Source organism: Netta rufina, assembly GCF_964035555.1.
Source record: "Netta rufina genome assembly, chromosome: 2".
Lineage (NCBI taxonomy): Eukaryota > Metazoa > Chordata > Aves > Anseriformes > Anatidae > Netta > Netta rufina.
Genome location: NC_140124.1, coordinates 138,080,529 through 138,140,567, shown reverse-complemented (window position 1 = coordinate 138,140,567; position 60,039 = coordinate 138,080,529). Strand labels below are relative to the sequence as shown.

At 40.8% G+C, this 60,039-nt stretch overlaps 3 protein-coding genes across 3 annotated transcripts; 1 reads left to right on the top strand and 2 right to left on the bottom strand.

Moving 5' to 3' along the window:
• Positions 1–11,195: 11,195 nt before the first annotated feature.
• DCAF13 (DDB1 and CUL4 associated factor 13) lies at positions 11,196–36,925 on the bottom strand. The gene is made up of 11 exons (XM_084306648.1): positions 36,765–36,925; positions 35,132–35,331; positions 33,754–33,861; positions 31,596–31,685; positions 29,480–29,635; positions 28,679–28,756; positions 24,854–24,936; positions 22,673–22,837; positions 19,737–19,872; positions 12,306–12,469; positions 11,196–11,490 (listed from the first exon to the last, which is right to left on the bottom strand). Exons 1-11 carry the CDS (start codon positions 36,832–36,834, stop codon positions 11,403–11,405), a joined length of 1,338 nt encoding a protein of 445 aa, XP_084162774.1. The 5' UTR covers positions 36,835–36,925; the 3' UTR covers positions 11,196–11,402.
• Positions 36,926–36,999: 74 nt separating this feature from the next.
• On the top strand, positions 37,000–53,360 carry SLC25A32 (solute carrier family 25 member 32; the record flags this gene model as incomplete). Its single annotated transcript, XM_084306649.1, has 7 exons — positions 37,000–37,174; positions 39,764–39,914; positions 41,006–41,091; positions 42,196–42,356; positions 48,389–48,502; positions 49,077–49,222; positions 50,085–53,360. 7 exons carry the CDS (start codon positions 37,000–37,002, stop codon positions 50,218–50,220), a joined length of 969 nt encoding a protein of 322 aa, XP_084162775.1. The 3' UTR covers positions 50,221–53,360.
• Positions 53,361–53,697: 337 nt separating this feature from the next.
• On the bottom strand, positions 53,698–58,207 carry CTHRC1 (collagen triple helix repeat containing 1; the record flags this gene model as incomplete). The annotated part of the gene is made up of 4 exons (XM_084306808.1): positions 53,698–53,840; positions 54,723–54,939; positions 55,533–55,754; positions 58,082–58,207. The coding sequence occupies 4 exons, from the start codon at positions 58,205–58,207 to the stop codon at positions 53,698–53,700; spliced, it is 708 nt and encodes a 235-aa protein (XP_084162934.1).
• Between the last annotated feature and the right edge of the window lie 1,832 nt (positions 58,208–60,039).

Below are 60,039 nucleotides of genomic sequence, written 5' to 3'. Positions count from 1 at the left end.
ATGGGCTGCCAGATTTTGCCAATCTGGCTGTTACTCAAAGTACTTCCCTTGGCCAACACCTCAACATTTCTCGTAGAGAAGAAAATGTTAATTTCTTTATCTCCGTCAGCAGATGCAGCATAAGATATAAAAACTGAAGTGCTGCATCTGACCGGTAGCAGCAGCTAACTGCAGGACAGCTGAGGGTGACGCTGATGACTTGCCCTCAGAGCAAGGAGGACACGTTGGCCACGTGGCTTCTTGCTTCTCTCAGGAGGAACTATTTCTCATTTCTGGTGAGGAAGTTGCCTCCTGTGACTTTGTCCACCCCGTGTTGCTTCTTAGACTTTCATATATTCATCTGCTGTGTCCCTGAAGACTATACTGCCACAATTCAGCATCTAGCAACTATTTAACTCCATTGGTTTATGGTAGTTTTTTTCCTTTATTCCTGCACACAATGAGAAGTATACACAAAGATTCACTTAACATTCTCATAAAGTAGCTTAAAGAAGAAAGGGTTAACCTGTTTGCTACTTGACTAAACCATTTCATGTGGAGAAATGTATTGCCCCTTTATATGATGACGCCTACATGCGTTTATCAATGATTTGCTGCATTTAGAACTTCATCCTCAAAGTAGCATAAAATATTCTGGTTTTATGTACATCAACTTTTCTTCCTATTTTGTCCATTTAATTTGTGCTGACTGCCTCTTTTACTTCTCCAGTTTGGGCACAATTAATTCCACATTATTTTTGAAATATAAAAAAATAAATAAATCAACATTTTATATATATATATATTTCCCAAATGGTGACGTTACATGAAGTAAAAACTACATGACAACAGAGTAGGGTGCAACAGGGCTAATCACTGGAGGAAGCAAGATCTGGGGTGATAGGAAGCTACATTTGCATGACTCAAGAAGGAATAGAAATTTCTACAGGGCATAGATTCATGAGTCAGAACCACATATAGAAAATATGCAACAGACAAATTTTGATTTATAAAGATATAATTCTATTGAGAGTTTCTGTTAACTGGACCATAAACTATCTGAACATCAGTCCTGTGGTTTATAACATCACTGAAACCTCTTGTTGTAGTCCATTATGCATCTTTATACTCCCCCATATTCTCTCGTTCTCTCTCTTTCTCTCACACGCACACAAATGTAGGAATCTGCAGGACCTGAAGGATTGACTAAATACTGAAAGGAATGAATTTATCAGATTTCTATTCACATAGCATTTAGAAGCATTTTACTTCAAAATGTTACATGCAGAAAGAAAGCATTTAGAAAAATGTTGAAAAAACAGGTCACCAGACAACACATAACAGTTGTGATATTTTTGATGTAAATGAAATTAGCTGATGGCTGAGAATAGGATTTTCAAAATCCCCTAAGCACCAGCTACAAACAAATAGAGGAAAAGCTAATTTAACCTGCTTAATTCTGAGTATACTAAAATATAAATTGCCAGCATTATGCTGAATATACACACACCCCCCACACTCCCAGAGTCAAAAACATATTTTTCCCCATTTCTGGGGCTAGTACCTTGCTGTGTTAGGGTTGCTTAGGAGACTCTGATCCAGAGTTATGCCAGCAGGATTATGTAAGCTCCCGACAGGTCTACCACGGCCGGGTACATCCACCTTAGAGGCCAGACAGAAATTCCTCTCCCAGTTCTTGACGCGTGGGAGCTGGAGGCAAGGCTGACCACCTCCCTCTTCAAGAATATTACTGGCTAAGTCTTCACTTTGTCTCCATGACAATTTCCATCTCAATTCCTTGGATGAGTGGATAGTCCCAAATGAACCTGTGCAACAAGCGCCAGCCCAACCCTCCAAGGAGCCGGACCCGTGAAGTAGCTGCTGCTCCAGAGTCACTCCACATTATGTACAAGCTCCTGGCATGTACACACGATGCTGCAAGCTGGAAAAATCAGCTCAAGTTACGAGGGAGATGGAAAATTACAGTATTGATATTCTCAGCGTGAGTGGGTACAGATGGTCAGGAACAGATTGTATCAAATTGAAGAACAATAATAAAATCATGAACTACTCAGGTTCCCCAGCTGGAGGGAAAGAGAGAGCTGCCCCAACTGTGAGTGACACCACGCAAAGAGCCCAAAGAGATGGGATAAGAGACGATCAACAGTGACAGCACAGGTACACAGGTCAAGGCAAGGACGAAAACCCTCCCAGCATTGCCACGTTAGAAAACCATCTTTAAAACCTCATATAGATCCCCATTAACAGCAGCACACCCCCACTGCCATGAGTAGGTGAGGGTGGGAGAGCAGGAACAGCAGAATACAGGCTAAACCCAGAATTTGCTCACACAGCAGCACCGATGAAGAGCTCATCCAACTTCAATCCAACGTAATCATCTGTTGATGGCAAGAACAGGCTCTCATGCCCACAAAAGCTTGGTGGTAAGGAAAAACACAGGCACACCAGTTTTTAATCTGCAGAAAGTTTTCTTCATTCCTCTGAACTTTGGGCATGTAAGTTGCAGGTGACAACAGTGAATATGGCATATGTGTTGCCATCAGGAAAACAAATTTAAAGCAAATACTTGAAGAAGAAGCAAATTAGAAAATCATCACTGAAATTCTTGGAATTTAAATGTCAGTTCTTAAAAGAACAAGTTTTCCACATTGACAGGCATAATTTTCAGCTTTGGCATAAACTAATTTTGAGTATCTTAAGTAAAATATCCTTTAATACTAAGAATTTTCTAGTATTTTTCAGCAGCTGGAAGGAGAGGTGGGTCCCTGCAATGGGACTGTACGTCTTCGTAAGAGAGGGCCAGGCATGCAGAACCTCCCAAATGCTCACGGCAAAATGGCATTAGAAGTGGCAAAAGGGAATATGCATGGCTGTGAAGAAAAGACAATTGCATTGGAAGGCAGCAAAAAAAAGTGGCTTCTGAGGTTTGTCTTCCAACCACAAAAAGCTTGCAGGTGATTTTAACCATAGCTAGAATGAGCTAATAAAAACAAATGATGAATTGTTAATACCATCCAAAAAATGAAAATTAAAGAGAAGACACTTCCATTGCATACTGAAACTGCCTTGTCATCTGGAAAAAAAAAAAAAATCAATTTGGGTAATTCAAATAAGACAGCAACTGTGTGAAAATCATCTTGCATTAAGCTGAAAGTAGCTTACAAAACTGAAGCACTGTAAGGCATGGTGTTGGATAAAAACAGATCAGATCTGCTCAAAGAAGGCAGGAAAAAGGAACAGAAAATGATGCTCTAAATCTTGAACTGAGCACAAGAGAATGACTCTACTGTAGAAGAACATGGAAGAAAAACCTCCAAAAACTTACCCAAAAGATAATTTTAGTGACTGTAAAACTGACATATTATCACAGTCTCCTCAAGAAAATTCTTCTACCGACTACACTGAATTGGATTTGCAACAACACTGCATCTTCAGGCTACTTTTGTCTGCCTGATGGTACGCTGGCCTTATTTTCATGCTGTGCACCATCACTGAACTAAAAAGGCACAACAGCAAAAAATGCCACACACCTAACACCCTAGATTCTGTTGACTTTAAAATCTTTCAAAAGAATCTCCAATTTTTTTCAATTTCCCTAATATTCAGGAAAAAAAAAAAAAAAGTGTTTTTTCATTAAGACAAGCCAACATGTCTAACCACGTGGTCTAGAGCTAACAGTGAATTTATTGTATTGATTTTCATATCCTTTAGCTTTCAGAAGCACGAGATATTCAGGACAGTGAAATTCTGTGGTCAAGTCACACACATGTCAATCTAGACATTGCTGATGACACCTACCTCCTGGACACATCAATAAAAACCTCGTGCCTAAAGAGCTGTCAGAATGGACGAAGATCTCCTGAGGGCAGAAAGTCAAAAAACAAAGGTGGTGGGAATCAGCACGGCCTCGGATGGCCGTGTTGCTCTGTGAGAGGGAAGTCCTGTTGTTTATTAGCTCCCTTAATAAAACAGGCACTTGTGCATGAGTGCGTCTGTGAGAAATGACTCAAGTGGAAAGCCTTGCTTTTCCATGGCGAGCCTCCAGCGGGGAAATCTAACGCCCGCCGCAAGCGAGGAGTCTTTTGTAGCTATGCATTAAACATACACCTGTGGGCAGGAGGATGGAAAGCTGCTTTCGGTGTGGGTATTTCCCTTGCTTGCTCACAGATAAGCGGTTGCATTGGATAAGGCACGCCGTGTTGTTGGACTGGGCACGCCTTCACCTCAAGGCCCAAGGCAGGAGTTTCGCCATCCGCGAAGCTGGGTGAACCCAAGTGTTAACTGAAGCAGCAGTTTTGTAGCAAAACTTGGAAAAACACGAAGGCAGTGGCTTGTGATAGCACAGCTTAAAGAGAGCTGAACTCTTACATTTCTGATAATATGAAAAGTGGGCTGAATTAAGAACACACAATAAAACGAGAACCTGACTGATCTGCAGCTTCTTCCTTCAGCTCTCTTGGTGAAAGATTCACCTATTCACTACTCCGTCAGCTCTTTCTGTCACGTGAGTGAAGGGTTGGTTACTAAACATTTTAACAAAACTTTTAAAAATATTTCTTTTTCAGCATTTAGTTCTAATATTTCTGCCTCATTCTTTTCCCCATGTCTGCCATCCAGAAGGGATTTCTGACCACCCGAGTTCTGACTCAGCCCAAAATTCATGATGATGTTTCTTCCATGTATAGGGTTCAGTGAAAATCTACATCTAGGGCAGTTTATGTAAATACTCCCCACAGAATAAAACACAAAAGCCATAAAGGTATTTGTCTTCTAAAGCAAATTACTACGCATTGTCCACAATTTAAAGAACTGTCACTGAGCCAGATTCCTGTTTTTATTCTTTTTATTCCTGGGGCAGGAAAAAACCCTTCTGATGAAACCTCAATTTCAAATCACATTTAGACACCCAATTACTGCATTAAGTTTATTCCACAGTTTGACATCAATATCATAATCCAGTTACCTACTGCATGGTGCTTTAACTTCTGATAGTGAACATTTTCTGTTCAAGATATTGTACCGAAGCCACCAGACAGCTGTAACTGACAGGATTATGTAAAAACAGTGGCTTATCATGGATGTCCTAACATTTTCTGATTTTAAGTACTCACTCGAGAATGACGCCACTGCAAATATTGCCAGTGGTTTTGTTTGCCAAGGTTAAATTTTGCCTTAAGTGATGCAAAAGAACACAGGCTCCAATCCTGAAATAGCCGGTCTATAAATATGATACCTTTAGATATCCAGCTGAGCCAATGAATCTTTTGCCTTCAGACCTAAATGCTGGATTATCCCATTTGTGGGGAAAAAAAAAAAAAAAAGTATTTTAGATATTTTGCCTTACATACTGTACGTCATGAGAGCGATTTCTTCCTATCGCCTTTACTCAAACTGAGTGAGAAAACTGCTGACATGCTCCTTCCTTTTCCGTCTGTGACTTAAAGCTCGCTCGGCTCCTGCTGTGCCAAACCCCAGCGCTTCGGGCAGCTTGTAAAACCTGCTGGTATGCTGGTAATAATCCTTCCCCTCGGCTCTCCTTTCTGCTGATCCTCAGGCGTCTTTGATACCGGGTTGCCTTTCCGCTAATACGTCCCAAACTCCACGCACACCAGAAGCCCCATGGTGCAGGTTTGGAGGCATCTGAAAATGATTAAAGCAACCACGGGCCTTCTAGAGCTTAATGATCGGCGTTCTAAAGGGATTCAGGGTAATGTTCCACCAGGTCATATTAAATGGTAGAAATAACCTCATGAAAGAGGTACGTGTGTGTTCTGGTTCGCAAGAGCTAAATGGTAGATCAAAGCCAATGGGAACCACAGAGAAAGAAAGAATTTCTGAGGTGCTCTTTAGGGAAGCAGGGATGTGACGAGAACAAAAAGAGAGGAGAAAGACAACCGTACTGGTGGAAAAATCTGTAATTCTCTGATAAAGCCAATTTTACAAATACAAAGATGTGATTTCATCCTCAAATCCTATTCAATCTCTGCCTTAGATCCCAAAGTGCAGAAAAACAGCAAACATCTGCTCTCGCAGGATGAAGTGAAAGGAAAGGGAAATGAACAACGACAGAGCTGCTGCTGCCTGCCTACCTGGGAATATTTGCTCCAGAGTCAAGCAGGAGCGCTCAGACCAAGTCTGAGCAGCTGCTGGAAGGGTTTTTCTCCATCAACACACAAACTGGGGGACTTGTCTCACACACAAGTCCAATGTAGCAGCCCCTGGTAGCAGAACTAACAGATCCCCTGTCCCTTGCCACCTCCCACCAGTTGCTTGCTCCTTGTGCCATCACACTAATGAGCTTCTGCGTGCTCTTGTGTAAATTCATGGCATTTTCAGGCCACCAAACAAAAACTTTTCTACAATAGGGCTCTCAGAAAAAAAATGGCATACCTTCAAATAACTCCTTTCTGCTCGAACACACGTTAGAAGCTTTTAATAAATACGTGAGTGCAGCACATCCAGTAAATCTATATTAAATCTGTGGTTTTCTATCATACTGTGCTTTTTTAATCACATTTTTACAATGATGGTCAAAACACTGCCTCCATCCATTTATCTTCTTAATAATCAGCAGTGCTTTTTTGTCTGCTGGAAGATCTTTGTTCTTGCCCACCCTAGCCCTCGGAGTGGGAAACACGATGCAACATGCTATGAACCGCTGATCACATCCATCTGCCCTCTGAGGATGCAAACATTTGCATCTGCTGAAAGTGCTCCAGACTTGGACAGAATAAAACCCACTAAGAATGCCAACATTTATCCATATAGCAAAAACTTGAAAATCAAGGCCTTCCACTTGATAGCCCCAAATCCACAGAGATCCCAGATCAAATTTTCCAGATGGTGAAAACCAGCAGCTCTGCTTACAGGCAGTATTACAGCAACCGCTCATCACCTTTGAAAATAAGTCCTTAAACTTCAGACTTTGTCTAAATAACATGATCTTCAACTCAGAAGAAGTGTGTATCTTTTCAATATAATAAGCAATGCCAGTTTCAACAGGTTTTAGTTGCTAGCATTGAACTATGATCTTTGATTTTGTCCTATTTTTCTTCACAGACCTTCTTATGTCCAAGAAGCCCTGGGCGAACACAAAAGTCTTTTATTCCTAATTAAAGCCCACCTTCTTCAAATACTTTTCAATCTTTCCCTGGTACAACAGTAAGCTCTTCTTCAAGTTTCCCGCAAACTATTATCCACAGAAATTTCTTTGTCCTCAGCTTCAGAACCTCATTCATCTCCCTTCAAAGGTTTTAGACTTTTGTGATGCCGCATAGCAGACAAGAACTTCCAGAAATTGTCATCTAACACTTTTCATTGCTTTTGTTCCTCTTAAGCTGAATCACCTCAGTGCGTGATTCTGACCAAATCGAGATATTCACAGGTTAACCAGCTGTCTGTGGTGTCCTGATGTTACTGATAAAATACAATAAAGTTTTAAATCTTAACACAAATGTTTAAAATATGGAGAAACATTCCCTGAAATACCTATCTATTTATCTCTACCAAGTATAAAAAGGGCTCAGGAACACAAAGCTCTTTACCATGCCTGTATTGCAGACATCTAAGGTTAAACAAGATGAATTCTACTCCAACAGCCCTGTTATTAGTTCAATGCATAGGATTAGAAAGCACCACAAAGATACTTGGATATAGCAAAGCATGTTAAGTTACCTGGTTAAAGGTAAGCAAAGTAAACACAAAGATGTGGCAAGGATCAGAAGAACAATTAATGAATTACTGAAAAACAACACACTTGCCCTAAAACCAAAGGAGAATGGTTAAGATGATTCAAATGGTGTAAAACCACTGAGAGAAACACAGGAACCCTCCTGGAAAGCTGTGCAAACAGAGGGGGTTATTGCCTAAAGGATTCTTGCAGGATACATGGGGAAGAGAATTTAGGAACAAAACAGAGAATTTGGGGACCATGTAAAATTTATGATGGGATTTAAGGGGATTACAGTAATGTGCAACACCAAACATGAGTAAAAGGAGGGAAACAACGTAGACTGAGGAGAAACAAGCATGGGAAAAACAGAAGATGAGGAGGATGAAGGGGAACAGTCACTCACAGGCCAACGCATTACTGATTCCACTTCTAAGCATGAGCCATGCACTTGAACACCACAGTCATAAAATCACAGAACAGTTTGGGTTGGAAAGGACCTTAAAGGTCATCTAATTCCACCCCCCTGCCATGGGCAGGGACACCTCCCACCAGCCCAGGTTGCCCAAAGCCCCATCCAGCCTGGCCTTGAGCACCTCCAGGGATGGGGCATCCACAGCTTTTCTGGGCAACTTGTTCTAGTTAGACCCTATTTGGGACTGGTCTTGTGTGTATGTGAGCATCAGTGCCAGCAGCTTCGCATCAGACCTGCCAGGGAGCAAGCCAACAGGACTGATCACAAGCTGCAGGAGCAGGACCATGCATCTGAGGGACCTGAGGGCCTGAGGTGTGCACAGGGATATCGTATGGTAATGGTTACTGTTACATGGGCTTGGGGACACAGAATCACAGTGAGGTGGCAGGGGAAAAGCCACCCAGGCCCCAAAGGCTGTAGGATTCACCCACTGTAGAGAAAGTGAAGAATGCCCACGCAGACACTGGGGGAACTGTTCTGTGGAATCATTTCAGTTGCTCTAAAATTTCTACCTATTTCCACCCTGAGTGGCAGTTTAGTTTGTACCAGGTATCCAGAACACAGACAGTAGAATGAATTATTTTATTCAAAAACCTCTATCGCGGTGTAGCCTGGCTGTGGTAACACACCTGAAGTGTCAGTGATGGGTTGTGGCTTCACCCCGCCGGGCAGCAAAGCCCCACGCAGCCGCCCACCCACCTCCCCTCCAGCTCCTGGGGCACCCCCAGTCCATCGCTGGTCGGGCAGCACAAGGAACTGGAAAGTCCTTGGCTCTGTGCAGGGTAAGCGCTGCTCTGCAACCACTAAAACACTGGCATGTTATCAGCACTACTTTAATTACAAGTGCAAAAATATAGCACCATACCAGCTACTATGAAGAGAATTAATCTATCTCAACCAAACCAGCACATGGCTTCATAGGTGCTTTATCATCAAACAGCTCAAATGCACCAAGGGTGTAAACACTGATTTAAATATTTCTGTATCAAAAGCTATTTCTCTTCTGAAACAATTTTTAAATATCTTCTGGAAGTAATCGTACATACAGATGTTATCTTTTTTAATCAGCAACAGGCATGCGGGCACTCTATTTTGCTTAACAAATAGTCCATCACCTCCCCCCATTTTTATTTATTTATTTTTTTTTACATAAATCAAAATCTCAAAAGCACTCAACAGTTTCTTTATATTTTCTGTACCTTATGTGATGCTAACAATTTCATTCCACATAGTCTCAAGTATACACATGTCCATCTGCGTGTATCCATGCCCTTTTCATACACAATGGTTTGGATAAAGCTAGGCAATGTCTTTAAGGTGATTAAGATGAGGCCTGATTACATCTCTCAAACCATCAAGGGGAAAAAACAAGCAGAAAAATTAAGCACTCCAGCTCCTTTAACACAACCTCGAAACCATTTCAGTGATGGCCCATGACAGACTTGTGTGAGCACTCATTGCAAGCACAGAGCTAACACTTGACTACTGTAATAAAAAAAAAAAAAAAAATCAGAATACTCTGAATGCTGTGGTATTACCTACTTTTGGCATTGGAGACTAACTGTAAGGGTTTTTAAGAGGCACAAATCAACATCAGCGAGCACTACAGGCATACAAGCCCATGGCCAGGGATCCTCTGAGCATACAGACAGCAAACCCACAGAATTCCAAATGACTTCCAACCAGAAAGCCCCAGCCTGCACCTACACTGTTTTTACAAATAACTTGTTTCTGGAAGTCATAAGACTCAATTTTTGCGAACAGACTTCTTGGAATGCTACAAGAGGGTGTGCCACTTGAGTATACTCAATGTCAAGGCTACTATCTCTGTACAAGACAACATCCATTGAATTTGGAAACAGAAAAGGAATTCATATCAAAATACACTGGCATGTGAGGCCTCCGAGTACTCTGCTACCTTTAAAATTTCTTTTTTTTCTGTACGATGTGGTTGCAGTCTCTCTAGCAACAGTTTAACCAACCTTGATCCTTCGAGTTGCTCTGCTTGGGGTCTGTTTGAAACCATCAGTGCAGAAAGGTCTTTGAACACAAAGAGATGCTTTGGTCATGCCTCTACCATGCAGTGGAGCTCCACATTGGTACCACCACATCTTGTGACCAACCTCACTTCAGGACTGAGAACTCTTGAGCTGCATTCAGAGTTTTGCACCAAGGCCAGGTGGCAGGGCTCGTTCACACCAAAGGATAACACGACTCGGTAAATCAACAACAAACTACACCAACTCAACAGAAACAGCCAAGGCTAGAAAATTTTAATCAAATTCCAGAAAATTAGTCTGGTTTTGCAAATCGCTCAGGACTTGACTACAGCTGTTTCACAAGCCATACTTTGGACCGCACATTCTCTGTCAATTTTCTCAATATTTCAGGAAGGAAATGAAGTGTATTTGGCACAGAGAGCACTGTGTTAGTACAAGAGGCATACAGCCAGCATTAGGCTATTCCCTGAGCTGTTCCACTGCTTCTCATCATCCTACTTATTTATGCTCTTCAGATCTGCTTCTCTTCCTACATTGCCCCATAAGGTAAGCGATCCAGAGAGTGAAAGATACATTATGGCCTCTTATCACCAAAAAGCCATAATTTTGCCACAATGATCCAGGAATCTTACCTACACGTTGCTAGAAGCACTCAAAATGGTATTTCCAGAGTTTAAAGCAAATAAAAAAAGTTAAAATATGGAGTTTATTCTAATTGGGTTCATAAGTTATTTTTTGTGCATAAACTCGAGGGACAGAAGGAAGGGCAGTTACCGACTGCACAGTAGTACAAAGGCTGGGAAAAAAAAAAAAAACACACACTTTTTTTTTTTACGGAAAATACTAAGCAATATTTATGGTCATTTAGTATCTCTCATTTCTGCAGGAGAAGGCTTCCGCCTAAAAAGCCCAGCTGAATTCCAGCACTGTTGTCTGAGCACCTCGCCAGTACTGCCAGTAAAAAGCTGAGTTCATCCCACTGGAGGAGAAGCAAAGCATTTCCCAGACAACAACAGCAACAAAGAACTTTGGGCTACAAGTACCTTGAGAATTGCAAAACTTTTATTTTTGTAATACAAACTTCAAATATGAGGCTTATAATAAGTCTCACATAAAGAAGTTTTTGGGTTTTATGTAACTTGTATAATCTGGATGAAAGGTGGCACAAGCTTTAAATAAGCTCAAAAAGATATTTATTCAACTGTCATTATTAATATTAGCAACTTTAACAGTCTTGATTTTGTACATGCGAAAACAGTTATTGCACTACTGCTACAATATGTTTCTTCTTCTCTGGCACCACTGGCACTGATCCTGGTTTGCTGTGCTTGCGACGATTCAGTTCCCTAGGAACAGAAAGCATAAAAACACAGTTCAGTAATCATCACAAAGAGTTAACCAATACCAGCTTCCTCCTTAAGAAATTACTTAAAATAAAAAAGTAATAATAATTTAAGAATTGTTTAGCTTTTATTAGCCAAAAACAACACATTTCCTCTTTTGAGAAGGAGGATTGTCCCTTCAAAAAGTATCTTTAACATTGGCTAACTTAGAATAGCTTCAAACTGACTTTTTTTCTTGGGAGCACAGCTTACCAGCTTACTTCATTTTCATGTTAGCTGAATTTGCTGCTTAAATTCACAGGTAGCTGAGAAAGTTGACTAAAACCCATCACTTTTTGTTTTTATTGTTAATTTCATGACGACAGCAAAGTATGCCACCTTCTGCTCCAATATTCCAATACGACAGCGATCCAGGTGACTGAAAACGCTCGTCCTGGAGTTTTCGTTTTTAATGCCAAACCCCAATAACCCACACCTCATTCTGTTTCCATTGCAGTGTTGCATCACGTCACACCTATCAGAGCACTGTGGCTCTTTCCAACATGATACTCAATCCTGTTTCTTCAGCCCTTTTTTGGGAAGCAGCCAGTCCTTGTTGATACTGGCACCTGCCTCCCTTTTTTTTTTTTTTTTTTTTTTTAAAAATAACCAAAGGTTAATCAATCCAGAGCTCGTGATCACTTTTCAGATGTTAGAAGTAGCTCATACTCGTTCCTCCCACACCCTGTAGCTCTAACATTCCCATGCATTGCTACCACAGCACCACAGTGATGCATTTTATTAATACAAAGACAAGAAGATGGAAGAGGAAGACATACTTTCGCCGACGAGCTTCTCTCATGATACGTTGTTCCTTGATTTGGCAGAATATGCTTTTAGGCAAGTGACGGTGCCGAGCTATGCGTTTGATCTGCGGGTGATGCTGGAACTTCTCCTTCAGCTTCTGATTGTAGTTCATAGCTGCCTTCTCTCGTGGTGCCAGCTACAAGGAAAATAACAGAGACAAGCATGTCACAGAAGAACAGGGACTTAACTGTCAGGATTTTCTCTACAGTTTCTCTACAAACACTGAACTTTGGCAGACAGTAAAACCTCTTTGATCAGGCCGCTTGCTCTCCTAACCAATGCTGATGATCAACTTCCACTGTGAAACAAAGATTTGCAGGCATTTCAACCACTAGTCAGTATAAGTACAAATGCTAAAAACGAATTGTCTTCATGAACTGCTTTACAGACAGCTCTTCATGTGGCCTAAATCTTATCCGGCACCTGGATCCATTAGGAAGCACACTGTACATATGAGATTTCAAGTATTAGCTTGCCTACGTGGCACACGGGGAGTTCCAACTTTCATCACACAGCTAAAAATAACTTAGTATCATAAACACGTGAAATAAAGGTGAAATGGTACAATCACGAAAGGACACAAATTTCATTTCATATTTACAATTATATCCAAGACACCATTAACAACACAAACTGAGAGATGTCTTTTTTTTCCCCCTATTTCTTCTCCACTCTGGAGGTTATCTTTAGAAGTGATTTCTGTTATAGTATTTTCTGTTATAATATTCCATAAATTCTGAAAATGTTTATCATACTCAGACAATTTTGGTCAAAAATACCACAAATGGTCTGAAAGCAGGTAAACACGAGCCATATGACAGAGGTTTCTCCAGGTACCAAATGCAGAGTTGCTCACCACTCACGAAGATCTTATTTCAGGCATCCAATACACACAGCACTCTGAACCTCTGTTTGCCCACACCATCGTGTTCATAAAATGAAATCCGTCTGCTTTACTTATATTTATCATAACCTCTCAAACTGCAAGTGAGTAAATTCTACAATCCTAACCCAATAAAACAATCTCCTTTTTAGTGAAATTTACTCTAGTGAGCCAGCCTGAAGAGATGGTTCTTTCTCAATAAATCCCAGGTGTTCCCACTCTGCGGAAAACTGCCAACATAATCCAAATTAAAGAGCTTTTATTTTAATTAAATGCAATGATTTTTCTTCAATTTAAGAAGAGCAAATTGCTGCTGATTTAGCGTAACCTTGATGATTCTACAGACGGGAGGTGAATCTGTAAATAAAAGATACACCCAGGATATCTTATTTAAAAAATTAATATAGATTAAGCAGTGGTTATGTTTGAGTCTCATTCCATTTTCACATGCCACGCAGCTTCTAGAAGGGCACGTAGCTCGTGCCTTCCCATCCAACCACCGAACACCAGCACCCCATCCATATGCCAGGCTGTGCTTCCATATGATGGGGGGGGGAAAAAAGTGTATTACTGACAAGTTTCTATTTACCAAAAATACCAGTTAACCAAGAAGGAGGACTGCAATTAAGTACTGAATTCCAATTTCTTCCTTGCAAGTCATGCTACAAAGCTCACCCCAGACAGCTGAGGAGACCAGCTTCCCGTACTGCTTTTGGGCTGACGAAGATGCCATAAATGCAGCACTGGTTAGCAGGACTCAAGATTTCATTTACAGGGACCAGAACACCCTGCAGTGTAAAAAATTTGTATTTACGTGACATCATGAGTGAAACGTGATGTTTGACCCTTTTTCCATACATCCTAATGTGAATGGGGAACTTCCTTCCTATATGAGGAAAACAGAAATCATGTGGTGGAAAAGTAATGGACTGGTGCCACTACAACAGCTGTACTACACAGTGAATACCTAGAGTGAAAAAGGAGAAAATAACCCTAAAACACAAGTTGTTAGCAAGAGGAAGATGTGTCCCTAAGTGACCTGCCTATGCTTCTTTCCTCCCTCCAGATGCTAGAGGCTAGTTATTTCACACACCCCCGGGCAGAAGGAAGGTAAGCATTTTTCTGGAGCCCTGACTGAAGAGCTACAATCACCTTCCAGAAACCATGCTCCTTTTAAAGTGGGCTACACCTGTAGCACTCTATCCCACTCACTACCAGACTCCTCTAATTCAGCATGGGAATACGAACTGGCTGTTTATCAGTCCTCTCCAGGCTGCCCTTCTAGGTTAGGGCAGATAGAGCACAGATGCAACATATTTTTAGAAAGCAAACATATCCCAGCAATTTTCTACACTGTAGCTTGTGTTTAAAATTTTTCCACTGCTTTGATGAAAACTGTCTTCTGAATTTATTGCCATTAAGTTCATTACTCATTATTTCCTGGCAACAAAGACGTACGGGTTCTTTACATCTAAACAGACAACAAACAAGAAAAGGTGATGTAGATGTGGAGAGCACAAAATCGTAGCTAAAGGGATGAGGCTACGTGTGCACTGAATTACCATCGGCAGATCACTCAGAAGAATGCTGTGTCGCTCAGTACCTGCTGCTGCTTGTTATCAGCCTCATCTCACACAATGGGACTGTACACTAGAAGGAGCCTGAAAGGATCTACAATCACTCAGACAGTTCTGATGCACTTTGCTAGAACAACACCGAGCCTTGTAATTGTACTTTCTCCAATCTTTTTCAGTTCTTACTCAAAAGCCACTTCTGCACCTTGTAGGAAAGCAGAAAGCCCATGTTCCAACTCTGTTACACTCGCTGAGACACAAATCATTCACAAGCATGAAATTTTCTTCTTCAGTTGTCCAGTGCTCTGCCTGATCCTTAGCAACTTTGGAAAGGTAGCAGAGCCAAATTGTGCTGCTGCTAGTCACAGAAGTTATATTACTGACATTCACACATATGGCAAAAACATTGCAGGTGGAGGATTTTTCTAATGTGTCAGTGTACTGAAGAACACTGCACCTTCGGGTTTTATTGATGGTTCATTGCTTTCACTATAATTAAAAATATCTCTCTCCCTTCATATTAATTAGATGAAATCTATTTTGTTAACTGAAATTTACTCTATTACTGCTTTTCCATCCTTCTCCCTCAGTCGAGGCTCTTTTCCTTCTTTTCCCCAAATCCAAAGGTGCACACACCCCTTTTCAGAAATCCCCAAGACCACAAGTACAAAAGCTTCACACGTATTTAACATGCCAAGTTCAGGTACACATCAAGTCCATAAAGTACAGTATTTTAACAGTCTGGAGTATCTTAAAACTCTTGTAATTGGGTCTTTCATTTCAGGACACGCAGAGCTAGACGTTTACTGCCTTAAAAATAAAACCTGTGAAGTCCTATTTACCTTCAGAATGCTACTGGGAAAAAAATACATCATTTTTTATTAAAAAAATAAAACAACAACTAAACACTTTTAATTATTTTAAAACAACTCCTGCAGTAGATCCAACAGAAAGATTTGGGTTTTGTTACCCCTACATAAAACCCATGCAGACTTAACTGCCAGTGAGCGGAGACACAGCATGCCCCTGGCTCCTCCAGACGTTGATTCTTCCTTTAATGTTTCACTGATTTTAAATAATGACTGCAGTGCCAAATACATTAAAAACGAAAAGAAACATGCATGTCAGAACTGATGACTGCTGGGGTAGCCACAGTTCAGAAAGTACAACTCTCCAACTGGATAAATGTTCATCAGTCACAACCTAAATACCGTATTCAGCCTAACTTCCTCGGATCCCAGCAATGCTGAAAACGAGACTAAGTGACCAAAAAAGAGGAAAAAAAAAGTTGGATTATCACTTTTCTTTTTCTACCCACCCCCACCCCCAAAATATCCATCTTAAATACAATGTATTACAAGAAGTTGGCATTATATCAGAAATACGGTGACCTTTGGATGAGTCATTCAATCAAATCTTCTCAGCTAAGAAAAATAGCAGACCAAGCAACTAAGCATTTAAGACACATTCTGACACTTCCGACAGAATTACTGAGTGTTCAGCTTTGAATATTCAAAGCGTTCAAAAAATAGCCACAGACTATGGAAGAACTGGACTTTTACAAAATGAGCTAGCACATGTCTATGAAGATAAGAACGCCAGGCCTCTAATAAAAAAAAAAAAAGAGCAGGTGTTAAAGAAAAGCAGAGGAATCTGATAAACAGCCATTAACACCTGCAACATTAAAAACAGCAGGAACTACCAAGTTGGATGGAGCAAGGATTAGCACAGCTGCCTGCATCCAAGTGACATTCCCAGGGTATATCCAAGAATGGGATGAGCTGTAGAGGTTCCACCCAAAGTCCTTGTAGCAATTCTTCTCTAAACACATAAAATAAAATTTCATACTGCTTCCAAAAGCTTTTATAGCAACTCTATCAGCTCTGGACAGTTACTAATTTAATATTCATATTCTGCATCTTACTAAATTCAAGGCTTCGACAACATCGTGATTGAACATATTTCCACACAAGATACAGGGCTGTGAAACACTCTCTCTTCTTAATATAACATAATTCTTCACAAGTTCATTAGTGTCACCCATGTGAAACGAGAGCGGTTTTTCTACGTAATTCACTGTCCCTTTTAAGTTCTTCCCCTATTTCTGAATAGCTTTGCTTCCTTAAAATGCCTCTCGATGTTGCAAGGTGACAAGCTGTGCGTTCTAAATGGCAGGATGAATTTTCATTTCTGATTTAAACAAAAACAAACAAAAAAAAAACATAGCAGAATGTAACAAACATGCCACTTGACCTACAGGTTAAAGGTAACTATCAACTTGGTTGCCTTGGGAATTGGTGGCTGAAGATCTTTGTCAGAAACCCTTACGCACAGAATCACAGAACTGTAGGGGTTGGAAGGGACCTCGAAAGATCATCATGTCCAACCCCCCCTGCCAAAGCAGGTTCCTCAGAGCAGGCTGCCCAGGTAGGCATCCAGATGGGCCTTGTGTATCTCCAGAGAAGGAGACTCCACAACCTCCCTACGCAGCCTGTCCCAGTGCTCTGTCACTCTTCATGGTGAAGAAATTCTTCCGCATGTTGGTGCAGAACTTCCTGGGCTTCATCTTGTGGCCATTGCCCCTTGTCCTGTCCCCACAAACCACTAAAAAGAGGTTGGCCAAATCCCTCTGCCTCCCACACTTAAGATATTTATAAGCATTGATGAGATCCCCTCTCAGTCTTCTTTTCTCCAGGCTGAACAAACCCAGGTCTCTCAGCCTTTCCTCACAGGGAAGATGCTCCAGGCCCCGTACCATCTTTGTGGCCCTCCGCTCGACTCTTTGCAGGAGATGCTGTGAAAACTGTATCCCTAGGATCCCTTAGCAGCAGAACTGAATCCTCTGCACAGCCCCCAAGAGGCACGTCAAAAACATAACAAACACACACAGGGCATTTTGTGTAGGATTCACCGTCAGGTGAAGGAACACACGACTGTCAATTCAGTCGTAACTGATAGTGCCTTTTCCAGACTCACCTCCTGCCAGTTTTCACTGGTGTAAATACCACAGAAAAGAGCAGAAGGTAATTCACCACCCTACATCTTGAATACTGGAACAACAGCTAAGTAGTCCTTCTGCTACATAACATTCCTGTGATGTCGTGTTGGTTTTCCCAGTTACTACCCAGAGTAAAGCATCCTTACTCTTCCATAAAAAAGGAGCCATTACCACCTCGTAGTCAACAGAACGTACTTCAAAATACTATCATTCTATGTGAAAATTGTGTTTTTGACATTCTTTTTACCCACTTGTCCTTCACAAAAAGGGTACAGAACAAAGGCGCATGTCAGAAATACCACAGATGATGCTGTTCTGGAACAGCATGTTAGAGAGACAGAAAGGTCCTTCTGTACCAAGCATGAAGATAGTTAATAAGGAGAGAAAATTTCAGCTAACACTGTAAAAACAGATGAAAAGGGTTTTCCTGTGAGGCTATGGATATGCCAACAGGAAAACACGTAACAATACTGCACTCTTTGAAAAAATTTAACATAAAATTTATATGAAAAAGTAAAGCCTGTAACGAACGTTGCAGAGTCCTTGGAATTAGTATTGGGGCTGATATTTATGTGTTAAATATTTTACTGAAGCTCTAGTTGGAAAAATTCCAAGGATCAGTTCAAAACAGGGAAAAAATAACATCCTAAACACAATAGAAGAGTTAGTCCATTAAAGAAATTCCACCTAAATAAGAGTTTGTAACCACACACATTGTACAGGCTATAGAAAAAATACAGCTGTACAGCAAGGACGGGAAAGATAACAGGGCTCCTGAATACCTACGGTGAGTCGTGGCTAAAGATAAGCCTGTTGTTTTAGGTGTGCTGCTCCACATGCAGCCCTTCACAGGGCACAACAGCCCATGAACCTTCCCACTCCACGCTGCAGCCCCAGTACTCCCACCAGCCCCTCTATGCAGAAACTATCACTGATGGAGCCTCACCTTGAGCAGCCCCAGCCACAACTACGGAATAGATCCGTCCCTTTAACAGTACAATGTTCCTCCCTGAATTACAGCATCCCTTTCCTCCCCCCTCACTCCATCCCAAGATCAAGCAGGAATTCCTCTGAGAATTGTTTGACAGCTCTGCTTTTTCTGATGGGCTCCGAAAGAGCCACGTAAGCACCTCCCGGGTACCCTAACATAAAGCTACGTAAAGGGACTACTCCCAGTGGACAAAGTGTCAAATTCGTTCTCCAAAGCTACTCAATTCTTTAATACAACTGTGCAGATGAATCTATGTAAGTGCTAACTGCAATAGAACATTTTGGTTTTATCTACATATAATCATTTGAACAAGAGTTACTGAAAAAGACATTAATTAGACTGATGTCTGCTCCTACTAGGAAGGCTTCAACCAAACTGACTATGCTGAATTAAAAGGACTTCAGACTAGCCTGCCCACTCAATATTTGAGTTACATAGTTTAATGACAACCTCAGTTATGCATTGATGCAAGTAATCTATTTTACAATGCATATGCTTATCATAGAATGCACTAAACTTGAACCAGTCTTTTTTTTTTTTTTTTTTTTTTAAAGTAGCAATCCTACGCTTCAGTAGAATAACTTGTGTATGGCTACATTCTAGAACTGGAAGTTATTGCTTTTTCACTGGTGCAATGGGATGACTACTCACCTGTAGTACCAAGATAGAAAACTCTAGTTTAGTTAGAAGTGGTGATTATTGTTAAAATTAAAAAAGACGAAATAGTCACACTGTATAGCAATACACAGGCATGTAATCCTATTAATAAAAGCCACAGTAAATACAATGAGCTATATCACACATTAGTTTTCAAATTAGATGCAAATGTCAAACTACAATTTTACATTTTCCCTTTAGAAACAAGTTTTTAGAAGTTGGACAGACTAACCAGTTGTAATAACAAAAAAAACAGAAACCACCAAGCACCGTTTTGTGATAACAGAACATGTATCTTACCACTCCCAGTTTCTCAGAAGCATTAGCCTTCCACAGACGGATATTCATCTCATCTGAGCCACACAGAATGTATTTGCTATCCGAAGTCCATTTTACAGTGATGACGTGCTGCATTCGCTTTGTGTGATAGACCTCCCTAAAGTGAAGAAAAACGTTTTTCAATACTTTATTATCACTTTTTCTACCAACATTACCTTTGAAATAGCAGAAAGTTTTCTGTTTGTGGCAAAATCTATTATAGGTTTTTGATTCTTTTTGTACCCATCCCTTTTGCGTATCAGTCATACGGCGCAGCTAAGAGACCTTTCTCTTTCTTCTACCTAGTTATTTTTTACAAGTAAAATCCAAGTAGTAACAGAAGGGAAATACAGGAACAATGACAATTCAAGAGCCACGAAAAAAACTAGATTGAGGTGGAACCTGTGGGGAGTTGCAAGAAAAACAAATGTAATCAATAGACCACCTTAAATAAGCTTTAATAAGCTTAACCACCACTTTAGTTCACACTCAAGTGATACTCTACAAAAACAACAAAGCTTTTGAAAGACTGAGCACAAGAACCTTCTGAAAACATCCCTGCTCACATCAGGTTATGCTGACATTAACGTTTAATATTGTGTAAGTACGTACATGTTTTCAGAAGCATTTCTGTATTTACTTTCATTTTACTAGTTGGCTCAGTAACAAACTTTTCTCCACATACCTTTGGGGAACTAAATATTTTTCCTTTCCCTACTCTGAATTTTCAGCCTTTGTCTCTCCCGTTGCTGCCACCACCAGTTATTAACTACCATTCTCCAGGAAAGGAAAAACACAAGAGAAGATGGCCATATAACCTGGATACGTCATTTAAACTCACACAGACATTCGGTTCCATTTACAAAGAATTCACAGAATTCAAATCAACTTCATACGAGATCTTACTTCTTACGGCTACTCAATTTCCAAACTTAAGCTTTCTTTTAAAAATAAAATAGGAAGCAGTGGAAGTTAGGTTGTTCAAATTGGTGAGAGATCAAAAGTCTGAGTTAATTGGAACACAGTCAGGATCCTCATTTAAAGATACACTGAACTGTCCTCAGTTTTCCAAGTGGGATCAGATCTTCTGCTTGGAGACATTTCTTTATTCCACAGGATTCACTTCAACTATGCAGCTCTGAATAAGTCCAGCTTTTAAAGAATTTTAAGTGTCCCAGAATGCCCTAGTCAGCTTATAAGAGGCTAAGTTCTTCACTTGTAAGGCTCTTCCTCACTATATTTACAGCGACTACAAAGAGACAGAAAAGGAGAAAAGCAGTGAAAGAGAAAGAGGAGCAAAAGAGAGCAAAATGGAAAAATGCCTTCCTTATCAATAGTCTGCTGTAATGTGGAATAAAGTCTTTTGCTCTTCTAGCATTATGGGATCTGCTCACTTCCTCTCAGTGATGTGCTTAAACTTTGCCTAGCACCACTTTCATGAACATTCCAGAGAAAAGAAAATCCGTGGAACACAAGAGATGTGAACCACGTTGTTTAATAATACAAGATGATTATTTTTTTTTAAAGTAAAAAAAAATAAAAGGAGAGATGGAATGAGATGGAATACCTAATTATATTTAACATACTATTAGAAAACAAGAAAAAGAAAAGTAGAACTACTTGTAGATTAGTTATAAAAGAAAATAGAAACAGCCCTTCTCAATCCCTAAACAGGTACAGGAGCATGTAGACATGTTGAATAACGTATACATAACTACATCGAACAGTAACAAAAATACATTTCTCCCCCAGTCAGTATTCAAAATTCCTCATCCCCCCCCCCAGCCAACTCAAACTTAAACAAGTGGCAATTTTGGGGGAGATTAAATGAAAGGGGACAAAGGAAAGCAAAAGAAAAAGTGAAGTTAATAAAGAAAGAAAAAAGTCTGACAGAGAATAATGAAAGTAGGTTTATGAGGAACAAATGATACCAGACAGGCCTGATAACTTGCTTTGATTTTCATCAAACTGAAAAACAAAATAATAATAGTAATGGAGACACGGCAGATCCAATCTGAACCTCAGCAAAATATTTAATACACTGCCTTATGAAACCTTACATGAGAAACTAATTCAAAGTGAACTGTATTCAAAGCACTGTCACGTGACTCAAAACCTGACTAGCACAGCATGAACAAAAAGTAATAAAGTGCACTGAATAGGATCACAAAAGTGTCCCGGACTGATCCTCAGGAACCCACATTAACAGTGCTTTCCATGGGATGTCTTCACTAATCATCTGTATAGGATGAAGCTAGTCCCAGAAAACCAAGCACTAAAATGTTCTAAGGCCTGCAGACTTCTGTGGTGACACATACAGTACAAAGTGACCTAAAAACACTAAAGATACACAGACAGGGGAAGAATATAGGATTTATCTTGGTAAAACACAAGCGAGTATACATAAGGACAGTAAATCAGCACTGATACTGCATCTTGTTGGAAAGCAATCATGTCACAGAAAGCATGCTGCCATAACAGAAGTGTGAATTTGCAGATTGTTAACAGGGGAAAAAATCTAAAATCCAGATGTATACAAGAGGTGGTATCACACCATAGAAGAGGAAACAAATAACCCATAAAAAAAATGCTTCTTTAGGAACACAGCCTCCATTCTGGATACCTTTGAATTAAAATGACAAATAAAGCATTGTATCTAGAGTACACCACCTTAATTTTAATTCAAAATTGCATCAGCAGTGCTACTTGTTAAACAGAAGTTCTACACTAACATATTTTCCAGAATTATCAGTTGATTACCTGACCTGTCAATCTCAAGGTACAAACAGAATAAGACTTTGATACTCACGGAAAGTGAATGCCTCAACGAAGATGGGAACGACTGAAAATTCTGAGGCCTGGGGAGGGAGGTCACTGGGATGCATGAGAGCAAGAAAGAGAGGTGTAAAATCACTCACCTGCTGTGGCCTTTGTCCACAGGAAATATGCGGACAGATTTATCGAAGCTGGCAGAGACAAACTCTTTCCCAGTGGGTGAATAATCCACATCAAGAACAGCAGACACGTGATCCATATGCACCATGACCGGCGATGAGAGGAAGCGCATATCAAAAGTATATAAGCTTTAAAAGAAACACATGAACAACTTAATATCTGAACCACTTGTAAGTGAATAGCACATTTTTGCTACTTTAATCATACACAAATCATTGAAGACAGATTGTACTGCAGAGGGAATGCTTTAAAACTGCAAGTAACGCATAAAAGGTAAAGGTGTTGAAGTGAAATAATATCAGGAAGTAATTATCAGGTGACACCTAAACACTTCACACGAAAGGAAAGAATGATGTAGTGCTTAGAGGTTGAAAAATGTTTACTAAGCAGGGGATTTAGTTATTGAACAGGACCAAGGTTTCTTGTTCGCTCCCAAAGAACAGATAGGTCTCCACCACTCCCTTCAGCATCTGTTTTTGGGTCATTGACTGACCTGTTTCTCCAACAACCATACTCCCTTCTTCAGACTTAAGTGTATAACCTGATCAAGCGTCTCTGAATTACTTATTATGACAACACTCTCAACTCTGCCAGGCTTCTAGATCTTCCTGTAATGGGATCTCCTAGTTACTCAAAGTCTACTGGGAAGTTTCCATTCGGTTGGCACCCTCTCCTACAGCCTGATTGTCTTTATACCAGGCAACCAGTGACTCTGTAGAAGCCCAAGAAAAGCTTGGTCCTTCAAAACACAGGGATACTACTTCAGCAGAGCTGAAGAACTACACTGTCTACATTGCCTGTAGAAAAGCTTTACATTAAATATTAACATAGCTGCTGGACCTCAGCTGGTTACCTCTTAAGCACTTCAGAGCTCAGGAAGAACAGGTGATGTCTACCCATACTCCTTTGAATCAGCAGCCTACTGACACATACCAAGGCACAATAACTGCATAGATCATTAATTTGCTGGGTGCCAATAAACCACAACGATTTACAGACAAAGCATTTAATGAAACCACATTTAAGTATACTGTTTAGTAGAACTACTGTATTAAAAACTTGTAATTTAGCAGCAGGCTCCCCATCCTCCTTACTGCAGATGAATGCATAGCTGGAATTAATTCAATGTCTTTTACTCAATTGCTTATTGGCAACTATTCCTTTTCCTTCTGAATTCCCCAAGAAAAAGTATGCTAGCATCACATTCAAAACGGCTACTCTATGTAATTAGCTAACACTTCGGGCATATTGTTGATTTGTACATTTGCCATTGCACTCATTAATTGTTTTAGTTTGCAAGAAGGGAATTGCCCCTTACAGTAACAGCTACCAATTTCAGTTTAGTGTGGGGGAAAAAAAATGACATAAACAGGTCAGGTAGCCTTACCATGCCGTAACCAAGAAAATGTGAAAAGCAGTACATTATATACAACACCCATTTTCAAGGTCTGGGCCAGATTCTATTTCCTTGGAAAAACAGCCTTAAGATAAGCGATAAAATCCCTGTGTTCTAGAAGAAAGCAGCGATCTATTGTTAGATCACTGACTTCCTGGAAACAAGGATATGGAGCACATTTTGCAGTGGCCTAGTTTTGAAGAGACAGCTTTTTCAATATCAGATTAGCTCTTCACATGAATAGTATTGCCCAAAAGTAAAATACTGCTGTGAGATGCTGAAAGGATAAGTACTGCAGTCCTTGGAATTGTTTCACAAAAAATTAATTTTAAGAAATGTTCTCATCAAAATAGCTGATCAGGACAATATACCAAGCTTCACATGAGCTGGTAAGAAAATAAATACTTATATTGCCTTGGACTGGCGATATTATTTAGTTTCCAGGTCCTACTGTAAACTATACTTGCATAGACTTAACTGCATTTTTTTAAGAGTGCTTCCACACCCCACCCCACTCTGGTACTGAAAGAGGCAGTCTACCACTATTTTTATTTATTTTTTAAGTCAATGAGTCTACAATTCATATAATTCATTAGGTTATTACTTAAGTGGTTCAAAGTTAGAGTTTATGTGGCTTTTTTAAAAATGTATTTTAACATGATGGTAAATCATTAAGATACCAAAAAAAAAAAAAGAAAAAAAATTCCCTAACATGATCGGGATTATCAAAAATCAGGATCACACTTACTTGTAATCCTCATTTGCTGCAGTAAAAATGAAAGCTTCCATGGGGTTCCAACACAGTGTGTTTGTCCTCATGTTCAAGATAACCTGGAAGATATTTACACATTGCTACCTTGTTGCAGGCAATAAAATACTGGCTATATTTCAAAGCTTCTTATATCACTGAGACCAGCAAACACTTTCTAGATACAGAATTATGGTAGAGCAATAGTGACATAAATGATAATGTTTACTTATCAGTGTTACAATTGGAACTGAGACACCCTAGCTCTCATCACATGCCCATTGCTTCATGCTACACTGAAATTAAATTTTCTTCCATAAATCATCTTGGAATAAAATCCTTCTTACCGGTCACTTATCTAGAAACTAGTATGTAACTTGGGATCATCTTAAGAATTTCACTTCATTATATTCACAGAAAACTTTAGTTAAGTACTGTACAAACATGCCCAAATAAATGGTTATTTCAGAGGATATGGTCCTTAAGCAATGTTATGATCTGGAATCTGCAAAGTGATTGTAACATCCTGATGTTCTCCTAGTTATTGCAATCCCTTCCTTATTTTATCTCTAAAATTGCAGTTCCTGAATTCTCCAGGCCAGGTGCCATTTCTCATTGAAGCATCGAGCAATGCGTGCAGCAGTCACTGTGTTATAACTTACTCCTCACTGTCCCTGTATTAGCTGTGAGTTACCTGCTACAGATTTGTAAGACTTACTTGCTGCTAGTTAAGCAGATGGCTGCAAAAAGGTTGCCTTGGCTTGAAGCAGGAGCAATGCAGCTGATGACTGACTAACAAGACCCTTCTGCTAGGGAACAGTGGATTTGGCAAGAGCTCTCAAGAAGCTGCATGCTGGATGCCTCCACCTTGAAGGAGGCAGTGACTGCTGGGCTGCTGTGGGGCAGGAGGAGATCTGACACCCAGAATGACACAACAGCTTTGGCTTCTGCTGAGTCTTGAAGGAGCTTTCAAAATTTAGAAAGAACTCCTGTACTGCATTCCTGACACAAAGCAGAGGTATAATTTCAACTTATTAACAAACTGAACATTTTCCATAACAACGCAGGCCAGCCATAAACCTACTTGAAAATTCTGAAATTCATTTATTTTACGCTATGGTACTCCAAACTGTTCTCACTTCACTATACCAAACACCATAAATATGTAGACATACAGCAAAATGTAATTGTATGATTGTGTTCATTATTCAAAAAAAAAAAAAATAGAATTTCAAAGCAAGTTAGTGTTGATGAGCCCTACTGAATCCCCACAAAAAATCTGGATCGTGACTTTTTAAGTGTGTTCATAGTCTCATGACTCGCATTCTCCATAAATCCTCATTTCCTACATGACATTATCCTACTCAACATGAGATGAAGTCTGCACTGCAAAACACTGCTCATTTTCAGATATCACATGCACCCAGAACAGAATGTAATCATCAGACGCGTGAACTGATCTCTGTTTTAAAGAGTGACTTAACTGCAGGGATAAGCCACTGAAGGGCCCTGTGTTTACAGTAGTGTGACAACTACAGCTTACTCAGATTCAGTATTGTTTTTCTAATTATAAACCTTGTGTGTATATATTGTGCGTGTGTGTATATATATACGGGAAGCTAACGATCAAGAAGAGTTCTTTCATCTTCTCGGTTCAAGTTTTCCAGGCATTGCAAAGTGAGTACAACACTAACTGAAACACATAATATGTATAATAAATATTTTAAATCATAACACAAAGTAGGCCTAATATTGCTGGAAAATCCACCTTCTTCTCAAAGGGGGTCAGGTTTGGTCAAATTCATGTTCCACATCTTGCTTTGTAATTCCTCCACCCAAACTTAAAGCATTGAGTTTATTGCAGCAGTGGCACTTGGAATGAAAACAGTGCCTGTACAGTTCTAGCATTACATTTAGTAACAGCTTTGTATGGCAACCTGGGCTGATTTAAGTCACTGTGAGGATCGTAGTAGCATTTCAGAACTATCTAAACCTGTAGCAGAACCAACTTCTGAAACTATTTTTAATCAACTATAGATACGTTTAGTCATTTCATAGGAAAAAGCCCCTATTAAGACAAGACAAATTTGTGAAGTTCCCAAGACTTGGCTACCTTGGTTTATTTAACTGTAAGCACTTGCTAAGAAAGAGCCTGGAGATTTTGAGATTACTTCAACACAAAACCAGACCATCCAAGTAATTAATCCGTCCTTTACTATCTACAAGGCTTTTGATTGAGGTGAGCGTCTCAGATTGTTACTATTTCAGGCCATGAATAACAAAGTTTCCATAAGCTCTTCAAATGTTAAAGTCTATCTTTAAAACATCCCAAGTTCTTTCCTTCTGTGATCCCACAGGTTGCACAAGCACATCTTTCAGTTTCCAAGTACACTAACATCTATTAAATGTCTTCCTCTTGTCATACAACAGGCGTGCTCCCCTTCATCCTTCCAGGCCCCTGTAAGGAGCATCGTTCTCTTGGGAGTTACAGAGCTCTTTGCTCTCAAGGCAGAAACAGGCATAAACTTTTTTCTCCACTGGGGAATCATTCCTATCCCAGCAGGAACCCAACAGAAGCTACTGCATCCACAGATGCAACCAAGCAATTATCAGTTACACTCTTACGGCAGGAGATGTGCCTAAGCATGGTGCTTACTAGTTATACATGAGATATAACTATGTACATACACCTATTATATACTTGATGCATATATAGGTGCACATATAGGTGCACTTTTATATATAATGGTCTATAATTTTAATTAAATATTATGTACATATATAATGTATTAATCACATATAAATGACACATCAAATTGTTAGACTCAAACTTAGTTCACAAAAGCTCAAACTACATCCCCTTAACTTGTAACTGCAGATCTATAGCACTGGCTGTGTTTATTTTGATGCTCAGGTCTCCAGCTGGCTTTTTTTTTTTTTAAAAGTAAACTTTTTAAGCAGTGTCTCTGTGGCCCAAGTGAAACTTCACTAAAAATTATTGGGGCACAGGAAGAGAAAGAAAGAAACACTGTTACACCACCAATATTCCTATTTATATCCATGTGAAAGACCATTATAAAGTTCTAGTGTATATTAGAGCACCTTCTTTACAGACAGTATGTAGGATACTCATAAGGATACTAAGAGTATAGTCATGAGCCATAATATTCTATGGTCAGAAGAAAAATTGTAAAGATAGCTATGGGGTTCAAAAACACAGCAGTTACTATTTCTACTTAGATTACTGTTTTCTCGTTTTGAATTGACACATACATTTTGTTAAAGATTAGTAAGAATCTTCATGTCACTGGTAAAATTCCATACATATAAATACAATTTTGATTTCACTGCAAAGGAGTTCTGAAATGTTTACACTAGGTGCACAGAGAAGGATTTATCTCCACACAAAAAGAAAAACACCCTTTTAAATGCAGAGCAAAGCTCTCCACTGCTAGAAAGGAAATGCCTTAGAAATTACCTTGTTTCCTTCAAGCAAGGAGAAAAAAATAAAAATCACACACACAAAGACACAATGCAATACAAGAACATAAAGTTCTTATTGTGAAATTGCTGTCAGGTCAGGCACTTTATCAAGAATTATAACAGAGTGAGCATGACAGCCCGTCTGAATGCAGAAAAAGGCCCTTCTAACTCTGGTTTAAAATTCAAAATTAATTCGAACTCAGTTAAAAGACTCAAAATTAAAGATGATGAAAACTCAGTGGCTCAGAGCTTCCCATTCTCTGTCTTCATCAACACTTAGACTATTTACATATTAATTATTACTGCCGTAACCTTCTGTTAAAAATAAAAGGCAAAAATTACCTTCTTTAATGGAGTTGATTGTCTCATATCATACAGCACAATATTTCTGTCAGAAGCACAGCTTCCCAAAAGGTATGTCTAAATAAATCAATACATAAATAATCAGTGTATGTTATAAAGATTTTTAGAGCATAGCCAACAGCTTACATTAGATATCTAAACTATTTCACTACACTGATAATCAAACAGCAGTTCCTTTTCCAATTAAGAAAATACATTAATTGTTCTTTGTGTGCAGCTAATTAATCAGCAAAAACACTTCAAATAATTGTCCCAGTAAAATTCAGAATCCACCCAGTCCTCTCTACAAGTAACAAGCACTTTCTCTGCACTTCATCTACCAACACAGCCCACCCAAGAGCTGCTGGAGAAGAGCAGATCAGATGTGGTTGTTCTGCCATGAAGAGGGGGAGAAGCTACTGCCACAAGCAATAGGTGCTGCCACAGATGAGAGCTCCACAGCCACACAACTGCTACACCAGATAGCATGATATAATTGAGGTACAGGATATGTATTGCTGTGGGCAGAACAGAGAACACCCTCATTTTTTTCTTCTTCTCCCCCATTAACAGAAACAAAAGATAAAGGGATGCAAATATATGGTACAATCTTTTAGGGCAATATTGCCATAAAATGTATGTATACAACCCCCTACATATTATGTGAAGACATGTAACTAAGTTTATATTTGGAAAAAAACAGTTAAAGACAATGTTAACAGAGGTTAGATCTTATACTGATCAAGAAAAAAAAAAAAAAAAAAAAAACACACTGATTTCCAATACATAACAAAAAATTACCTCAATAGGATTAAATTTTACACTGCTTATGCTATCAAAACCCCATGTAAATGAACACATGGGACTGGTCCTTTGCTCATCCCAGATGTCCACTTGCTGGCCGCAGGTGGCAAAAACAGCTTCTTTCCAGTGGTGATCAATTCCTGTGTACACTGTCTTTAAAGGAAAAAAAAAGAAATAAAAGAAAACTTGCAAAACCAAATGTATAAATAAATGCCTAAATACGCTCTATTACACAACAACAACAAAAAATCAACAGATCATTAAATATCAACCTCTCATGTCTTTATTCATTTACATTACTGAAAACCAAGTCACCACTGCTGCAGGAAACCAAGTCTAATTAGATGTACGTTTACACAATAGGGTGGCTTTCTGCATTTATTCTGCGTGCTCATTTAATACGCATGCATACATTTCTTGTTAATTTCTAATGGAGCTGGCATTAGAAGCCCATTTACAAAGTATGGCCAACTTTAAAGCAAATGGGAATTTTATGAGTGCAGTTAGTTTTCAATTAGGAAGTGAAAGTATCTCCTACACATAAAAATAATTAAACGGTTTCAAGATATCTACTTATAAAAAAAACATTCAGTTTTCTTAAAGTAAGCTTACCATCAGCTCAAGGTGGTGAAGTATATTTATTTCTGACAAAAGTAGATTAAAATGTTGTAGTGGGTTTACGTGGCAAGGTTTTGGTAGCAGGGAGCCATAGGGGTGGTTTCTGTGAGAAAGATCTAGAAGCTGCCCCATGTTTGGGAAGGGCCCCATTGTTTTCCAGATCTGAGCCAATAAGCGATGTTGTTTGCGCCTCTGTGAGAGCATATTTAAGACAGGGAAAAAAACGCTGTGCCACACAGCAGCCGGGAGTGAGAAACAGCCTTGCAGGTGCCAAGGTCAGTGTAGAGGGAGGGGGAGAGGTGCTCCAGGCGCCGGAGCAGAAGTCCCCTGTGGCCTGTGGTGAGGACCATGGTGAAGCAGGATGTCCCCCTGCAGCCCATGGAGTGCCACGGTGGATCAGGGTTCCACGCTGCAGCCCATGGAGGAGACCACGGTGGAGCAGGTGGCCCTGCACCGATGGAGGCTGCCGCCTGTGGAAGACCCCTGCCGGAGCAGATTCCGGGCCGGACCTGTAGCCCGTGGAGAGGAGCCCACGCAGGAGCAGGTGATCTGGCAGGAGCTGCTGCCCGTAGGGGAGCCAGGTTGGAGCAGTTTTCTCCTGAGGGATGGACCCCGTGGTACGGACCCATATCTGGAGCAGTTCTGGAAGAGCTGCTGCCTGTGGGAAGCCCACGCCGGATCAGTTCATCAAGGACTGCATCCCGTGGGTGGGACCCCACAGCACAGGGGACGAGAGTGACCGAGAAGGAGCGGCAGAGAAGAAGTGCTGTAGACTGACCATAACCCCCATTCCCCCGCTCCCCTGTGCCACTCGGGGGGAGGAGGTGGAAGAGGGTGGATGGGGGGGGAAGGTGCTTTTGGTTTGCTTTTTCCTTTGTTTTCTCACTTCTCTTGCTTGTTAGTAATAGGCAATAAATCTTACTATCTCCTTATGCCGAGTCTGTTTTGCCCGTTACAATAATTATTGTGTGATTTTTCTCGTCCTTATCTCAACCCTTGAGCCCCTTTTCACATATTTTCTCCCCATTCCTCTTTGAGGAGGGGGAGTGAGAGAGCGGCTGTGGTGGAGCTCGGCTGCCCTCTCGAGCGGAACCACGACAAATGTAAAGTCAAAATTTTGTATTGAATGGCTGTGAGGTATGGCATGAAAATAAAGTTATTTAATGAAGACTAAGCATTGACAACAGATGAAGAGAAAATGACAACATAAGATCTGATGAGTTCTGAGAAAAAGGATGATTAGTATAGACAAATCTATACTAAGCATTCTCTGATGGCATTTGAGATATTCCTTCCTAGTTACACATAAAATAAATATAATAAAAACTTGGGAGATAATTTTAAGAGTGCCATTTTAAAATTTAATGCCATCACCTTACAACACATTGTGATAACAGGTGATATCAACCTATTTCTCCTCTAAAAGCTATGTAAGAATTGGTTCAAATTTAATTCAAAAGAAGAAAAGTGGGAAATCAGCACTTAGATTTACTACCTTTCCAAGAATTGTATGAATTGGTTCTTCTTCTTCTCCGTATGCTGGGCTCTCCATTTTCCATTGCTTCACAGTTTTGTCATCACCAACCTGGATACAGTAGAGAAAGCACGTATGGCTTTACATAAATATATTTTCTCTACTTTACCAGTCATCTTTGCAAAGTACAGGCAGCCTTTCTAAAGGAAATGTCTATGACATATACAAAAGTAAAGTGCTCTCGTTATTCATCGCTCACTTTTATACCTCCAAGCACCAGGTTAGTTCTCCTTGTCATATTATTTCACTAGAAACTGACAAAGTACAGGCACATGGTTTGGCTGGGATGGAGTTAACATTCTTCACAGCAGCCCATATGGTGCTGTGCTTTGGATTTGTGGCAAGAACAGTGCTGACAGCACCAATGTTTTGGCTGTTGCTGAACAGTGCCTGCGCAGTGTCTAGGTTTTCTCTGATTGCCCACTCTGTCGGTTGTCATGTCTGACACCCCCATCCGCAACTAGGCTAGGGGTGGGCAAGAGGAGGGACGAGATGCAGGCAGCTGACCTGAATTGGCTAGAGGTGCATTTCATACCACAAAACACTGCATCAGCAATAAAAACTGGGGTAGAGGAAGAAGAAAAAAGGAAACAGGTATCGGCTTCCAAGGTAGCTGCTGAGAGACTGACTCCTTGTGGAAGTAGGTGAGTGATTTCCTTTTTGTTGCTTGTTTGATTGGCTGTGCTTTCCCCCCCCCTCTTTCTTTCAGATATTCAATGGTTTTTATCTTAACTCATGAGTTTTCTCACTTTTATTCTTATTTTCTTCCCAATCCTACTGCTGTGGAGTGGGAAGAAGCAGACAAGAGGCTGTATGGGTGCTTGGCTAGGATGAAGACACAACAGTATACCCTGCTGATTTATTTTCAGAGCCAAAGACAGTCATAGCTACACGCTTGGCTCCAGAATCTTCATATCTGGCTATATTTAAACAAATTTTGCTTGAATGGGATTTTCACATGTGGATCTTTTATGCTAAGTTTGATTTAAAGAAAGGTTTGTCTAAACATTGGCAAAAAAAGTCTCTCACCTAGTTGTCACTTTGGATATTCTCCAACTATCAAAAGAGATACTACGAGGGTTGAAAGGAAAAAAAATTTAAGCTGTATAAAGTGACTGCTTATTTTAGGCTACATCTTGTGGTTCTTAATCAGATGGCCCCTCAAAAGTCAATCCACCTCAGTTGCTCCAGTTACCTCATCCCATGCTACCCCTTGTATAATGCCAGCACAAGCTTTTGTGTGGCAGTACAGTGATCTTTTAGTTCATGTTTTACTTCTTCTCCTGATAGCACTACTTCTCTTCATCCCCTCTCTCAATTTTCAGGTAGAAAGCTTGTCAAAAAGGGATTCTAATTTGGAGTAATTTGGAATTTTCTGCTGAGAAAGCAGAAAGCATTCTAACTACTGTCCTCATGACCTGGTATCTACTTCAGAAAAAAATAAGTATATAGCACTTAAAATAGCACTTAAAATTCTCTTGTGGGAGAAGGCGAGTGATTTCCTTTCTGTTGAGCTCAAAAAATGCAAAACCCCCATACACTCTGGTCTTAAAAATAGTTCTTTTTATTTTGTCATCTTAGAATTGTTCTAGTGCAATCAGGAAGACATACTATTTCCAAACAGCTTACATGCAACTGAATTAGTTGTGGTTGATACAAATGAATGAAGTCTTATTAACACAACCTTATTGGACATAATTACTCAACCAAAGCCATCTTGAATAGATCAGGTTATCTTTAACCACAGGCTATAGAAATATTCACAGAAGTAACCATTTGCATGCCTTCCAATGAACTTAACCTAATTCTTCAACAAACATAATTACCTGCTTCTTTAATGAAAATTAGATTACTCAAATTCTAATTAAATGGCTCCTTTAGCAATAATCTGGTAATTATCTTTTCCATAGTCTTGAACAACATCCATATTACAACACCAAATGTAATATTTTAATCAGAGTTGTCAGGTTCATAGACAAATTGAATAAATGAGTTCAAATTCTAAAATAACTTACTCTCTGCTATGCAGTATTTAAATATAAGATGCTCACTGGAAAAAAAAAAGGTGAATAGGTACTCTGCATTGTTAGACGGTATTAAGGAAAGACACTACACTTACCGTAAAGAATGATGTACCACAGAAACGAGCACACATGCCTCGAACAAAGCCTTCGTGGGCTTGTAAAGTACGAATACACTGTCGTTTGGTCAAGTTCCAAATCCTAACCTGTTAAAAATGGAAAAGTATTCTGTAGCTATTAAATTAAGTTTTAAAAGTACAAGAGATCACACATGCTGTAACAAAATGGCATAGCTGGCTTGAACACTGGCCAGATTTTATAAAGTTAAAACTTATTTATTCCCTTCTTCACAAAAATTTGTTTGAAGTGCAGCTCTTTGCTTTTCACCCCATCCTCCCACCCAAGCTGCATACTTACCTTATTCTTCCATTCCCCTATTTTTCAACTAGAATTCTTGCTAAAAGATAATGGTAACAATTTAATTTTAGCAAAAAACATCCCTTCAAAGAGAAAAGCACAAGGAAATAACCTTTGTAACCAAGTGAGTTACATTCACTTGGTGTATTCAATTTTATAATGATATCCACCTCCCATGGAAGTTTCTGTTTCAAAGTATTTGTGTCCATTTAATAAAAAATAAAAAATAATAATAAAAAAAAAACACAGAGGAGCTCAATTTTTACATTTGTATGTATTGTTAGTATCCCATACTTTAGTTGCTCTACCAGTGGATAAGAAATCTGTCCAATGTTTCATATAAATTTATCCTGCTCCTCTTTGAAAAGGTTAGTCTCCCCATCACTGCTGTGTGACATGTGAATGTTCTATAAGAAGCAAGCAGCAACCAAGAAGACATCTTTAAAACACACAAATGCTATCAAAATGAAGAAGGTATGAGTGAGAGGGCAGAGACAACAAGCATAATTTTTAAATGCAAATTACTCCAATTAGAGTACCCTTGCTTGTTATTTTTAATATTTATCTAAAACATTATAAACAAATACAGGATTAGCATTTTTTTCAGTATGTTAAATTATTATCCCACAAAGGTTTTGATTACATGCCCCTTCCTCCTAGCTCATGTGACTTGACATAATCTTCTGACTACAGCAGTTCACCTTCTTTGCAGGGGGGTGTGGAACAGCAAAAAGCAATCATTATGGCAAATATTGGCAAATATGGCAAATATAAAAGCAAATATTCACGTTCACTGCTCCATCCTGAGGAATTGTTAAATCCCCTGCTCACAGCTAAAGCTGCTGCCTAAAGCTTTTTGAAACCCTTTGTGTGCTGGGAGGTCACAACCTGCAGTTTGAGGAATGCTGTCCCATACCGGGTAACTTGCACCTTCTGAAGAGAAGATCACATCTGAACAGAATATAATATCATGGCTGAACAAAAACACAAAAGAAATGTAACTAGGGAGCAAAGAAGGAAGAAAGACCTTTTTTGTTGTGGTTTATAACTGCAGCTTACCTCTCCATCACACGCTCCAGACAGTACTGTAGACAAACTCTTTGGATGTTTGGCCATGCAATTAACTCCATCTCTGTGGCCATCAAGCGAGCTTAGAAAAGGTTTTGCAAAAACACGTTCTAGCTTTGTTGCATTCAGAGCTCTGGTGTACTCCCGTGGAACCTCAAACGGATGCAATACGGGGTCATAGTTTCTTGGAACTGCAATAAGAGTAACACAGACGTTAGAAACCTGTAATGTGCAATACAGGTCAAGGTGAACTGAATTAGAAATCTTTTCTAGGTGATTTTCCTGCTGTGGGAGAATTTTCTGTGACACTGAGATTTTTACATCTGTCAAGCAAGGGTCTCTCTGCATCTGTACACATACCTTACAATAAAATGATGAAAGGCAGTGGGCATTGATGTGGAGCTCCTGGCTTTTGTCACCACTGTTCTGTTTTATGCAAGAAGGTTGAAAACTCAGTAGAGCAACTGACAATAGATCATTCATCAAGAGTTAATACTTAGTTTAGTCTACTGATTTCTAAAGTAGATTAAGACCTCTAAAATCTCTGATGAAAAGGAGCTGGATATCACTCTGTAACATGACCGAGAATTTGTTTCAACAACTTACATACAAATCATGCCTGGAAAATAAATATCACTGAATGGCTGAGGTCAGAAGGGACCTCTGAAGATCACCTGGTCCAACCCCCCTGCCAAGCAGGATCACGTAAAGCACATTGTGCAGGATGGCATCCAGGGAAGTTGTGGATATCTCCAGAGAATGAGGCTCCACAGCCTCTCTGGGCAGCCTGTCCCAGTGCTGTCACCTCACAGTACAGAAGTGCCCCCTCATATTGAGCTGGAACCTCCTGTGCTTCAGTTTGTGCCTGCTGCCTCTCATCCTGTCACTGGGCACAACTGAAAAGAGACCAACTCCATCTTCTTGACGCCCTCCCCTCAGATATTCATACACATTAACGAGGTCTCCCCTCGGTCTTCTCTTTTCCAGGCCAACCAGGCCCAGCTCTCTCAGCCTGTCCTGATAGGATAGCTAAGGTGTATTCAGATGCCCCAATCAATAACTTTAATAATATTTTTCCATATTATAAGTACAAAACCACAATTAAGTAACAACAAAGTGCCAGTCACAACACCCCTTCACACAGCACAGCCCCTGCATCAAGCCGCTAACAAAGTACACAGACTTTAAAATACAATAGGTGCCCTGTCCTCAAAACCTAGACTGATTTAATGCTGCCGAGACTTAATCCCGCTCCTCCTGACAATAGGTGACGATTTTACAACCGCGTTACTGCCACTACGGAGAAAAAAAAACGAAACCACCACGAGCGAGCCCGGCGAGGAGGCTCACAGCCACCCCCTCTCGCGGGCCGCGGGCGGCGGCCGCCATTTTGTCGGCGGCGCAGCGAGGGGGCGGCCCCGGGGGCGGCCCGGGGGGCACCGGGGGGAGCCCGGGGGGCACCGGGCTAGCGGCCGGGGGGCAGCGGCGAGCCCCGGGGCTTCACGGTGCCGCCAGGCCGGGCCGGGGCGCTCGCTGCCACCGCCTCGGGGACGCAGCAGGGCAGCGGGTGGGGAGAAGGGGTCCGGGGAGGGGGAGAGACGGGGGGCCCGGGGGTGCTGCTCACCGCGCTGCAGGTCCAGCTTGGTCTCCCGCACATAATCGTCGGGGTTGCGGCTCAGCACCTTGACCCGCATCGCGCCGCGCCGCCCGGCTCCTTGCCTCTTCCTTCCTGCATGTGACCGGATGGGCCGGGCCGGCCGCAGCCTGGCAGGACGGGACGCGGAGCCCCCGAGGAGCCCCCACCGGTACCGGCACCGGCACCGGCACCGCTGCTGCTGCTGCTGCTGCTGCGGGGGGCGATGAGCGCAGCGCCGGGAGCCCAGAGCCCCGCCGCCGCCGGGGGCCCCACGGGGGTGCCGGTGCGCTCGGTGCTGCGCCACGTGCAGCTGGAGAGCCTGGCCGCCGGGCTGAGCGGCGGCGTCGTGTCCACGCTGGTGCTGCACCCGCTGGACCTGGTCAAGATCCGCTTCGCAGGTGGGGACGGGGGGGGACAGGGGGCTGCAGGGGGGCTGCAGGGGTGGGGGGGCACGCGGAGGCAGCCGGCGTTCAAAGTTCGCCTTCGTGCAGGTTTTCAACCGTAGCGATGGTTGCCCTCGTGTCTTGTCTTTTATAGAAGGTTTGCTGTGTTTTGGGGTCGATGTCTTAAATGGGTATCAGAAATAAATTCTGAACTAGTGAGTAAAAGTCTTAAAAGCCTAACGCCTTACGTTTCTCAGCAGGCTTTTTGCGCAGTTGGGTTTAAATAGCCTCTCCTGCCTCACAGCGCAGTCACATCCCGGGCTGCGTTAGGAGGGTGCAGCCAGCAGAAGCGCTCCCTTTGCCTTTTTCAGGCATTTCTAGGATGCCTGAAGCACTGTGTCCAGTCTGGGGTTGACCAGTTCAGGAACGGCATTGAGATGCTGGAGTGATGCCAGGGGAGGCCACCAGGCTGGATGAGGTGCTGAGTGCGTGGCACAGGGACAGACAGGAGCAGGCCAGGCTCCAGGAGAGAAGGCTAAAGCGAAGCATTATTGCAGTCTGTATCATCGAAAGACATGGAAAAGGTGAAGCCAGGTTCTTCTTGGAGTAATTGATAGGGGTAGAGGAAACAGGCACAAGCTGGAACATAGAAAATTCCGGTTAATTACTAAGAAAAACTCTTTTTTTTAACTATGAAAGTAGTCAAATGCTATAAGAGGTTGTTCGTGCTGTAATCTTTTCAGCTTTGGAAATGTTCAAGAACTGACTGGATGTGTCCTGATGAGCCTGATCTAATTAGATGTGTTTTGAGCAGGGGATCGATTGTATTAGATGACCTCTGGAGGCCACTTCCAACCAGAATTGATTTATGCTTTTATGTGATGGTTTCAGTTCTTTTCCTGGTTTCCAACTGTTAAGTTTTGCTTGAACTCACTAAGACTGATGTTTTTTTTTCGCCAAAAGCTTGTTCCGAGTCATTGAGATCTGAAGCCCACATTTTAACAGCATAGCTCTTGTGTTGGTTGGTGATACCCAGCTATCGCACCTTGTGGCACAGGAGAGAATAACATGGTGAAGTGCTTTGAGTTTAGGTGTCACTTCAGGATGGAAGCTCTCCCTCCCTGCTGCGTGTGAGTGGTCCACAGCTCTGTCCTTCCATCGCGTGATGCCGCACTGAGAAGTCTTTGAACAAGACCTGAGTTACTTGTTGGCCACCGGTGTTAACCTTAGTCCCAGCTAGCTTTTCAGTCAGACGATACAGAGAGAAAGGGATCATTTCACATGCTTCTTTGGTTTGCAAATGATGATCCCCATACTTTGTCTTCAACCAGGAAGTAAGAGCTGAGACCAAAAATCAGTGTTATAAAGATCTTTGGTAGCATCATTGACAGACTTGCATTCATGTCTCTGATTTTCCACCTTGTTTAATGTGCTTATAAACCTGATTTAATGTCAGCATGGGAAAAAAAGAAAAATGGAAAGGTCTAGCAGTGCTCATTCCAGCATTTAATTTATGTTCTAGTTTTGAGTGATTGTTAAGATGTAGAGGACTTGGCACAATATACTCAGAAAAAATCATTTTATCCTTAGTTCTGAAGTCTCACAACATACAGCACTGTACACGAAGATCAAAGGAGAATGAATATGGCACTGAACGGAAAACACCTGAAATTAATGATTACCATTGTGTCCTGGTGGGGATACAGAAACTGTATTGACTGTGAAACTTCATGATTAATCATATGTAATGTTTCAGTCTAACCTTTTGTCTATATGAAGAATGAAAGTGCCTGCTGTACTGGCATCCTAGAATAATTGAGGTTGTTGTCAGTAACCAACAAACTGTCTTGCTGTTATGACAGGAACAATGGTAGCTACTGCTTTAAGTTGTATGAAAGCTGTATTCTAAAATCAATCTATCAAACAAAGACTTGGGCATTCTTTGTCTTGTTGATGATGACATTTCCTGAATATTTGGACAGCTGTTTGGTTATTGGGTGAAAGCGTGCACTTTGGTGTTTTCATGCAAATCAATTCAATGAGAAACGAAGTAGCACATAAGAATTGATGATGGAAATAACCTTTGAGAATTCTGGTAAAAACTGACTTTGGAATCAATAGGACATGACTAACTGAAGATACTCGGGTCTACAGAGAACATTCAAAAGAAAAAGATTTAAGTTACAAACTCTTATATGAGGGGGTTACCAAACTCCTTGTAGAAACCTGTTGTCAAAGAGCCCACGCGTAGCACTTGAAATATTATGTGAAATCCTTGGGGCTCTAAAAAGAAAGGATGCAAAGAATTTCTGCTCACCAAAACTGCACATTAGTGCACCTAGTCTTGTCAGATTGATGGAAATTTTCTTCTTGCAGAGCTTGAAAGTTATTTTTATTTTTTTCTTTTTTAAAGTTCTTTAAGTCTAGGTTTACTGAAGTTGTAAACCCCAGCTTCTGCATACCTTTAAAATACAGCTGATTAGTTAGGCTTTTATGTTCACTTGCATCTTTGTTTGGAGGCTGTGAACTGCTGGGGTGGCTTTCACACAGCTGAATTTCATGCTTCTGCAAATTTTTTTTCACTGCAATTTCTTTTTTTCACAGTGAGTGATGGATTGGAGCTGAGGCCAAAATACAATGGGATTCTCCACTGCATGACCACCGTCTGGAAGCATGAAGGACTACGAGGCTTATACCAAGGGGTAACTCCCAACATGCTGGGAGCAGGAGCTTCCTGGGGACTTTACTTTTTCTTGTAAGTAGAGCTCTAAAATATGTCAGATCCTGTGCAATTTAACGATCGTATATAAACTCCATCTGCCCCGGGAGGGTATACAAAAAAAAAAGTGCTAAATGGCTTATAAACTTGTGATTCTTTTAGTACGTCCAGGTCCATTACCCGTCATTACGGTTTGCTGTTTCAGAACACAAGCAGTTTGAGTCAGAGACATGTTAGTTTGTCGAGTACAGTGCATTCCCCTTGATGCTGTGAAAACACTAAGGAACTTGAGAGATGGTGACATCACTCGTAAAGAGTCCTCTAAAAGCTCAAATAAACTGTGCTTAAAGCCTCATGGAAATTAAGCACCTACACTGGCATGTTAAAAAGTAAAGGACATGATAGTTTCCTACTAAAGCTGAATATTGAGCTGCTTTTTAATAATTCTGCTAACAGTTCTTTCATTGGTTTTGTTAATGTCCTTTGCTTATAAAGACTATTTTTAATATTCAATATGTTCTATTTTATTCGCTCTGTAACTGACCTGCTTTACTGCTGTTCCCTGTTAATTGAAACATTTTTAGAGAGGTTATTTGGTATTCCTATGCAAAGCTGACTTGCCAGTTGTGCAGATTATGCTTTTGTTGGACTTCAGTCCTCAAGCTCTGCTGTGAGCTCCTATCGACTGTTCAGCTCCTAGTGACACTTTTAAAACCACAAACACTGGAAACTGGATCAAGAGATGAAAGCTCATTGGAAACAGAAAATAGATAACTACCACTGTTATTTTTAATGAAAATTAGGATGTCTGGTGTGTTTCTTTAAGAAGTTAATTCTTGAGATAGATAGCTGCTTCAAGATGTAGTCTCATTGATACTGACAGTAGTCCTTGATCAATTTAAATATGTATCACCAGAGTTGACTTGAAAGAGTTCACCATTCAGAAATCAATTAATCAATTATCAATAATGATAATTTATTTAGAAATCCTTTCAAAGGTTATGTACCAGCTAAAGTTTTCCCTGATGCTAAATGAGAATGTGTTGGTGAGTTTGTTTGTTTGTTTGTTTTTGAAAGTGATACAGGTTTGTTTTTACCTTTACCAAAATACATTCTACGTTTTCCAGTTATAATGCCATCAAAGCTTACAAGAAGGAAGGGAAGCTGGAAAGTCTCAGCGCAACTGAACACCTGGTGTCAGCTGCAGAGGCTGGTGAGTTAAATACAAAGAAGATTAATGTTTTCTTCTAGCCTGTCCATATGCTGCTTTTTGCCTTTCTGTGTCAATGCTGTTCTTTCTTACAGGTGGCAAATGTAAGTGTTTGAGTCCAAATGCAATCACTTATTGTCTGTAAATAAATTAATGATGTCTGAGATAAATGGATAATTAACTGTGGTCCTTTCAGTTTTGCTCAGAAGTAGCAGTTGGTAAAATCCCTTCTGACCTTGTTTTCATCATGTGTAAGTGCTTTCTGTATTTAGTACTATATTGAGTCCGAAAACATAGCTGTATAAATCAGCTGTTACTAGCTTGTTAACTCATTAAACTTTAAATGTATAGACCTGGAAAAGAGTAGGCCTGTTGAAGTTAATAAAATAAATAAATTGGTCGTAGGTCCTTGGAAATCATTATCTAAGGTCCAGGTTTTCTTTAAAACTATAGATCCAAAATCAAAGTACAACTTTAACCATCATGACTTTTAATACATTGTTTCTGACTTACTTTCTTGCACGTGTTTATGTGTACTATTTAATCTAGGTAGTTGAGAAGATTTTATTAGGATGTTGTAGCATTTCCTTACAGTTGAAATAAAATGCATATTCTTTGATGCAAAAAATACTAATGTCACTTTACACCTGCATTAAAGCTACACCAGGTTGCTTGTGTTAACCTGTCAGTATTAAGTCAATTTCCCATGACTGAGGCGTCCACTGAATTTTGAATAATTGAGTGCCTGGAGACTAACTCAGGTAATCAAGAGTACATTATGAAAATATTTGTGTTCTATCTACTACAGATTGCACTACTGAGTGTGGAATGGTGAGGGGAAAAAGGGGGATGTGCTGTGAATGTGCATAAAGGTGTATGCTCCATAGACGTAGCCCCAGCAGGAGAAGTTTGGACTGAGTTTTGAGCTTTAAAGGCAGAAAGAGAGAACAATGGTGTGCCTAAACTTTGCCTCTTTCAAGTAATATGAGTATTTTCATAGGATAAGTAGTTTTGTCATTGTAGAAGCGTGTGTTACACTGAACTGAGCAAACTGGGACCAGCTTTGGCGTGGGCTTAACAATCAGTCTAACTTCCATCTGTTCTCAGGAGCCATGACTCTCTGCATTACGAACCCGATATGGGTAACGAAGACGCGACTTGTATTACAATACGATGCTGGTGTTGATCCATCAAAGCGGCAATACAGAGGAATGTTCGATGCTCTTATAAAGATATACAAGACAGAGGGCATACGTGGCTTGTACAAGGTAATAAAATTTAAAACATCAGGGCTGGCTGGCACCCCTCAATAGCATTGTGAGGTTTGCAAATGCTTGTCTACAAAAAAAAAAAACACCACAATTTGTATGTCTTTTTTTTGTATTAGCTTATTTTTATTCTATGAGTCAAAGCAAAGATCAAGCAAAAAGGCTTAAACTTCAGAAAAGCAACTACGTTATTAAATGTAGGAAATCACTGAAGTGTAAGCTTTATGTTTAAGCCGTCTTCTGAAAATACTGAAATGAGAGTAAACTACAAGCTATTTTTTTTAATTTTTTGAGTCTCCCCCAAACTAGGATTTGGATAAGAGAGCAGCAATAGTGTGATCTATGTTGCTGCTAGTGACTTTTTCCAGTTCATCTCTTATCTCTGTCTTTCTGACACCTTGTACAACGTAACATATGACTAAAGTACTTGCTAATTTTTTCTTCTACAATGGATGATTTCACCAGTGCTCGTTTGCCCCCTAGTTATTCAGGTCAGATGACAGATTACAAATCTGTCATCTCTAGATGCATAAAATTTACAGACTTCTCAAAATGGTCTGCATATGTGCGGGTTCTTGTTCCGTTTAATTTAGGGAAACAGATGGCAACTGGATTTGGACTTTTTGCTTCCCCCTTCCTTCAGGCCATGACATCACGATGCGTTCATCAGTGCCTAGAAGGTGTGAAGAAACCTACTTTAGTTCAGTCTGGCTCTTTTCTTGCAAGTAAGGCTATAGAACAAGAACACTATCTCTTAGGAATTGTCCTGATTACTGAACATTAACTTTGTTTATTAGCAGTGAAAAATACAGTCCTGTATGCTAAAGACATGCTGATGCCACATGCTGATGAATACCAAATTCTGACACCAGGAACAAAACACTTCATACTCATTCCTAGTAGAAATTGTCACAATTTCTGATTTGCCTGCCTGGATGTCTGCTTTGTTTCACGTAACTAAGTTTTAATTTCTTCTGTTTCTTAATTCTCTGTTAGGATTTCTTTCCATTGAGTTACTTTTCAGATTCTTCATGTATGTAGTATGCGTTACTTTTAGCACTAGACCCTTTTTTTGTAACATTAGTCTGCAAGTGGGTAGTTAAACCAGGTAATTCCTTTGAAGGAGCAAATTACCTGCTTAATTAGCTGTTCTGAAAAGAAGGTAACCTAGATTGGTCCTGATTGACCTATATAACCATTCACACCGATTAACTTCCATTTAACATCAGGATTCTCTCAACCTTTTCTATACTGGGGAAGAAGGTACGTCTTCAGGTGGCTTTTTTACAGTATCCATACAGTAGCCTTATTCCATTTTCTGCTTTTGTTCACTTTTTTTTTCTTCTTCTCACTTGGTTTAAAACTCAAGGGTTGAAGTTTTATCAATCACCCTGTGTTGCAGGAGCTGTAATGCAGATGAATGTCTTTCTCCTCTTAACATTAATTTCAGAAAGACCTCCTTGGAGCAGATAAGGAAAATGCCACTGCAAGTTGGAAATAAAATCTGGAAGTTGTTTCCTTCTGGTGCATTTGAGATTAGCTTTCCAAAGCATGGTGGTGTTCTCTAAGCAATTCCATATCTTGCTCTCTGTTGCACAAGATGCTGTTGATGTTCTGAGCAATTCTTTTTAGTCCTTTGTGGCACAAGTTTAGTAATGTTAGGATGCACTAGTCTTTCTATTAAGGATCTAAGCTGTCTGTTATCTGTGTTAAGTAGTGTTAGCTAAACTGTTGTTCGTCTGAAGATGGCTTCCCTGATAATTTGTGCTGCTTGAACTTGGCCTGGATTTACAAACAGAAATAGGAGCCTTTCTTTCTCCTGTCATCCCAGTAATCATCTAGTCAGTGATCTTCCCCACCCTCCATCCATAGGCTTTGTCCTTTGACTTCAGTCCCCCAGATGACCAGGGTCGGAGCTGCTTTGCTGCACTCCAAGCTGAAAAATAAACCCACCACATTGGGATTATGCAATAAACCCACCACTTTGGGGTCATGCAATTTGAAGATACCCAGTAGATCTGTTGGAGATCTGAGCTCTGAAAATGATTTTGCCTAATGAAGTTGAATGTCATGCAACCATCACCATGTTAAGTGCTATATGCTTCTCTTCAAGTCTAAGGCAGGAGAGACCAAACATTTTAAAATAATCTTAAGACTGTAGGAGTTTGCACTTCAGGAAAAACATACAGTATCTCTGAGCTCTTGAGAAATTGTTAGCTGTCTAGTGTAGAGTGGCTGACTAAAGAAAATGTCAATCAAGAATGCAACTAACATTCTTGGTGGTTTGTGTGATTCCTCGTATTTTCAGTTTTATTCTCTTTCAGTGATGATGTAGAGGCAACAATTAGGGCAATGGTTAATGGACAGCAGTAAATTCCCCAATAAATGGGAAATGTGGAAAGTTTAAGGAGATTAAAAAAATGTGGAGTCATCAAGACTGAGAATAATAATGCAGTATGCTAACAACAACAAAAAATCCTAGTAGTGTTACACGCTCATTACCAAGTGAAAATATATTTTACAATCACCCTGGACACTTCCATTCAACAGTTTCACCTTTGGTAGGCAAGTTTCTGTAATCTGAGGATAATGTATTTTTTTCAGTCCATTAATGTCTTAAGACATTTATCTCTCTTTATTTGCTATGTTTTCTGCTTGTGCTCTTTTCCTCCTTGCGAACGTGAAGTTTATAAGCTAAGTGACTTTCTATTTCTTTGTTATTCCCCATTGCAAAATCCACTGGGATTTGATCGTCTTGACTTTAAGTGTAGCCCCAGGCTCTAGACAGAGAGAGAGGGAAGAAGTAACTCACATAAAAGATGGTATCAGTCTTTGCTTTGAAGGAATCGGGAGGCATAGTGGCATTCTTCCAGTGTCTCTCTGCACGAGTTGGCAGAGCAGGGCATTCCGGTACTGCTGGCACTGGCATGCTGAGATCCCAAATGAAGATGGTGCTACACAGATTGCAAGGGGAATCTGCTACATTCTCTCAAAGCACACCAGAGGCTGTTCTGGCATGAGCTGTCTCAGACACTTCAGGCAGTGTTGTGAGTACCTTGTCACCAAATGAACCTCGTTCCCTGCTTTACTAAGCAGCATAGGCTTTCCTCTGTATGTTTGCCCAGGTTTCTTTTCATCTTGGTGGCGACATTTGAAATTCTAACCGACTGGATGCTTTTCTCCTACCCTGGATCTTCTGTGCATGTAACTGTTCTAAGACAACTTTAAAGTATGATTTTTTACACATTGTTTATTGGTCAGAATTAAATACTTTACCATTTACGTCTTTAAAGTCTCTAATTACATATTTAATTTTGTCCATTATTCTAGTCTTCCAAAACAGAACTCAAGCAGGACTTCATTGAGCAAAGATTGTTCCTGTGCATCTCTTACGGAAAAAGTCTTCTAAAGATAGGGTTTGAATATAAAAAGTAACAAGATGTCTATAAAGAAATTATTTTTAAAATATCATATTGTAGATGAAAAATAAATGTCAAATTTTATCAGGTTTTATGGCAAGAAAGTTATTTGCGTGAAATTGCAAGAATAAGAAAATTGAGTAGGAATATCTTTCCTAAACTTCCTCAGACAGATATTTCATTACTGAGAAGAAATCAGTTTTGCTTTGAAACGCTTTTCTCTAAGAACGTGTGGACTTGGATTCCTCCTTTTTTATGATTAATAGAACCCTGTGTCAGCTCTTATTATACTGAGGTTGACTGGCAGATAGTTGTCTCATTTGTCCTTATTGCATCTTCTAATACTGGCTCAACACTAAAAGTCCTTCAGTGTTTGGAAGTTTTCCCCATCACAAGAAGACTTGCAGTGTTCTGGCATTCATTTACCAAATCTCATAAGTAGATACTTTAGGACCCTTGGGTACAAGTTATCCAGTCTGCTGGCTTAAATTTTAACAGTTTAGCACTCTTAAATGTTGTTTAACATTCTTCTCTTGTTAGGGGGGAAAATATTACCTCATTCTCCTATGATATAAATACATCATTGTAATTCTTTCCTAGTACAAAGCAATTGTTTCCTCTGTCTCATAACTTTTTCACTGTCTAGTAATGGGCATATGTTAGTGAAGATTTTCCTTGCTATCACTAAAGCATTTCATACTGTTTATGGTTCTGCTGACCCACATAACTTTTTATTTGATACTTTCAGTAATACATATATTTTAGTCTGTTCCTCCTGTTACTTTTTTATATTACTGCCTAATTTTCTTTCTGATTGAGGATTTATGAAAACCGAAGTTGTCCTTTCCCATGTGTTGTAGCATCAAACTCCACAAAATTCTGCAATTATGCTCACAGTTGACAAAATGGAGGGTTTTGGTTTAATTCCACTTGTCCATATTTAGGGAACTATTTTTTCAAGGTTGGTGGTTGTGAACTGGGGACTTCAGCTAGTCCTTAATTCACTTGATCAGTTCATGGTCACTGATGATTAATTTATGACCATTGTTTTCTACAGTGAGAATAAATTAATACTTTTTTATTACAGAGAGGTCCTAAAAATCACTTTCTGAATGACTATATTATCTTGAATTTAAGAAATCCATAGCTTCCAGAGAGTTAATCCTCAAGTGATAGAGACTCAGTGTGATTTTTATTCCTGCTGTTGTTTTCTTTTTTCTTTTTTCTTTTTTTCTTTTTTTTTTTTTCTGAAAGGTAGGAGTTTGTGAATTAATTTCTTTTTGTCCTGTTACACAGTAGACATTTCAGTAGACTCCTACCAGGATTCCTTCTCTTCTGCTCCAGGTTCTTAGTAGTTTATTGATCTGTCAGTATTCAACATTTTGGTCTTCCAGTTTAGTCTAAGACAGAGTTTTTTGTCTGGACACATCTTTCCATATTCCTCTGTCTTTCTTGAATTCATGGAAGAGAAGGTAAAGCTGTTCAATACCACTATTTTTTGAGAAGTTTTGGTTCCTCGAGTCATTTTTAGCCGTGTTTTGATCATTTACTGTTATAATTTTCTCCTTGCAACAGTTTTCAGCAAGCTTTTGGCTCCTATAAGTCATTTGCTGCCAGGATGACTATTCCCCACTTATTTGTATTTTTCCAGTGTAAGTGACCAACTCTCTAACAAGAGAATTAGAACTTCTGAGAACGCACGCAGCTGTCAGTTCATTTCCAACTGAGCTACTCCTGCCTTCTCTTTCTTCTACAGACACTTCAGAAGATCCGTTTTCCTCCCTCACTTCAACTTTTTTGAAAGTTTCTGTAAATTTCCATGTCACATTCCTACTGTCCCTTACTGCCCCTTACAGCTGGGCAACATTTCGTAGACTGCTGTTATGACTTTGTTCTTGCAGTTTGTTCTGCTGGGTTGCTTTGGGATATGTTTGGAGCAGGGTGAGGAATGCTCTCAAATTGAATTATAGATTTATTTTTTTAATGTAAATCATCCATAAGACCTCATATGAGTTACCTTTCCATCTGTGCACTTCAGCTTTCTACTGTGCAAGTGTGTAAATGTATTATAGATTCATATCTATAAACATTTATGTGTATATAAATATATATAAACACGTGTACATATCAAGTCCTGGAGATAGATCACAAGAGTTTTTGTACCTCTGCTTCTAGTAGCCCTCCTCACTGAGACCCCAGCTTCTGTAATTGCCTTATTGGTCTCAGGTGGGAATTTAACAGCTTACTGCCAGTCCCTGCCAGTTTGATTTGCAAATCAGCTTGATCGTATTTTTATAACCCTCATCCACATTACCAGCTTTTTGAGACCTGTGCTTGTGCTCTGTTAGGTGGAGTCCACTTGCTTTATTTTTCTTCCTCATTTGATGTCTTAGCCTGTACGTCATCTCAAGGAAAGTAACATGCATTACACTTTGAGTGCCCACCCCAATGAATACCAACAAAGTGTGGGTTTTGAAACATACTACACAGCAACAGCTGTGCAGTCACAATTTTTAAAGGAATGGTGGATATATAATGTGTATGAACTGAACTCTGTCGAGTCGTATGGTTCTTGTGGATTGCTTTTCAACCTGGGTTTATCCCCTTTTTTAGGGATTTGTGCCTGGTCTGTTTGGAACTTCACATGGAGCACTTCAATTCATGGCGTATGAAGATTTGAAATTGAGATACAACAAGTATAGAAACAGAGGATCAGATACAAAATTGGTAAGATTATTGAGAACAAAAATATGTTGTGACGTGACATTCTGGGTCATAGAACGACCAAGTTTACAACATATTGATGCATTAGTTAAAATATAAAATCTATAAGGAAATATGATTTTTCACTTTAGGAACAAACAACTGGTTGCTGCTGTTTTTTTCTGTAGGGAAATCGGGTTATTTTGGCAAGTGGTTTGAGAATTTTAGGGGAAGGAATGTTTTTTGAAAATAGTCTTTCTATGTGGAATCATAGGAAGTCTTCCTAAATACCTACCTACAAAACTAGTCGGGTGCAAATTGGGCAGAGGTATTGATAGTTTTGGAACACCTGAAAGATTTCTAGAAGAGTTTCATTTGATAAGAATGAGCGAGCACAACAAGCATTTTACAATGAATTACGTAAGGCACTCTCTATGCTCTGTAACATTGCCAATTTTTGAAATGAGTTCATTGCAAAGGGAAAAAAAATCTGTTGTTTAGTTTAAAATTTTAAAATCAAACAAGATTTGGGGAAATTGGCTATTTTAAACCATAGTTAAGGCAAACCTGTTGTGTTTTGTTTTGTTTTGTTTTTTAGAACACTGCAGAATACATAACGATGGCAGCTGTATCTAAAATATTTGCTGTGTCAGCAACTTATCCCTATCAAGTTGTACGAGCTCGTCTTCAAGATCAGCACAATACATATTCTGGTGTGTTTGATGTGATCCGCAGGACATGGAGGTAGGCACGCAGCATTAAAAGTTCGCATCTTGGAAACCATGTCTTACAGATTTACCGTGTTTACTTGCTTCCATGCTGTCTGGTTATCTGTATGAAGCCGTTTTGTGGGCTGTGCCACTAATAATAGCTAGATTCTATGGACAAAGGAAGAGAGAGGAGAGGGTCAGTGCTAGCCCGCACACTTCTGTTGTTTATTCTGCCTCCTTATTCTCTTCCCCAGAATTTTGCTTAGAAACTAGCAAGGTTTAAAAACACACCATTGAGTTGAGATTCTTTGGGGACTCTTTTAACAAGTTTCATTTGAACTGTTTTAGGTCATCATATATGACAAAAGAGTTGGGCTGGTGGGAGTTGTGGCTGATCCAAATTCATAGCAGGAGAATATGAGCTAGCTAGGGCTGCTCATGCTGATGTCCCTGCAGTAGCCTGCAGTTTACAGGAAGGCTTACTAGTTCTTACAAAGCATGAATGTGTGCAGACATTTTGGGCCCACTCATTATGAGACACAAATGCAACCTAGAGCACTCAGAAGAGAGGTATAAACCACACCCAAGCACTTTCCAGGATCTGCTTTGACTACTCATCACTCTGGGTATCCTAGGTCCATATGAAACTAGGGAATAGGAAGCTGAAATTAGAAGTCTTCAAAACTTTCTAACAGAAGGGAAAGTGAAGGGTTAAGATTTGATGTGTTTTGACTCTGTAAACATTTCAGTAAGAAATTATTCTGAACTTGTTATTCCTAATGTGAAGTACATTTCCCTCAGTGAAAGAGCAAGAGAAAAGCAACAGGCTTTGTTTTATGTCTGATTTCTATTAAAATGTATTAATTAAAAGTATTTTTTTTTCTGTGTCTTTAAAGGAAAGAAGGAATTCATGGATTTTACAAAGGAATTATCCCCAATGTGATCAGAGTGACTCCTGCTTGCTGCATTACTTTTGTAGTTTATGAAAATGTGTCTAGTTTTTTACTTGGTTTTAGAAAAGAAAATAATTAAAGGTATAAGCTTGTGTTCAGAAGGAATCTATCCTTTTTTTTATATATATTTATGATCTGGGAGAGATTTACTTCAGCAGTCTATTTTGACACTGTGAATTGATTTAATATTTTGAGGAAAGAACCTGGAGATATTAAAACCCTGCCCGCATCTCTTCTGCTGAGAGTTCCTGCCTTGCTACATTTCTCTCCCCTCTGAATCAGCAGTGTCTGCCTGGAACAAATGTCTGCAACTGTGAAGTAGCATTGTGACTGGGTGAAGGCAGCTGTGCAACAATTCAATTCATCCTGGCCTGCCTGGAGTAATGGACTAATCTGTTGTGACAAGTCGCAAGATAACAGTTGGTCAGATTGTACTGCAGAAAACTTCATATAAAAGCAACTCTGGAATCCATCAGAACGTCCTCAAATCTTTATCAGAGCCTCATGGAGAAAATACGTATGTATTTGTTTATAGCAGTGTCTTCTGAATCCATCTCTGTTATCTGTCAGGTTTTAGATTATGGAGTGCTCCACATTCCATCGCTCATCCAACACAAAAATGCTGTCTCAGTGGGGTGCAGTTTGGAAACTCAAATGTTTTGTAAAACAGTCAGCTGTCCATTCCTGGTTTTGAGTAATTGCCAGTTGAAATCCAGCTCTTGAGTCATACCAAGACAGACTTTGCGGTGTGGTTGTTGGCTTGTTTTAATACCAAACCAAAGTCTGTTGTGTGCATTGCTGGCAACTTACTTCATTGGTTTTCTCTCTCTTCCCTCCCCACTCTGACCAAGATGTTCCATCTCTGTCACTGATGCATCTGACCAAATATTACTAAGTAAATGAATATTTGAAAGTAGGCTTACTTAAAAAAAAAATATATATATATATATATATATGGGTTTTCCTAGTGATTCCATAGTTATGCAGTTTTCAAGCAACTTTAACAGCAAATATGACTACTCATTTTGAATAATATTCTTTGAAAAAATCCATAGGTAGTCTAAAAATACTGTGCACAGGACTTTTTTTAAAAGTCGTTAATGCCTTCTGACTTAGTCTCAGGAAATGACTAAGAATATACCAATTGCTAACACAATAGTAAGCAAAATTACAGTACATCTCAGTAAATTTGAATCCCAGTGCTTATTTTCATGGCCATAGTTGCTGTCAAGGATACGTACTTTTTGGAAACCTAGGTGTTTTTTTCTTTTTTAGTTCTTCATTACAGAAGCACGTTACCAAGCATAGCATCTGCCTCCTGCTATTATTATAAATGTATGAATAAATATCTAGAAAGTAGCACTTAACTGAGGAGGAAATAAATTAGCAAAGGTTATTCAGCAGGTGGGGAAATACTCAGTTTCATAAGGAACAGAGAATACTGTTCAGCAAAGCACTTGAATAATCTCTTAGAGAAGTTTCCTGTTTAACACAAGACTAACCAGAAGCAGAAATTAGGGAATTGGTTTAACCTTTAAATTTGGAACTACAGAAACTGCTTAGTATTTTGAATCTCAATTCCTGTTGTTTGTTTCTCTTGATACTATTGCTACATCATGCTTTGTGTATGCTTAACTTTTTTAATAATTTACTCCTTTTCCTCCCTAATCCCATCCTTCCTTTCTACTGTTACAGCTGATAATACATTAAGCTATCTCATCTGAAATGGCATGTGACCATTATATGTTATTTTTGTTTGTTTGTGTAATTATAAAAGCTGCCATGTACATCTAACCGAAGAGCAAATTTACTAAAAGTTTACCATGCAAATTCAGCATAGAGCCCTATCAGCTACTACCTTCTTTTGCCTTTCTTTGGAAGTTTTTTTACTTGGGTTTGTGTTTTCTAGTATTCAGGATTCAAAATACATTGTGAAGACATAGGAATAAACCCTACGAAAATAATAAAAGTTGTGCACTGACCGCCCTAGATGAGCATGTTTAGACTCAGAGCGGGGTACGTGTGATCCAGGGTAAGCATAAAGCCAGTCTCCAAGCGTGTACACAATCAGTGACTGTATGCTAACTGACATCCGCTAAATTCCCACCATAGTTTAGCTCACAGTAACTAGTTTGTGTTCATATGCCCTAAAACCCCTCTTACCAGCCAACAAAAACAGTGGCAGTTCTTCAGAGACATAAATGCCAGCTGTGCAGTTTGCTGGCTTGCAGCAGTATCACGTGTAAGCTTGCAGTAAGGAGAACCTGAATGCTCTCCTAGCTGCAGCTGTGTTCCTATAGCATTTTAACAAAGCTGCGGATGAGCTGTCACTTTGAGACATGCCTTGGGAAAATCTTATAACCAGCTCAAAAGAAAAAACTGGATTTTGTATTAGAAAGCTAAAATAAATTATCTCAGATGTAATGCTTTTCCTTTTAGTTTCTGAACAGGGTGTATTTCTGCATGTTATACATGCTTTTTTTTTTTTATTTCATTAATATGCAATTGATTTTGCAATTTGACGTGGCTAATATTTACCCTTAGACTCTGAACTTTTTTGTTTGTTTGTTTTTAAGACTTGAGTATGTATTTGGAAGAGAGTACTCTAAAATGTTTCTGTTAACACTGCACCAGGTAGATGTGCCATGGTCAATGTTGTCACTCCTCATTACTTCTTGTCCAGTCTGGAGGCTGCATTCAAATATCTGCAACATCAGTCTTTCAGTTTAGCAGTACACTTTTTGGAAAGCCAAGGCTTTTCAGCCTGCTTTATTTCTGCATCTTCCAAACAATGTATCTAGCTTTAACACCAAAGTGATTGTATATATCTGACAGGCTAAATTCAGAATTATTTATTGGCAAAACCTAAGTTTTGTAACTGTAAAATTACTCAGGTTTTGCATGATGACAGTGGAGATCAATAATAAATGTATGCACTGAAATGTAGTCTCAAGCAGAGGACATAAGGAAAGAAAACTTTGGATATTCCCTTTTTACTTATTTTTTCAGAACATATTTAACACCAGTCATCAGGTGTAAAGACTGACAGGTGACAGTCACAAGAAGTTTGTAGAGAGATATAAGACATAGCAGAGCATCTGATTCTTTGTTCACATTCATAGGAGTAGGTGTTGGGTATGTGTTTCACAGACTAAAGCCAAGGTTGGAACTTAGAAGTGTTCTGAAGAAAAGAATTGTGTATTATAATACTGTGTCAAATACCTGGAACAGTTTGCTGACTAATAAAATAGCCTGGATTTTTTTTTTGTAAAAGGTCTTATTTATTTGATACAAAAAAATTACAGTTAACTCCTAAAATGGTGTTGGTATATTTTCATATATCAAAAAAAGGAATTATAAAAGTTAATGAAGGTTTTTTATATTTATATCCTAAAATGATTATTATAAAAAAACCTCTGCAATGTGCAAAAAAAAAAGGTAGACAAACACTACAAAAGAAAGAGTTTGGTGCCTTTTAGTCAAAAACTTGCATCCAACTCTGTAATTTGTCTAGAAAATTGTACAAAATACAAATAGAGATTACAAAAAGGTAGGGTTATTTTGGCAATTCTTCAATGATGATACGGGAGACTGAATTCCATCCAGTAGAAGCATCTCCCCTTGGATAATCGGCGCAAGTCCCGACCCAGATGGCAATGTCCACCAAGCCGGCGTTGATCCCCTCACACAGACCTTCCACTGGTTAAAGACAAAACCCACGTTACCTCAGCACACTGTATTTTGGAACTGGCAGTGGACACAAGTACTTAATGACAGTTCATTGCAAGTTCATGCTATTTAGTTAAATCTAAGTAGCATTTTTAGAAATAAAACCTGGGTATTGCTTAGAGAGTTGGCAATGCAGGTTTCAGAGCTGTGTGCTACCTTTATCCATGCTTCTCACTGATGTCTGTTACAGTACATGAAGCTGGGGGAAAGCAATTCTCTAGATGCAAAATAGGAGTCTATCTGCTTCTTTACATGTCCAGATTTACAAACTGGCAGCAGCGATATGGCTTCAATCCCATCCAGCCACCATTTTTGCAGTGACAGAGTCGGTGGGGCAGGCCCACAGCTGTACCTGGAGCAGCACTGCAAAAGTTCCCTTTTATCACCTTTCTTTTTTCCCCAAGCACTGCTAATTGGAGGTGGGTTAATGAAAACAAGTGTGTTCTACCCCTGGGGGGATGAAAATCTATCATACCCACAGATGTGAGATTTCATTCAGTCATGAAATACTACAGGGAAGACAAGTGCCTCTTGCAAAGAGCTGGGCTGCTGGCTTCATGATACTATGGCTCTGCTCTAAACTGAGAGCAAAATACAGCTTAAACCTCTGGTGCAATGCTGTTAAAACCATAGCAGTAAAAAATAAATGCAACTCTTTTGGTTTTATAAATAATTCTCAGTGTAAGTATCAACCAGCAAGAGGTATCAACTTCACTCTAGGCCCCTCTTCCTAAGATGCATTTATTTTAACTGAGATGCATTTAATTTGTTTATTAACTAAGATGCATTTATTAACTAAATTTGCTACTGACCTGTAACCCATTGCTGTTGGTGCAGCCTTGGCATACATACCTGAAGAAGTTCGGTGTATATTAATAGTAGAATTCAGTTCTGGACTTCCTTGATCTAAATATATTATGGCTTCAATAGGAAGTGGCCCAGCACATTCCGCTCCATTGAAAGTGAAGTACCAGCGCTGACAGCAGGCATTTTTGCATTTTAGCCGAAGCGATCCGCTGAAGAGAACTCGCAGCGCGCTGTTTGAGCGCATCTTCGTAAACGTACATTCCTAAGAGGGACAAAAAAGCTTTGGTACCACACTCTGATTTTGAACCTACTCCCTAGAATTGCTTTCAGTATTTTTTGGACAATGCTTTTATTCCCTTCCCTTTAGAAAAAAAATGCCAATAGTGTATGATGCAAATCAGAAAGAGCACCTTGTAGCTGATAATGGGCAAGGGGAATTATGGAAATTCTTAACTTTATTCAGACAAACCTGCTGTTAAGTTGGTGACCTTCTACCCTTGCACCATTGTTTTTGAAGGTTTTGAACTTTGGGTCTGCAGTGGTGGACAGAACATTTGGGTTCATCTGGACAGTGCTTAAGTCTGCTCCTGAACAATGTTGATCCTCTTTGGAGTAATAGCTAAAAACTACTTACACCAGCTCCATTATTCTGAAACGTTATTATGGAAATTAACAACCAGGCACACTGCTGATAAACACAGTTGAGATGGATCTGAAATAACGTCTGAGAAGTTTGCCCTTATGTGTCGAAAAATGCTCCAACAGGACGTGTACCATTTGTGCTACGCTGCTCATAATGTCAGACTTTAAAATTGCTGTGGTACTGCCTGAGCTGGCAAAGTAATGTTAACTTACTGCTATTTTCCCAAGATCTATGCCGTAATTAAGTGCACTCCATGAACACTGCTTGAAGTTGGGTGTCCAGGACTCCTCGACGCTCTCTCGCATGCACTCTCCCTTTTCCCCCTTCAGCCCGTCCCGTCCTGGGATTCCCGGCGTTCCAGGGATCCCGTTGGTTCCTGGGTTTCCATCCCGTCCAGGAACACCGCTGGGGCCTTGTAAGCACATGCCATTGTACTGAAAGACAGAGCAGAGCTTGCTGACACCATCCATTAACTCAGAGCATAACCAAGTTAATCAAACAACAACGAAAATTCAAAATACCTTGTGACAAGCTAATGGGTTATTTCTGGATCATCGAGAAAATGGTTCCAGGAGATGAAAAGGCAGGAAAAATGAAATTTAAAAGATAAGCAATGCCAGCAGAATTTGCTGTAAATTAAGACTCCAATTATTTTATGAAATGATAATCAAACTTAAAAATAGAAATCATCCTAGTCGAAGGATTAAAAACCCTGATAGAAAAACATCAGAAGGTTGAAAACCTTCAAATGCAGAAACAAAAAAGATCAGTTGAGTTGTAAGAGCCCTGCTAGGCGTTGCTCTGCTCCGTGCCACATGCAACAGGAAGCACGTTGGTGATGGCAGGGGTTTGGGCAGCTGCACGCTGCCAAAACCTGATCCCCGGCTTCCCATGCACAGCAGTGGAAGCACATGCACGAAATGGTGGCATGCTCACAATCCCTCAACACTATGATATTGGAAAAGGCAAATGCTGCTGTCCCAGGCTGCATACTAGCACACGTTGCCTTCATACCTTTAGAGATTTGGCCTCACCCTGCTTGGGCAGGCTGTTAACACAGCACGGGGCAGCACGGGGCACCTTTCCCTCCCTGGGGAGCTGACAGCTCCCTGGTCGGCTCTGCCCCATATAGTACCGATGCCTGTTCAGCCCCTTTTAGCCCCCTAGAGAAGGAGCAGGTCGTATCACCGTGCCCCTCCTGCAAGCTGTCGGCCCCGAAGGAACCTCATGCTCCCCATCCCTTCTCCTTTGCCTCTTGGGGAGTTTTGCTCTTCTGGGGTTTACTAATATTTTTTTTCTGTGCTTTGGTGAAATGCATGGACTGTGCATGGATGACTGTGCTGGTCATCGCAGGCTTGGCTGCAGTCACTCCGTGTATACAATCAGAAGGTACAGGAGGGGCTGAATTAAGGAGAAAGATGAGCCCTAGAGTAATGAGCACTGGGATTTCCTCACTGCTGTCACCAAAGGATGCAGCGCTGGCGAACAGCAGTGGAGCAGCACGATGACTGAATCATGAAGGTGGCATTCAACAAAAAGGCAGATGGCTGGGCAAAGTACGTGTCAGCCTAAGGATCACGAGGATTAGGCAAAGGCATTCCCGTTTCATACAGCCTGGGCTTTCTGCTCTTGCTGCCGTTCTCCCACGAGGGGGCAGGCCCGGCTCAGAGGCCGGGATGGAGCCGTCAATCTTCATAGCGAGAGCATCTTGAGGAAAAAAAAAAAATATGATGTGAGCGAAAGGAATTGCCTCGGCTTTGGTCTCCAGTCCAACCAGATCCGCCTGCGCTTGCCAAATCGAGTATTGCTCATGCTTTCCTGAGTGCATAAAGCATCTATTAAAAAGAAAACACCCGCAGGAGCAGCAGCTCCCATCTCGCTCCTGCCTTCATCCTGCTCCTGAAGCGCTCGGCGTGGAACTGGCGCTGAAGCTCCCACCCATGCTGTGCTGCTCCGTCTGCCGTGCCTGAAAGCTGGAAGCAAGAGAAATGCCCCAAATCAGCGGCCCTAAAGCCGCTCAGGCACAGACCCCGAGCTCCTCCACGTGTGCACATTCCTCGTTCTTCACACAAGAAAATGAAGGGGTGACGGCGTGCAAGGGAAGCAGCTTTACTCCTGGTGGTATTTCGGCATGTCGCCCTTGGGGTCTTGCTGGAGAAACATGAGGTGATCTGGAAGAAACGTGAAGTTGTGGGTCTTCTCCAGGAGGTGAATGGCAGCCCAGCGGCTCACGGAAATCGCTTCACGTCTGCTTTTCACATTCCAGGCACTGGAAATTCTCTCTCCTTTCTCTCTATCCCCGAGACGGGAGAGTCCCAGCACACACTCGGCTTTCTGGCTGCAGAGGGATCACAGAGGCACGCAAGAGGCTCCACAGAAAGCGGGATGAGCACACGTCCAGACACAGGTTTCCCGGTACCCGGTGGCAGCACAAGGGCAGCTCCTTGCTTTCTGCCAGCTCCTGTCGTCCACCACTCACTCAGCAGCCTCTCCTCTCGGCGCCCACTGCTGCCATTACACGGCTCCACAGCTCTCGCCCCTTCTCCAGCGGCGTGCGGAGCCCCCCTCGGCTCACCCTTTATTCCCGCGGAGTAGCTCCCCTTATCCTCAGCTTCTCCACAGAAAGCCCCTCTTAGCCTCCCCTCCACAAAAAGCCCCCCGAAGGGCTACCCCGGCCCGACCCAGCCGCTCTCCTTCCCTCAGCGCCCCCCCTGCCCCTCGCCACCTCAGGCCCCCGGCCCCGCCATTTTGCCCCCCTCACCGTCTCGGCCGCCACCTCCCGCTGCCTCAGCGACTTCTGCTTGCCCCGGGGGGGCTCGGAGCCGCCTGGGGGGGGACCCGAGCCCAGCAGCAGCAGCGCCAGGAGCAGCAGCGGGGCGCGGAGCATGGCGAGAGGGAGGCGGCCAGGGGATAAATGGAGCCTTTCACGGCTCCCAGCCCCAGCTCCCTCCCCGGGGAGGCCGGGAACCGGGCGGGAGCGGCCAAGGCAGCGCCGGCCCCCGGCAGCCATTGGCAAGGGGCCGGGGGGCTCCCGCCCCCCTCAAGCCCCGCTCCGGGCACCCGAGGGCTGCAGGGGGAGTGAGGGGGGGTGGCACCAAACCCTGCCGGGCACCGCCACCTGAAGGCTTTAACCACCCGCCCGGCTGAGCCCGGTCGATTTGACACAATAAAATGTTAGTTTGTGTGTAAAATAACGCTTCTTTTCTTGGTCGTAGCGGTATACGGGCTATACGCTGAGTTATACAGGCTGTGGTGTATGCCCGGTACCGTTACGAGTGGCAGCACCTCGATGGGTAACGGGTGTGTTGCAGCCTCTGGGGCTCGCAGAGGCGGCTTCCAGAAGGGGGAGATACGCCTCAATACATTGTTTTGTGAAGTACTTATCAAAACCGCACATTTCTGCTGCAGGAATGCACGTTACGAGGTGATGAGCCATCCGCTCTTTCACGCTGTGCAACCAGAGTACACAAAGCCTCCTTCCACGGCAGCACTTCACATGCGTGTCTCTAACAAGCAGGTATCTCCAATTCAAACTAAAAGAAGGGAGATTTACATTAGAGTTTATGAGGAAATTCTTCACCCAGAGGGTGGTGAGGCCCTGGCACAGGCTGCCCAGAGAAGCTGTGGCTGCCCCATCCCTGGAGGTGCTCAAGGCCAGGCTGGATGGGGCTTTGGGCAGCCTGGGCTGGTGGGAGGTGTCCCTGCCCATAGCACGGGGCTGGAATCAGATGATCTTTAAGGTCCCTTCCATCCCAAACCATTCTATGATTATTTCCACTCCGAGCATCAGCAGCAGGGGGAGATGCAGACCCCAAGCTGCACTGTTCCTAAGTGGCCCAAAGGCTGGGACTGACACTGGCTGTGTGTCTGAGGTACAGCTGGAGGTACACCCTCAATCATAATGCTGCCCTAAGCCAGGTGGGAAGATTTAAGGAATGATGTACGTGCTTAATTACAGCAACAGCCCCAGTGAATAACCATGAACATGCACGTGCAGAACGTTTCTTGCGCAATGGCAGGACACTGCTGGTAAACCTTCGGTTTGCCAGGTCGGTGGCGCTGCTGTGAAGGTGGTAACGTGTGACTGTTCTGCAACTCACCTGTTTGCACAAGTGGGGCATCGTTGCCCAGGTGTCTGGGGATCCCCAGCATCAGCACGGACCCTTCCCAGACTGCTGAACTTTTGTATTGCTGAGGGTATTTCTTCATGAGGTGTGCAACAGATGAAGCACGCAGCACAGCAGTGCTGTAGACCTTCATAATACCATTGCTTATTATTTTAGATATCAAAATGTGCACATGCATGTATATGCATTTTCCCATCCAGGTTTGCTCACCCTTAGAGTTTAGGTCTAGGCTAGAAGCTTTCAAATGCGAAATTTGCGAATTTCCCTGAATGTCAGAGAGAACCTCGAATTGAATCAGTAATACTGATCTGATTTGCCTTAGATATTTCCAGGGCAACTGGGGCTGTTGTAATTAAACTTGCCTGACCATCTTTAAACAAGAATCCATCTTGTGTCAACCAGTGATTCCTTCATCTTACCTATTTAGCCATATGGAGCATTTATTTTTTATATGCAGTCTTGCCAATGGAGATACATGCATTCACTATTTAAATATCACTAAAATCTTCTACACAAGCAGGCTGTACAACGCAGGCGTGCTCACTGTGACACTGTTGGTGCACTGCACATAGCAGATGCTCACCACACTAGG

Excerpts from the sequence above, each read along its gene's own strand:
- DCAF13 (XM_084306648.1), bottom strand. The coding sequence starts at position 36,834 with ATGCGGGTCAAGGTGCTGAGCCGCAACCCCGACGATTATGTGCGGGAG. Across the intron at positions 33,862-35,131 it reads CTGGAGCGTGTGATGGAGAG|GTTAGGATTTGGAACTTGAC; the intron begins GTAAGCTGCAGT and ends CATTTTTAACAG. Across the intron at positions 29,636-31,595 it reads TTCATACAATTCTTGGAAAG|ACAGTGTACACAGGAATTGA; the intron begins GTAGTAAATCTA and ends TTTCCTTTAAAG.